A 72,089-nucleotide genomic window follows, 5' to 3' on the forward strand; every position below is an offset into this window, starting at 1 on the left:
TTTCATGTATGTAAATGAGAGCAAAATTTGGTTCATTAGCTGAGAGATTCAAAAAGTTTAAAAGCTGCGCAGATTTTTATATTGATTTTTATTGTATCTGAGAACCTCTCCAAAAGCCATGAATGACCATCTAGTTGTCCATTAGGAACTGGATCTATTCTACATAAACTAGAATCCACATCACAAGTGGAATTAATTGGCCCTCCTCTTGGTAGTCATGGAAGAAGCACCACAGGCTCAGTGGTGCTGGAACAATTTTTATAGCGGGGTGCTGAGAGTCATTGAACTAAATTGTAAACCCTGTGAATAATGGAAAGCACTTCAAGCTGGGGGTGCGGCACCCTCCCCTGCACCCATAGTTCCAGCACCTATGCACAGGCTGAGTAAACATGGAATTGAACGTGACACTGTCATAGCTAGAGACTCACTCCACATCAGGGTGGAGAAATGTGTGGGGCATGTTGATGCTGCCCATGCTGTATTGTTCCTGTGGACTGAGTTGAGGATTTTCCAGGCTCATGTACTGGCGTATTTCATAATAGTAATTTGCTCTCATGGAGCTCTTGCCTTCCGCCAATCTGAATGCTATACAGAGATAACTAAGTAGCATTATCCCATTTCACAGAGGGTGTAATTAAGGCACAGAAGTGAGAGAACTTGTGAAGCATGCAGAAAATCAACAGCAGAGCTGAGAATAAATCCAAAGTTTCCTGCCTTCTCCATCCACTGGATCATGACACTCTACATTATTTTTATGATGCAAAAAGTGACTTGTCTTTATTTCACCTAAACCTAGATACACCTGCTCCAGACATTTCTCTTTTGTACAGGCAGGTGGCCTAAACATATGGAAGTCTTTCTCTCTCCTTCCAGTTGGTCTGAAGAGAACATATCTTGCCTGTTCACTTACTTTACAAAGAGACTATTGCTAAACTTTCTGTATCTTAAAATTACACTGATCGACAGGAGCATTTTGTTGGCAGAATTGTCCTGGTAGGGTAACATCTAATGTCTTCAAGTCAACCAAAATTTGCTGGGAAAAAGAAAGATTTTGTACAGTGCTGTCATTTTTACAGTGCTCTGTACAGGTTTTTGTAATCTATTCTGATTAATGCTTCAGGGATTCCCCGCCTCCCCCTCCTCCAAAATAGTGGTCTTTAGGAAAGTTACCAGCTCTTTAGGAAAGTTACCCCCTCAGGGCAGAGCAAATGCATAAAACACTCACTCCCTTCTGCTAGAACTTCATAATCCCATTCAGAAAAGGACAATAATATTCAAACATAGATAACGTGCCAGATGACAGCCATACATAGAAGAGATCACTGTTGAAGAAGTGGAAGCACTGAGGAGTTTGATTAGCTTTAATTAGAAAGCTATTTCCATCCAAACCAATCAGACTGCAAGGTAATAGTCTTAAGAAGAAAAGAGCTTCCTCTAGGAGTAAAGCAGTGTGCCAAACTGCCCAGCTAACCAGGAAGCCTTTCTAGATTAGGCCATTTTGTGACTTGCACATGCTTGTAGCAGTTCTTACCTTAATGAAATATGTGGTTCCATTTTTTTGCAAAGGAAAGACAGTCTCTCTGCAGTGGCTGCCCTGAATATTAGCGCTCTGAGTGAGGAAGGCTGATCAATATAATTACACTTTCTAGTTGGTTTGTAGTCGCTGGAGCTACACCAGGAACAATTTTGTCTCATTATCCTTAAGAAACTGTAGATATGGTTCTAAACAAACATGTTATTTATGGAGTCTCCTTTCTACGATGGTCAGAAAAAAGTACACCACCCTATTCTTAATAATTAGATAAAAGGTTAGGTTCCCTGGCCATTCTGCATGCCTAGCAATTCTCTATGTAATATAAATCCTTTACATTTAACACACATTTGCAGTTAAGGTTGATCTGTAGGTTTTGCGTGGCCAGGGATTAGGATTTTGTTGCTGCCTCTTGCTGTTTCCACACTAGTAACGGGGGCTATCGCAGTGTGTTTCTGAGAAAACAAGGCCCTAATTGTGTCATGTCGTATGAACAGTTAGCTTGGTGCAGATCAAGACAGTCTCTGCCATAAGACATTTGTCTGATAACTACCCAGTGTGGCCATATAGCTTGTGTAGGCTTATCGCCTCCTTACTGTGAGGATGATACTCTGTCTTTAAAACTGTAGTAAGAAGCCAGACAAGTAAAGGGTGCGGAGAAAATCTGAGGCAGAAGTACTCTAATGAAACAGTAGCTTTAGTAATAGCTTTTTCCTTACTCTAACAATGTCCTTTGTTTAAAAAACAAACTCTTCCTGTGTTTCTTTACCATTGTCTTGTGGCTTGAAACCATGCTCACCGCCAAGTCTATCTCAGTGTAGTCTAGATAGTGGAATATAAATTATTTTTATATAATTATAAATACATTATTCTATAGCTGGGTCTCAGTCAGGGAAAGAAAATGACTATTTTTTTGGCATTCCTACTATACTTATAGGGAAGTCATTATGGGAACAGTCAAATTATGCCTTACAAATTGAGATGGAGGTCTGTCTTATTCTGGTTGGTCTTAAAAGTGCTATGTTTTCTTAGAATATATGGAACTAGACTGGAGACCTGGCTTCTGTTTCTAGTTCAGCCATTCAACTGCTGTGTGATCTTGGGAAAGTCACATTACCTCCTTGTGGATTTGATCCTTCTCTCATTCTTTGTTTTGTCCTGTCTATTTAGACTAAATTCTTCAGGTCACAGATTGCCTCTTTGTACAGTATGTAGCACAATGGGATCTCCAGGCACCACAGTAACATATATAAAATACACCACAATGAAAAAGGTGGTTGATCCTCAAAAAAAGTTTTAGACAGAAGACAGATGTCTCTTAAGCTTCACTCTGATGGCCACTACCAACTTAGCTGTGCTGTTTATTTGTAAGATCTAGATTCAAGGCTTGCATTGAGGATCATCACCATAGCAGCAGCCCAAAATATCAACAATACCATCCTCCTGCCAGAGGAGAACAGTTTCCTACAGGCTATTCATGATTTGTGGCTTCCACCATTTCCCTTGGTGAACTATCCCATAGTGCAATAGCTCATAATTAGGAAGTTTTCCTTGTGGTCTAAATATTAATAGTTAGAGCCCTTTGTAGAAGTGTAATTCCTCTCACTCCTTGGCATTTACACCCTTTCAGTACCTATAGATGGTTATATTCCCTCCTAGTCATTGTTTAGCCAAGCTTAACATCCCATTAATGCTGCATAATCTCGATAACTATGGCAGTAAGACGCCTTGCTTTCTGCAGCAGGAAATTCTTAGGTATCTTCAGCTGAATTTAAAAAAAAAGTAAGGCTTTTATTGAATTAAATAGCAAATAAATTCATAAATATAAAATTAAACAAATCACTACTTCATTTTTTGTATTATGATAGTGCCTACATGCCTGGGACCATTGTGCTAAGCAACAATGACAGTGTCTGCCCCAAAGAGCGTACTATCTTACAAATTCGTGTTATGCTGCCCCTACATTTTCAGCATGCCGCAGAATTCTGTATTGAGAACACACAACTGCATTGTAGAAGTTGGCAAAGGGAAGCTGAAGGCATGGGCATCTAGACAGAGGACAGTTGGGGCTTTTGGCCCTTGAGAAATATGCGTGGTAGTAGGATAAGCACACTTAGGGTTTGTCAATATGAATACTTATTTCATGGCAAGCTGGGTTCTGAATCTATGGCTATGCTGCACTAGCCTGATGCACCTAAATGTCCATGTGGACCCTCCTGTGCATGCTAAAATTTCCCTAGTGCACTTTGACCTGCTCCTGTTTCAAAGTGGGGTAGATCAAAGTGCACTAGGAACTTTTAGTGCATGGAGAGGGCCCACACGGAGACACAGTGCATGACAAGCTAGTGTGGAGTAGATTCATACCCTAGCTTGCTGTGAGATAAGTGTTGGTATAGACAAACCCTTAAATTTTGTCTACTGTGCACAATTAACTTGGGTGATCGGAACCCAGGTTATCATAGACTGCATGTGAGCATTCCCCCAGCAGTGTGCTATCCATGTTATTGTGTCCCACTGTTTCTGCACTCTCCTGGCTGCATCTGGGGGTTTATCCCGTGGTTCTTTGTGCTGAGATGCTCTAGGGCTCTTGTCGGGGGGGGGGGGGGAACATGTCTGTTCTTTGGGGTGGGGAACTGTCGGAAGGCACAGGAGGGCTATCAGTACTTGGGGGATTTTGCCTGCATCCTCACTGCAAAGTGGGTGGGTTCCAGCCTGAGGTAAAGCAGAGCTTAGGTTCCAACCCGTATCACCAGCTTTGTAAACTAGCCTGATCTTAAAGCACCTCCAAACCCAGATCAGAGATTTTTCTGTGTGTACGATAGGAGGATTAAGGCTAAAACCCAGCTAAGAGACTCTGTTAACTGGCTATTTGTTCCCAAAAGGATCAGCAGTACAGTCAATGTTGACATTTAAAATGTTTTGTTTTGGAGTTAACACTCTGAGCTGAATGTGAATAGTTCACATTTCTAAATATTTCTGCCAACTCCAGACTTGGCCAAATATCATTATATCAGTCACACTCAGTTCACATATAAAATATTTTCTTCATATCCACATGTACAAGATACAATTTTAAAAGCAGGTGTAGCTAGTTTGTTGGTTTTCACCTCTAGGTGAACAATTTCACAAATTTCAACGCCAGAAGGGACCTTTATGATCATGTAGGCTGACCTTCTGTATAACCAGGCTACAAAAAACCCCAAAATAAACTTTACTCATCTTAGGTAAGTAGTGGTTTAGAGTCGTTGCCTTCTAGCTGTTCTGCAACCTGTATCAATCAAGCATGGTCCATCTGACTCTAGTTCCCAACTGACTGATGTTCACATCACTATAACGCTAGACTTGCAACAAGCAACACCTTTCACCACCCATAAATTTACACGCACAGTTTGGGTTTTTTTTTTTACTGTTGTCAAGTTGATCTGCTTCTGTCTGAAAAGGTTTCTCATTCTACTGCACAGATTTACTGCAGCTGCTGAGCATGTGTTGCTGCAAGGAAAGAGCAATGACGCTTTTCATTTTGGTGTGTTTATTTCTATTGGGTTGTGTTTTTAAAAAAGCTAAATGAAAAATACTTCCTTCATGATTTGCAACCTTTATGGCACATACTGAAAAGATAGGGGAAGACTTCAAGTGTAACCTGTGAGCCGTGGGGTGCTGGGGAAGGTTTTGCGCATGTCCATGCACTTCTTGTCAATGAAGAGGGAATTAGCCTTCACGGAAAGGTCATGCTCCAGTCTTGCTTTGTTAAGGACCAACAGCTGAAGAGTATCCTGGGCCTCTCGCAGGCGCAGCTTCAGAGTCTGCAATGTGTCATCTATAGTAAAAACTTCATTGATGAGTCTGAAAAGGGAAGAGGAGACAAGTTACCCAAATGCCAAACAAATCCTTTCTGTGGTCTGTTCCCCAGGACGGTGGATAGCCAGGATTTATCTGCTGGATGTAGGGGATTTAAGTTTTCAAAAGAAGATTTGAGTTGGACTGAACAAGTGTGAAAAACACCTCAGTGCCTTAGCACCTCGTAGGAAGGGGAGTCCCTTCAGCGGCAGCTTGGGCAGCTGTGCGTTGAGGCAGTTTCTGAGACTAACTTTTTCCTTCTCTTCCCCTGCCCGCCATTGTCAAGGCAGCATTTCCAGGAATATCACTGCAGTGTCAAACCCATATTAGATGGTGTTCTAATATATTTCTGGGCTGGATGTGATCAAACACATTCAGCTTTAGAGGGAATACAGGATAGCCCCTCGCCAGTCAATTCTGTCAGTTGCTCAAAGCACGTTACTGTTTTCTTACTCTGTAAAATAATAAACATCAGTTTTCCCAGGGTCCACCTTAAATTGCCATACTGGAGTGTTCCCAGTTGCTGCAGTAAAATGCACAGCAAAGATAACCTTCCTTTATTAATTAGATATCTATCGAATTCCTTAAGCTGTACTGTTGGCAGCACATTGAGATAGAGAACCAGTGCCAATATTAGCACTTCCTTTTCAATAAACTGCGAACTCAAATAACATTTACAGGTTAAAAAAGTGTTTAAATGGGTATTTTTGCCCCCTAGCTATAACAATAGAGCTTTTGGGTTGAATTATCCTACTTTTTAACCATATGAGATAAGTAACCAATACAAATTATTCCAAGGACATAAATCCTTCAAGTAGGGAAATAGACAGTAAATAGTTTTACATTAGCTAGATGGGCGTCTGCTTCTACAGTTTTTTTTTTTTAATGGCCTCCTGTCACAAAATTTGAATACCAAAGTGGGTTCAGATTTCAAATGCACCAAGGCTCAAACCGGCATATTTAAATCCAAAATCTTCCTTGAGGTTCAGCTGCAATTATGACAGACAAAGATTCAATGCTTGGATCAGTTAAGCTCCCAAACGTTCACGAGCTGTATTGTATAATTTTTAGTGCTGCAAAACTCTTTTGCCTGTGTAAGGACTTCATGACTTAGATTCAGGTGTTTGTATGAACAAGGGCTGGGGAAGCAAGACTGGGTAAAATGACTGTTGCAAATCCTGCAATTATACCTCATACTAAAAACCTGTAACTGAGCCTTTCACTGAGGTTCAGGAATATTTTCCCCGCTCATTCACACTGCTACTGATTCAGATGGAGGTCAGAAGCCAGAGTGAGGAAATACCTTAAGAATTGCTTTTTAGCAATGGTTTGAGCCTGCTCAAGTGGGAAAAAAACCACTGGAAATTTCTTGCAGACCCAGATGACGGAGATAGCTCATATATTCATTGGGGAAGCGTCTAAATATTTGGGTATTTATCTGAATGTAGCAAACATCCTGAGTTTAGGGGGTTTGCCCATTGCCCCTCACTAATTGGAATCTCTTCTATCTAAACTGGACTTGGACAAGAGAACAGACTCATGAGCTTATCCAGTGCTTCCTGATTTCTGTCACTTCAGAAAGCCCATGACTATTGCCCATTTCCTTTTCTACTTCTGTACCAAACACGAAGTGCAACTTTCTAGTAGTTGAACAAAAAACTAGATATGGACTTGGATTTCCAGATGCTTCAATATTTATGTATTAGTTTATTTTTCCTTCACCGTCTTTGCATGTGAGATTACATGCTGCCACTGGAAAAATTGGCTTCAGACAATTGTGCAAGAAACCTTGGCTTTCTGCTGAGGCCTGAAATATTAGACCCTTCTCCCCTTCCTCCCCTCCCCCCCCTCCCCCCCCCCCCCAAAAAAAAAGGCAGAAGCATGCAAGTTGGGAGATGTCCAAGAACATAAATGGCTGATCTACGTCAAATCCCTGACCAACAAAGCAGAGGATGGTCTAAAGTACATCAGTCTGCATCCCGCCAATGGAGCCATCATGTGCCTGGCTGGCAGCCATAAACAGCCTTCTAACATCCCCATCATGAAACCAGATGGCACTCCCTGCTCATCAATGGATGAGGTCTGTGATAGATGGAAAACGCATTATGAAAGCATGCTGAACCCAGACCTGATGACAACTCTCTGGAGTTATGTGACCTGGCAACCCACATAGCTGCAGTCCTAGGGATGAACATTGATCCTCTAGCACTAAAAGGAGTATGAAAAGTCCTGCAAAAGCTTCAAAAATGGATGTGTGGCTGGAGCTGATGGTGTTCCACCAAGCTATTCAAAGATGTTTTGGAATCAGTGAGCCCTGGCCTGCATCAACTGTTCTTAAAAGAGTGGGCATCAGTCAAAGTACCAGCAGAATGGAAAGATGCCATCATAATATCCCCGTACAAGGGCAACAGATTTCACATTGAGTGTGGCAACTACAGATTGATCTCATGGCTGTCATACCATGGAAAGGTGTCTCTATTCACATTCTGCTTAGCAGGATGCAGCCGTTCCTTAACAGATGTTGTTGTCAACAGCAGTCAGGTTTCACAGCTGGGCAGTTGACAATGGGCGCTATCTTTATCCTCCAGCTTTTGGCTGAGCTGCACTGAGAATTTAATCACCCGATTCACGTGGCGTATATCAAAATCAAAACAGCTCTTGATTGTCACTTGTGATCAGCACTTTGACTTGCACTGGAAGGAGCTGGTGTTCCAGATCTGCTGATCTTCCCACGTGTACCAGTGTGAATGCGCACATTGGTTCCCAGCTTTGCTGCATTTCTGCACGACCTCAGGTGTGCCGCAGGGAAGCAGTCTCACCCCAGTATTATTCTGTAGAACTATCAACTGGCTATTAGAACTTGCCACTACACATGTTGGAATCCAGGTTGGTCAAGAAGTGTTCGCCAACCAAGACTACACTGACAATGCTGCCTTGCTTGTGAAGAAGTCAGAGGATTTCAGCCCCACCCTCCAGGATCTCAAGACACTGTCTGCACTATAGGACTGAACGTTTCATGGCAGAAAATCAAAGTTCAGAACCTCTGAGCAGGGCCGTCAGAACCATCCAGTGGAGGCGGGGTCGAGTACCTTGGAGAGCGCTGACTAGTTCATCTGCCTAGGCTACAAGCAGAGTTCAGTCACAGCAAACCAGATGATGTTCAATGAATTGATCTTCCTGTCTCTTGCGTGAAGTCCGTGTCTCACTGTGAGGCGGTGTATTGGTGCAACAGCACCCCCTCTGGCAAAGCATGGCTCAGCCCTTGGGCTCACATAGCCCAGCGGGGATGTCAGTCTATTCCTGGTGCACAGGAGTCTGCAAACCCTTTCTCCACTCCCAAGTCTGTCAGGGGGTTGGTAAGGGAATCCAGGCCCGCCACTCTCCTGGGTCCAGCTCAGGGCCTTCAAGTTAGGTAAGCAGGCTTAGGGTTCCTCAACTTTGACAGTGCCCTGAGAGTCTTCCTTCCAACCTGTCGGTCAGTTTGTCCCCTCCTGGGCTGTTGTCTCTGGACAGCTCTTTAGTAGCTTGCTGGCAGGAGCACCTTTCTCCAGCCTGTTCGCTCCTCTGGTAGCTGCCTTGCCCCTCTGCTTCCCAGCCTTTTTGTCCTCCAGTTACTGGGAGGTGCCTGTATTAACTGCCTGGCTGGCAGTGCCTATGTTAACCCTTTGGTTGCTGGACTAGCAGGGGATACATACACCCCATGACACTCACTTATGGGTGCAAACATGCCTTTTGCTGAGACAAAGTTAAGGATTTATCAAACTTGTGTACTACCTGTATTGCTATGCAGGTTAGAAACCTGGGCCCTCTTACAGGCAGACTTGAAGTGGCTAGAAGCATTCCATACGTTCTCACCAAATCCTGAGCATAAAGTGGTTTGATTTTTTCTGTGTGTGTGTGTGAAATATCATAATCTCACAAAGATCTGGCCTCCTTTCAGTCACTCATTATATTTCAAGCAGCATTGCATGCTCTCTGGCCATGTCACCAGGATGGACAAAAACATTTCAGCACACATCATGCTCTCAAGCTCTCCATCAACATGTGAAGGGGTCCATACCCTCACCCCACCTGGTGCCATCCATGGGGGTGCCTCAGAGATTTGCAGATTTCCAATTTGCAGAATTGAGCCAGATTTGGGAACTTCATTGCACAATGCCTGGTTTGATGCAATTAATTGTCGTCACTCTGGCGGGTGCAACAGTCCTCAATAGACTGTGCACATTTGATGATGACAGTCTTTGCATTTATTAAGCTAAAAATAAAGTACTCTGTGGACTATCTGATTTCTTCACAGTATTTCCACCATCCAGGAATTGAATTACTAGAAGACCAGATCTCATTTCAGCTTATTAATGTCTCCAGAGAAATCTAAAAAAAAAAAAACTGTCAAAAGTTTAATATATGAATACTAGACCCTGTGTAGACCCCTTGCAAAGTTGCTGGACATTTTCTAATGTCCAAAATGATATGGTGTTTGGGTTGAGTTTGAGTCATGTTCTAGGTGAAAGATCAGCTCAGCTCATTTCCTCAGAACCAGCTAGCACAGCTGTGGTTTTGATGCATCTATTATGATCCTGTAACCATGTCTGAAATACAGTAATTATGACTTCACCATATTTAAAATCAAATTGTGATAGAAGCACAACAACTTCTTCAACTGAGTTTTAGGCCTTGTCTATAATTACATCTCTAACTATACCAGCATAGTTAGTGTCACAACACACCTAGCATGAACAGAGTTGTGTCATTATATAAGTGTTTATATTTGTGCAGCTTATTATGTGGAAGTGGAATAAGCTATACTGTTAAAACACCTTCATGCCATAACTGCATCCACTAGGCATAATATTGGTATAAGTATTTTGTTTTTTTAAATCCACACTGTTAACTAAAATAATTGTACTGATACTAAATCTGTGTAAAGACAAGGCCTAAATTGCGTTAGAGGGTCTGCAAAGCCAAATATTGTAAAGCTCTTAGATAATCTATGACCCGATTGATGGGGTTTTGATATGATCTGGCTTCAACTCCCATTTGAATTTTATCCTCTAAGTATGGTAAGTGGTAAATCAGTATCATAGCTGTGGGCTACCTTGGCAACCACCCAAGGCCTCAAAGTAAAGGCACGACTTGAGCTAGAGGTGAATATTTATGCTCACCTGCTTTTCTTGTACGGGGAAATACAGAACAGTGGCTGATCATATGAGCCTATAGTTTATCTGCACACGTAATAAAAGTGTAATTTGTGTGATGATGGCGGCTACAGAAAGAAAACTACTGAGGTAATAACCAATTCTAGAGCCAAAACAGTCCCCCTGCCCCCTTCTGCAATTTGTGGACTTTATAAAGATGAAGCCACCTAATATGTGGACATGCCCAGAAGAATTTCAAAGCTGACCATACAGATGCCTGAGGAGGCCTGTGCAGTTGGAAAAATGATACTATATTCCACAATGTATGGGTCAGGAAGTTGGAGGGAAAAATGTGAAGGTGACAGTGTAATGAGCTATGATTGACTACTACATCCCAGTTTGAAAAGAGGCTATTTGATCTGACACAATATAGTTTTAAAAAAATAACTAAATTTCCATGCCCAAACACAACATGTATCACTAATCAGCTTATCCTTCATGAAGTTGCTACATACACCATGTATTTTTTCCTTAGGACTAAAATCAAACAGGCATTGTTGCACAGCTTTTAATAAAAATCTGCAGAATTCTTCATGCTGGAGTCTGAAGTTCTCTCCATCTACTGAAGAAATACCGACTTTTGGCATCACACCATTACTTGAGAAAACCAGGACTGCATGTTCTGGAGATAATGTTTAAAGGTTTTACAGATTGGATGAAGTTCAGCTGGAAGCTTTTTGCACAAAAACGGTATGCTCCAAATGAGCAGAAGAGGGAAAAACTTGAACTGCCTCATGAGCCTCTAGAGAAGAACTGGTAACATCCTACATTGCACAAATCTATCACCACAGAAGGTACTGTGCACAAAAGCAACTGTGTGTGCAGACCAGCTGGGCTCATCTGTTTAAAAGATTATCATTAAAGTGGCTCGATAATTGTGTAAAAGCATTGGAGAATTACTTCAGGAGGCAGAGATTGGATCTCATGCTATTATGTATAGCTAAGTTTTAGATGGGGACCAGCAATCAATGATTTGTAATAAATGTTTTAGTACAGTACAGAGATACAGGCTCACCGGGGATAAATATTATTTAAAACTTAACTTTTTTAAATTAAGCAAATATTGAAGAGAACCTGTTGAAGGGGCTTGCAAAATGGTTCAGAAATCAAATACAGGACTAAGGGCTGGTTCACACTTACCGCGCAATTCGGTGGCAGTTGACGGGAATTACGCAAACTACACTGAGTAGTTTGCGTAACTGACGTCGACTGCTCTGCTTCCCTTCTGCACGTTGTTCCCACTGCGCTGAGCCGACACTGTTCCCGTCGGCTCAGCGCTACGCTACTTGAGGGGGTGGACTTACTCAGTCAACTTCCTGATCGATTGAGCAGGTCTCACTGACCGCTCAATCGATCAAGAAAGATCGATCTGGCAGCGGCGATTTTGCCGCGGTCAGTCTGAACACAGCCTAAATCCCAAGAGATGCCAGCCACCTGCTACACACTGAAGCCTCAAACAGATAGGGTAGGGGGACTTTAGTGGGACTTGCACATGCTCAGAATCTCAAATTTGGGCCCATTGTTTGACGTTAGATGTATTTGGTCTGGATTATACTTCTTTCTTCTAGGTCTTACAATTTTAATTAATTATTATAATGTAACTAACACCATTCTAATCTCCAAGTAGTGTGTGACTTCTCTCTTTGTGGGCTCTGCATTCATTCAAATAACCCAGAGTGAATCCATCTGAAATTCAACCCTAGAGCTACCATTTGAGAGATGGGTGAACCATGGCATGCACTTACTTAAACTGAGGTATGTCTCGGCAAAGTTCTACATTGGGTCGTCTTGTTCTTCCCTCCAGGCGGGTCTGAGCTACTTTCAGTGGGCACTCCTTTGCCATTATAGCTCTTTCCAGCAACATGATTGTATTTTCTGTCTGAAAGATTTCTTGAAGGGTCTGAAAAAAAACCCAGAGCATTTTTTATGGACCTCGCCATATACTTAACTGGAATTCTACACTACTACCCTTCCCTACTTCAGTTTACATATAAGCATTTGTGTTGAGCTATATATGAGCAGCTAAACTAGCCCAACATATGGACAGCAGCTTCCATGAGCTAAGGAGAATATTTTCCTCTGTTTCTCAAAGGGATAAGCAACAGGAATCCCTATTTGAGAATGTTTTTCCCTTTTCTGTGTAAAGACCACCATTAATGGAGGCTCTGAGCCCAGAACAAGGGAGAATGTGCTCACTGGAACCTAGAAACATGTTGTCTGTGAACATTGTTCCAATGTTTAAATAACCTCACCATTAAAAAAATCTGTGCCTTATTTCTGGTCTGAATTTGTTTCACTTCAACTTCCAATCATTGGACCATGTTATGCCTTTCTCCACTAGATTGAAAGGCCCATTGTCATTTTTCCCCCATGTAGGTACCTATAGATTGTAATCAAGTCACCCCTTAACCTTCTCTTTAAGTTAAATAGATACTCTGTCAATTATAAAGCAGGTTTTCTAATCCTTTAAACATTCCCATGGCTCTTCTCTGAACCCTCTCCAATTTATCATTATCCTTCTTGAACTGTAGACACCGGAACTGGACACAGGATTCCAGCAGCACATGCACCAAATAACCTCTTGTGCTCCTACTCAAGATTCCCCTTCTTTTTCATCCAAAGGATTGCACTAGCCCTTTTCGTCACAAAATTGCACCGGGAGTTCAAGTGCAGCTGATTATCCACTATGACCCCTAAATCTTTTTCAGAGTCACAGCTTCCCAGGATAGAGTCCGCTATACTGTAAGTCTGACCTACATTCTTTGTTCCTAGATGTACACATTTACATTTAGCCATATGAAATCAATATTGTTTGCTTGCACCCAGCTTACCAAGTGATCCAGATCATTGCATATCAGTGACCAAACCTCTTTATTATTCACCACTTCCCCAATTTTTGTGTCATCTGCAAACTTTACCAGTGATTTTTTTTTCTTCTAGGTCATTGCTAAAAAATTTTCAATAGCTGTTAAATAGAAGGTTAGATTCTATTTTGTCCTTATTTTCCTAGGACTTACATCACATTATCTCACTGATTATAGGACCAATTATAAAACTTTGAAAAGTTAATATAGTCATGGAATGTGCACTCCTTTAACCCCAGGCCACCATCTGGAAAGAAGCCCCTCAGTAATATGAGGTCTATAGACCTGGGGAGATAGAATCCACAGATTCCTCTCTGAACCTGATGATCTCTACCACAGCAGAGGTTGCTGCTGGAAATGACAAAGCTAATGGGCTGTTCAGGGTTATGAGATTCTGGTTTTATTTTTAAAATGTGTAACTTCTTATTAGAACTGGCTATTTTCTGACCTCAGTTTGTTGTTAATCAGTAATAAATCTCCTAAATTAAGGCAACCAAGTATATTTGTTCCATGTTGTGTTGGTTTAATACTGAAGATAGTATTTGTCACTTCCTCTGATGTACCCAAGAGAACAAACATACACACAACACTCAAGTGGAGGCCCTTACAATTATATCTCAGAAAATTGCAGACATTTCTAGCAACACCAGAGCACTCTGGTGAGACTATTTGAAAACAAGCCATGTCTTTCCAATTGCAGACTGGGAGTTTTGTAAATAAAATGGGGTGAAAGTTTCTTCAACTGGCTCCTGACCCCTCTCCCAAATGTGCAGAAGTGAAACACAGAGCTTTTCTGGAAAAGAATTTCTAACAATGTCATACTGTATAAAGCCAGTTTCAAAGAAGACTTTGTTAAAGTAATGGGTTATAGATTTACAGGAACTTATTTCCCTTTTGCTCCATTCTCCAGTTTGCTCCCACATCAAAAAGATGCACTTGAATAGTGGAAGTGTTGCATAGATGCTTATAGACATGGAAAAGCTGCCACTTTCATTCCAAGCTTACACTGATTTCTTTATTTCCATCCATGTCATGGTGTCAAAAATCTTAGGACAGCGACCCAGTTTGGCCCCTCGAAAACCACTGCATACTCCAAATGTTTCAGCAATGCCTTGTGCAAGAACACATGAATCACATTCAATCTTTCACACTGGAGCTGAATTCAGAAGTTTTCAAAAACTCCTCCCTGAGCCAAAAAAGAATTAGCTGCTTGCATGGAAAGCCAATCTTTTTCAAATGGAAGGGACATTGAGTGAAGTAGCCTCAAAGGGGAGATGCCAGTGGAGTTACAGCAGCATAATTTTAAACTGCGAAGTAGCACGATCACCTCCAATAACTGTTTCCTTTAGGCCCTACAGCTTGTAGGCTCTTTGATTTAAATTATAATAAAAAATAGAAAAAACAGCAGGGAAAAGTTATAAAGTATTGACTTGCCTTTACATTGGTGGAGGCAAGATAGGTAAGGTAACACATTCCATCCACTGCATTATGGTGCATTAATTTAACTGATCCTAACTCTTCAGAACCATTGTGATCAACCCATCACTTGGCACTTCTATAATCTGTATTGAGGCATCAATGTGACTAGTAATTGAAACCCTATTTATCCACAGAACAGGTATAGCACATGCATTGACAGAACAATCTTCTCCAGGTTGCCTCACTCTGGACCTGGAGGTGACAGTCTTTAGGAGCAGCAGGATATGTAAAATTCCATGCCCATGTAGATTCCTTGCCTCTCTGTTGAGGCTGCCAAGTTGGAGTGATTTTTGCAACCCTTAGCCCAATTTTATACTCTAAATTACTTCATACCACCATGAGATCATCTTACCTGTCCGTTATCCTCTTTAGATTACTTTAGATGAGGAAGTGGTACAAAGCCAATTATTTATACATCTAATCTTTAAATGAGGACACTTACCTGGGAAGAATCCCCTTTATAAAAGTCACTGACCTATAACTGCACTGATCAGCCAGTCATTTTAAATTGTCTGTTTGAAACTGCTAGCTTCAAGGATTGTCAGATCTGCTAGGGTGGTCATGGGTGATACGCAGGGGACTACACAGGGAGAATTATGTGATTCCATCCCGAGAGAGAATGACCTGAAACCAGCAGGGGGTGTACTCAAGGAGACCAGGAGTGGTCAGGGGTGAATCTGCCTGCTATCTATGACAGCTGTCCCTCAGTGCTCCCCTTTATCTGATAGCATGAGGTGAACAAAATAAGGCTGGTAGTTTTAGCACATTCATAACCTTTGGAAATGGTGATGCTGATAAAGACTTGGAGAACCTTGAAAATTGCCTTGACTTCTCCTGAAGTAATAGACATATTATATCTTATTATGGGGATATAAAGGAAACTTCCAATGCAGAGAGAGCTCCCTAAGTTCCAGGGAACTCATACCTTATCTAGGGCTTATCTCCACACAACAATTCCACCAGTTCAACTGAAATCGTTTAAAAACTAGTTTAGTTATACTGATGCAAAACCTTGTCTAGACATCTCTATCTCTTTACAGCTGACTTATGCAGGTTGGGTACTGACCAATATGTTATAAACGGCTGTGGCCACACAGAGGCTTGCACAAGTTTAATTAAATGGGTTTTAAACACCCTTCAGTTAGACTGCTGCAACATTTATATTTAGAGCAGATAAAGGCTAAGATAAACTAAAATAAGCCACTTGGGCCTTACCTACACATGAGTTGTATTGATTAGTTTAGAAGCTGAAGAAGTTACATCAATGCACCCTGTGTGTGGCTACTTATTTCCGTTTCAGAGTGATTTCCATGATTTAGTTTAAGATTCATTATCACTGAAAGTTTGTTCTTTAAACTGATTTAGTTTAAACTGGTGCAAGTTTGGGTGTAGACAAGAACTGCTATACCTGGAAGCACAGTTGTTGCCAGGAACAGCAGGGCAGCGGGCAGTTGCCCAAAGACTTGGATCCCTAAGGAGGCTTTGTCTGATTGCAAGGTGTTGCAAGATATTCCCTATAGCAAAGCAGTCTGGTTCTATGATTAGAAGAATGCAAACTGTAATGAAAGGAAGTGAAGCTCAGAATAGCAGATCTTTCCCGCTCATTTCATTTCACAGTATTTGCTTTTGTATTTTGCTTTCAGTAATCACAAATATAAGTAACCTTGTGTTTACTTACACCACTAACAGTATGAGTTTGGTAGCCGCCTAGTCTGCAAAGGAAAAACTTAGTGATAAGACTACAGTTATATAGAGAGAGAGATTGTGCATCTAGTGCTACAGTTACATATAGCTTGTTTTTCCCCTCAGGACAAAAATCAGAGCAAGAGACCTAATGAAGTTAAGTGGATTATGATTCATTATGCACAAAATCCACATCCTTGTTCTTCCCGTGTAGTGAAATGCAGTTGATCCATAAGGCTTTGTTTCTGATCTATTGTTGTTGTTCAAAAGGTAGAACTTGAGTAGCTTCCAGAACGTCCTTAACTATTTAGAGCTTTGCTCAGTGTTTCCAGCATTATTTTTAATATTACAAGGAGCTCTCCCTCCTTCTACCCTGACAAAAGATCCAGTTTCTAGATATGTTGCCAGTGGTTTAGCAGATGTTTGTGGGTGAGATCTTACAGAGCCTCGTAGTACTGTGCCTCACTCTGGCTATTAAAATCACTATTTACTTTTAATGCAAACCAAAATGTCACTTCAGCCTGCATGGGTGTAACAGGAATGTGAGGGAAAGAAACATGCACTACTTCTAGAGGTCAGCCATTCCTTATCAGGGTCCTCCTTTCCTGTGTTTGTACCGCAGCTTCTCTCTCTAAGTAGAGGGAGTATTCTCTAAAGTAGCTGTTTCCATGCTATGGCTGGTTGTATGCCAGTGGGCTAAATTCACCTTGGTGTAATTCCTTTGCCTCCAGCAGAGTTACATTAGGGGTGACTTTGGCCCAGCATATTAACCTCACTTTCACGAGTACTACAAATATTTTAAAATAAAAAAAAAAAAGTGTGTGTAATGAAAATAAAAAGTCTGGCCCAAGGCTCCTCAGCACATTAAAAAATATCAGGCAAAAATGTATTCATGACTAATTCTTTAGCCTGGGTGTGTACAGGGTTTCTGCTTGAAATTTACTGGAGAACTTGTGCATTCTCAACTTGATGCTGAGCGAGGCATGACACGATAGTGCCTTTTCAGCCAAACCTGGCTCCCAGCCCGTTCCTTGTTTGTCTCACGAGCAGGTGGATGGGATGATTTATGATAGTTAAGCAAGTGGTTCCTGCCTGCTTTACTGAGCAATCGACACAGCCCATAGCAGTGGACTAGGCACCACACCTTGATAATGTAAAACAACTCCCCAGAGGACAGAGGCCATTTGAAAATGTGTTTGTCCCAGAGTAAGAGTGAACGGTGTCCACCGTGCTGCTGCCTGTTTGCTTAGAACACAGAGATAGAACATGAAGCAGAAAGTGACCTAAATCACTTAGCCAGTGACTAGGGTTAGGCAAGAAGCACTGCTCCAGGAGGCATAATCAGACGGAACATTAGTATTGCAGGCTTAGCCAGAGGTGTAAGGAGACGAGATGGAACGGTTTGACTTGTGAAATCCTCCTGCAGCCCCATTGCTGGAGGGAAAGATAGTATGTCTGTCATGGCTGCTTTACTGAAGGAAAGGAAGCAGGAGGCCACTGAGGGGGACTCAGCAGCCCCCTGCACAATGCAGGCTGTGTGAGCACAGGGGAGCTTGGGGGAGGAGCAGGGAAGTGGTGGGGGTATGCCCAAATGTGAACTGTGCAGTTCCACTGGCCACAGTCCCAGATGGGGGGGGGGGGGGGCAGAGCAAAGCAGGACCACTACTGTAACCCAGGGGCTGTAATAGTCACTGTGTCCTGCCCCCTTTCCTCCAGCTTGGGTGAAGTATTCTGTTACAAACACAGAGCTTTTTATGCTATGGAAGGGACAGAGCAGAGCCAACTATTATCTACTATGGATGATGTTGAGCAGATCCAGTATATGGCAGTGAGTGTTTTACAAATGTCTAAGACTGACAGACTCCGTCCCACAACTGTGTTCTTAGTCTCCTGTGAAAAGCCCATTGCCTTGAATTTCATCTTCAGTGACCAAAGAGAACATTAGGGGCAGATTCTCACTCTGGCCCCACCTCTACCCTACCTCCACTTGTATGCAGGAGCAGATGCCTGTTCACACGTGCTCACAATGTATATACACACACACCAGCAGACGTTGAGCTCTGACACCTTTGTGCACAAGTGTCAACAATTCCAGCCCTGAGTGTGCATTGGTATGTGTCAAACCTGAGACTCTTGAAAAGCTGCTTTTATTTGTATTCTTTCACTCCACTTCCCACTAGGGATGCTCTGCTGCTGGTGGAAGGAAGTAGGAGGTGCCCTATATAACAAAGGTTTTTGACCTGTGGCCCGCAGACCCCTGGGGGTCCGCAAACCATGTCTAAGACAAAGGGGTCTGCATCTCCAAATTTTTTAGGGAGCTGCAACTGAAAAAAGGTTGAGAACCACTGCTATACACAAAGGCCAAGGTCCCATCAAGACAGGAGGGGCCATATCATTTGGATCACGGCCATATTTTCTATTGGCTTCCAATGTCAGGTGGAAACCATGGTGGGAGACTTAGTTCTGAAGTTGATAGCATTATCTTATGGGTAGTACCTAGGCTAGTCATGGTGGGTTTTGTTTCATGAACCATATTCAGGGTAATAGTATGAGAGGACTCCATGCTTGTAAAACTCTTTATTAAGAAAACTACTAAGGTGCTGCAACTGCAGCTAATATTCTAGCCACGTGCATACAGACTGACTTCCTGGTACTGCCTACAAACCGTGCTCCTCCCTCCAAATTCTCTCATTTTCAACAGAAGCACATTGCAGCTATTGCAGTTGTTCCATCTCTCCCTCTGTCATCGGGACCCAATAACTGATACTTTTCTCCAGAGTCACATTGTTGGACTGGATGTGCTGTGAGTGACAGCTACAGAGTGAGGGGAAACACACTGCATAACCACATCTGCATGGGCCACAAGTCTCCTGTCCAGGCAATGAACATGCATTTGCTCCCTTCACAACATAGAAGGCATGGGATTATCTTGTTCTCTTACAGGAAATTGAAGGAATGCATGTCTGTTTTTCCCCTCATAAGTAATAGTATAGTAACAAGTACAGGAAAATCATTTTTCATGTTTAGAATTCACTAAAGATAAATGGGGCTTATGCAATTTGCAATCTTTCAGTAAGCAAACTTTTTAAAATTTGAGAAAGGTAAGATGTGACTGTGCTTGTGAAATGTATCTTTTTATTGTGGCTGTCTTTATAGAGCAGTCGTTGCTAGGAACGCTCAAGGAGTTATGAGAGTTTTATTATCCAAGTAAATCAATGAAAAATGTCATAGTTTTATGTGTTCAACTGTAACGGCCCTTTGAATTAGCAAAAGCAATAACTACAAAGCACTCCTTATACCATATGGCTTTCAGTGGATGCTCAGATGTATTGTTCACACAGGTGAGAATAGTTTGAAAGCATATGATGCACAGTCAAGGAAACTGATTACTGCTATTGAGCAAAGAACTCCCTCCCTGATCAATCACTCAAAAAATATTATTTGAACCTGCCTGTGAACTCACAATGCAAACGTAAGACATGCAGCCACCTTTAAATTTTGACTGATTATGTTTTTTATAGATATGGTTTAGTCTTATTCCGTGTTCCTGGCTGAGGCCTCTATTTTTTTTTTTTTTTAAAAACACCGTCATCTAGAACATACAAAGAAAAATGCCCTCAGGGGAATTACCTCCAACGCATGGCAGGAGCACTATACAAACAGCCTTTGATTACACATGCTGGCTACACATTGGATTAAATCATTCAAATAATCTAAAATGCATAACTGGATTGGTGGGAAGAATCACCAGATAGTGTTGCACCAGTCCACGTCATTTCTGGAGGACCTCCAAAGGCAGCAGCAAAAACAATAAACCCTGAACTGTGTGTACCACAGGGAGTCTAACCAGAGATTGGCTTAAGCAGCTGCCCATCATACACCCTTCATTTACAGAAAATAAGCAGAATTTTGTGCTCTGGCATTCCTGAGGGTTTATATAAACTGCTGTTCGCTTCCACCAAACCAAGGGTATGGTTGTTACTGGCTGGATTCAATATTACCGGGAACAAGAGTTGCTGAAATCTCACTCATACTTCATGGTGTGATCAGAATAACCTTACACACAACATACATACTTTTAAAATGTTATACTCAGTCCCCAGCTGTGAATATCCTTGTTTCTGTGGTTTTTGCTAAGTGCCTAGGCGCTGAATGCACTAAGGTACAGTCAGGTAATAACAAGGTAGCTGCAACATTGTTCTGTAATTTCATCTGCTTTTTGAGAGTTTACTTCATGATCTGATCTTCTAATGTTTTTGTTGTATATATTTCATGGTTAAGTCATTTCTTGCTAGTTATTTAATTTCCATGAGTGATTAGTGTAATTATGGCTGACTTTACAATTTGTTAGGACACATAAGCACAATATTTCAAGGTTTAATAATTATATGTAATAATCTTTGACTAAATTTATCCCTGGTATAGCTTGGAATTTAAATTGATTAAGTCAAAACTAGATGAATTTGGTCCATCTTCTTTTACACTGTATCTATGTTACGGTTTTATGCTGCTGCTAAATCTGAATGCTGTCCTCTATGTAAAATCAATTAACGATAGAACAGTTCCTAGCAGACGTCATGGTGTCTCTGGTTCTTCTCTTTTCAGGATAAACAAAAACCTGAGGTGGTGGTTTGGTTTGGTCTGGTTGGTTGGTTGATCTGTTTTTAATTTCAGGTCACTTTCTAAGGCTGTGTTTACACTAGCGGCAGCAAAATCGCTACCGCCAGATTGATCTTTCATGATCGATTGAGTGGTCAGTGAGACCTGCTCAATCAATGAGGGAGTCGACTTAATAAGTCCACCTCCTCAACCAGTGTAGCGCTGAGCCGACGGGTACGCTTTTCCCGTCGGCTCAGCTCAATGTGAACAGCGCACAGAAGCAGTCGATGGGAGTTACGCAAACTACTCTGCGTAGTTTGCGTAACTCCCGTCGACTGCCGCCAAATTTCTGGGTAAGTGTGAACAAGCCCTAAGTTTTGTTTTGATTGGGGAGAGGGAGGGAGGGCAGAGTCCAAAGGTCCATCAAGAAAGTAAAAGGCAGATACATATAGAACAAATAATTATAATACTGTAATAGTGTATCATCAGCCTGTGGAATTCTTTGTCACACAGGTCATGCAATCAAACATTTTAGCTGGACTGAAAAGGGTCTGCAATAAGTATGAGGAGTAACATTTGAACAGTAGTTGTGCATGCTAAGACAGGGTAGTCAACTTCCATACTTTAGAGCATTAGCTGATCAACATGAAACCTGGAAGAACGTTTTCCCCTCCATGTACAGCATTACACAATTGGTTAGGCACATTTTGTGTGTGGGGTGGTGGTCTGGACTTCACAGACCATTGCAAACCTTTGTTTACAAAGCTTCACAATAAAACTAAATGGGCTAAAGTAAACACAGCAAAACAATCTTCATAGTTCAAAACTAGAGCAATCTTTGAGCTGTAGGCATGCCAAATAGCAACTACACAATCCTAATAGTTTTATTTATAACTTTATTATGCAAACTGATTTTTTGCACAGACTAGAAAAGACACTGTCAGGTTATCAATAATATATTTAAAAAACAAAATAAGACCCCAGCCCTGGATTCAGATCTGTGCATTTGCATCCTTAAACTATCTCCCTGAATGGACTCAACGGTCCATCCAGATAGATCCAATTGTGGGATCAGGGCCCAGGGGTCCTTATATAATCAATAGAATACTTCAGATTAAGTGAAATTTTGAAAACCTTGTTTAGACCCTTTTACGTTCCATGCATCTCATCTTAAACAGTTTCACATTTGTTTGTAAATCAGTTTCTAGTTAGCTTCTCTAGTTGGTCCTCAAAAAATTTTGTTTTTAAAAAAAAAATGCCTGTGGTTTTGTCTTTTTTTAATTTTTAAAAAAATCCCTATTTAGGACCAAATTTGAGCTCAGTGTCCCTTTTAAGTTTTTTATTATGGTTTTTAAAGGGTTTAGATTTTTTCTATTGCTTTGCGATAGTAAAATGGTTGGTTTCCTTTAAAAATATTTTTTATGGCTGAATTATAAACTCCTGAATTTTGTTTGTTATTTTTGCTGAGGATACCATAACTATATTAACCAATCACTTAATTCTTTGCATTCCTCACTGATACACATTAGCCCCTGATTTTTCTCAACAAAGTTTTTATGCTGTACTCTGCACCTGGATATCCCACATACCAGGATCGTTTCGATCAGAGGTGTGACTGCAGCGTGCATAGTCATACCTGAGTTCACTTTGATCTCGCCAGCTTGCATATCAACAGCAATAATCCCATGGGATTCAGTGCGGGCTAGCGGTCTGCATAAGTACCTTGGGTCCTGGTTGGGTTTGTACGGACTGTGCTGCAGCCTGTGCTGTTGCAGCTTCACTGATATTGGTACTTACACCAGCTAGGTTAAAGCTAGCCTGCGTATGTGCACACGTGCTGCAAGCTGACCGCCACATGCAATGTAGACATATGCTTGGAAGGGCCTTGAATGATGGAGGGATGTGGCAGAGGAAGTTAACACCTTGCTCTTGACCTATTTTAGCCCTACAGCCCCAGGCAGCTGCTGCTCTATTTCCTACCACAGAGTCCTTGCTGAGAGTAAGGAAAGGTTTTACTATGGCACATTCAGAAGATTGATATTCCCTTGGGCCAAATCCTGGTCCCTGTGCCAGGCTTGTGTAAATCGATTTGGCGCAGATGGGCTCTGCACTGGTTGCAGGGGAGGATTTTCCCTCCAGCCACTGAGCAGTAGCTGAGCATCAGTAAGGCCAGTCACAGATTTCTTGCATAATAATGCCACAGCAGTGGGAGAGAGAGAATGCCTTCATCTCCATCACAGTAATAGCAAAGCATCACTCATGGAAGATAGCCTGGTGGATCTGACCTGTCTTCACACAGCAGTTTAGCAGAATCCCCTGATGAGTATGTCTACACTGCAGCTGGGCGTGACCTTCCCAGCCTAAGTAGACAGACACACGCTAGCAGGGCTCAAGCCCACCCAACCCCCTACACTTGAGCTTGGGAAGCTAACCTGAATCTCCACCACAGCCACAAAGCCCACCCATATTAGCCCTTAGGGTGTGTCTACACTGGAATCCAAGATGATGTTGCAGCTGGGGTAGACATACCCATGCTACAGTGTCGCTCCAGGGGTGCTGTCTTTGGTACCCAGGGTCCCTGGTGTGCTTGTACAGCCCACACTGCTGCATTTACACTATTCTTGAGCCATGCTAGCACAGGCATGTCTACCTGAGCTACAATTACACCTTAGATTGCAGTTTACATGTACCCTGAGTGTGAGGAGATTTCATGTTACATTGCAAAGCAAATCACTTAGATTCATACCAAACTGAACACACCCTTGTAGGCATGGGACTGTTAGACCTATGTACCACTTAATTGTGGTCCCTCTGGGCACACTCACAACTTCCCTTTTCCCCCGGGCTCTGCCATGAAGTGCCTTACTATGGAGAACTGCCTTATGGCATGCTGGGAGGGCAGGGTTCTCCTCCGTGGCCTGTCTTTGGACTGCTCCCTTCCTTCTGCCCCACACAGAAGACCCATAGTGATTCTGCTTACACAAGTGAGGGCAGAAGCTCCTGTATCATGAGATTAATCATTCATTACAGTGAGAGAACTCTGGTCTTTCCACAGGATAGAGCTCAGGAGAAATACATGAAGTGACTTAGTTTTCACCTTTACATGTGTGGCAGCACAGGCCTAATATGTAGCTATTTCTGGACAAAAATATATATATATATATCCCCCTTTAAACAGGTTTTTCTGGGCAAGTTTGAGCTGATCATACTAGCACACACCTTAGCAATCACTTCTTAGTCACAGTTCACTAATCATCTGAGACTTGTTTACTTTTAAACAGGTTCAAATATTAAAGAATAAAATGAACAGCTTGTCCAACCATCAGGAATGGGTGTAAAAAGCTGTAAGAGCCTATGATATTAAGGCTAAAAATATGCTGTTGTGTGTAACCTAGGGTCAGTGGTGTAACCTGGTGTGGGGAATGAGTCACACACCTCCTTTTACTACCCACGGTATGTGCTTTTCAATGTGGCAGAAGGTCCTATGCATTTTCACAACCACTTCTTTCCTCCCCCATCAAGTTTCAATACAATGGTTCTCAAACTTCTCGTATTGGTGACCCTTTCACATAGCAAGTCTCTGAGTGCAACCCCCTCAAGGGGAAGGCAGAGAGCAGCAGCTCCTGATACTTGCCTCACAGCACAGCATACGTGGGGAAAGTGACCTGGATGCAGGAAGCCCTGGCATTGCTTCTCGCTCCCCTTCCCACCTATACAATCCCCTAGGGGGCACGAAGGAATGGGGTGGGGGTGAGCAGTATCTGTGTATCACTGCTCACTTCCTCCCCCATATTCCTCCGCCAGAAGGAAGCAGGGAGGCTCACAGCCCTGTGCCTGGTCAGGGTCGGGGCTCACAGCTCGCGACACACACGTAACTACATTGCTACCCCGTGAGGGGTCGCGATCCCCCGTTTGAGAACCAGTGTTTTAATATGTCTTTATCTATGCCTCTTGTAAGCTAAGTGCTGAGGTGTCAAGCCCTGCCCTTGTTACTAAATGTTATGAGCACTCAGATCAGCTTCAATAGACAGGATCTATTGCAGCTGACCTCTGAAAGTATTTCAAAGGAGGTATCCAGTTTCTGATTTTCTCTGCAAGGGAGAGAGTTGTAAGGTGGCCAGCTATCATAAAGTTTAGAACCAAATGTGAAGCGGCATTAACCTCCTTTGATCCCCTCAGTAAAGAATGGAGGCATAAGAATATAAAATGTATTTGTTTTTCTTTCTCGCCACCATGTAAGCATGTTCTATTGTTGCTAAGGAAGGAAGGAAAAAACCTTCAACTTTGGCTAAAAATAAATTATTTGATCTTTGGGGGTGGGTTATGGAAAAATCTTATTTCAACAAGTTGGAGGGGAAGTGGCTAGATACACCAAATCAAACTGAAAGTTATGATTTATTAAGCTTGCTTATATGGCTGACTTTATGTTTTTGTAATTTGACAGAAAGTGCCCAGGTGAAACAGTAATTGGAGCCTTTTGATTTCTTTCGAAATACAAGCTGTTTACTCTTTTTGAAATTGCCCTTTATTTCTGCTCTCCATTGTTCCCAGAATGTTGTCCTGACAAACCAGCACTTGTTTGTTTTTAAATCAAACAAATTTGGCTGCAGGGAGAAATAAATCAGTTCTTCTAGTTGTAAACGCTTTTCTGCACTCATATACAGCAAAAACGTCCAAATAAACAAAAAGCAGTTTACTATCCAGTATCAAGTTTTATAGTGCCATTGGTGTACCATGCTGTGTTTTATAGTTAGAAAAGATAGAGGACTGGCTCAGCAAACCTTTAAGACACAAAAGTTCTCACTGATCTCAGTGGGTCTACTCATGTGAGTAACGATTTGTTGTGAGCAGACCAATGAAGGGGTATGAATGAGACACAAAATCTAGCTTGAATTGGTATCTTACCAGCTTATCCAGTGGCTTACTGGCTGCAGTTACTTATTTATTTTTTCACAGTTTTACTAATCATGTGTCTGATTTTATAATATATTTTATATCCATATACTGATGAGTAGCAGAAGGGCACTGTTGCAGGTAGGGTGGGGCTGTGTTTTTTCTTTGGAAATACAAACTCTCCTTAAAACGTTGCAGGTGTTCTGTCTTGTACATTCTCTATTACACTGCTGATTGAAATAATCACTGTTGAGGTATGGTATAAATACTGGACTATGTAAACATGTCACTTGCTGTCTGGCATGACTGCTTCCCACAGTGACTAATAGGAACCTACTGTATGCAAACATCCTGCCCAGTTGTTTTTTTCTGGGAGAGCGAAGCCAAGTAACTATTCATGTTCATGTAGAGCTTGGAGAAAAGAGATGCAAGCATTTTAAGGAGGGACCGGCACTATAAGATTTTCCTTTTCTTTTCTGGTGAGAAAGGGTGGATGTATTTTTCCCCCCAATTCTAAAATGGGCACCTCTCCAAATCTGGCACAATGTCCCTACAGCTGTAGATGGACAGTCTCTCTTGTCATGCAGAATGGTGAAAATTACATTTCAAGTGTTCTACACCATAGTTTCTCAACCTGTGGTACGCGTACCCCTGGGGGTACGTGAGATACAGGCAGGGGGTATGCGGCGAAAAACCCAGTGAAGGGAGCCGAGCAGCAGCTGTCAACTTCTGGGGAAACTAGGTGGCAGCATCCTGCTTCCGGCCCGGTGTTAGCTCCCAGCTGGGAAGTAGGCAGTCCACACAGTGTGATTTGCCCCAGGCCCGCACCCCCCTAGGGACGGCCATAGGGAGCACTGCTATCCACTCTGGTGGGCCGCTAGTGCCTGCTCATACCTCACAAGTTCCTGCCAGTGTGAGGAGACCACTGCATGACCCCACCATCAGGCCATAGTGATTGGCTGGCATTGACCTTTGCTCCTATATGGAGGAAGGGGAGGAGGAAGAAGAGGAGAAACAGCAGGGGGTTTTGTGATCTGCCACAGTCACACAGCATAGCAGAACTCAGAACTCTTCTGCTGTATGAGAAATACAGTCGTCTAGTGGTAAAGGGGGAAAGGATTGTATTTCTCAGAGTGGAAAATTGAGTGTTGGGGTACTTATTAAAATTTTCAGAAGTTAGGGGGTACTTGCTACTTAAAAGGTTGAGAAACACTGTTCTACACTACATTCCATGGGTTATCTTTTCAGTTCACTACCTTCAGATTTTGGTCCTGGGGCAGGACAGAACCCAGCTGAGACTGTATGTTGCAAGTGGGCTAAGGGACATAATCTTATTTTTACCTTGGGGGATATCCCTGCTGAAAATCCCAAAACAGTCATTTAGACCCCATCTACAGCCCTGCTTCCTGCAGCAGTTGCTAGAGAACCACAAAGGGACTTCACAGATTTTAAGGCCAGAAGGCATTATTGTGATCATCTAGTCTGCAATCTAACCCAGGCCATTGGACTTCCCTTAATTAATTCCTGCTTCCAGTCCAAAAGCTGTGGTTGAACTAGAACACACATTTTAGAAAAAATCCAATCTTGATTTTAAAATTTCAAGTGATGGAGAATCCACAACCCTTCTTAAGTTCATCCTTTGGTTAACTGCTCCCATGGCTAAAAATTTGCACCTTATTTCTAGTCTGAATTTGTCTAGCTTCAGCTTCCAGCCATTGGATCTTGTTATACCTCTGTCTGCTCAACTGAAGAGCCCTCTGGTATCTAATTTCTGTTCCTCATGTGGGTACTTACAGACTATTCGAGTCACCCCTTAGCATCTTTGAAAAACTAACTAGATTGAGCTCCTGGAGTATCTCATTGTAAGGCATGTTTAATCATTCTCATAATGCAAGCTGAGCTTTCAAGCAGTGAGCAGTGGCCTGGGCCTCTCCCCGTTCTGTTCCCCATGCGTAAGGAAGGAGTCAGGTTCCTTACCACTATAAGATATGTACAGTGTCTTAGAACTGTAACGGAAAACCAGGCTGGAGGGGGTCTGGGGATTGTTCTACACAGAAGCTCTGCAATGAACCAGAAGGAGACAGCCAGACCTGCTGTCAAGGTACCATTTTTCATGTCCTAATAATTTCCTGTTCCATGCTGTAAAAAAAGCAACTTAGTGAATCTTTGCTATCTTCCCATGAAAATCACCTCCTGAAAGACCCCTGCTGGCTATGGGTGTGTCAGCCTCACCTGGCAGCTTCCCCAAAAGAAGCAGTGGAAGGAACAGCTACTTAGTACTTACTGCAAACCCTATGGATGGGAGCCTATGGCCCACTTCCAGAATACATCAATGGTGAGGGAGGGTCCCAGGTGAAGTAAGGGTGACAGAAAACAGCAGCTGGACAGTGAATGTAAGAAGGAAAGCGGGAATTACTGATATCCAACAGGTGTTCTTCTGAGACTTCCCTCCCACTGCCTTTCATGTTTGATCTGAATTTGAATCATGATCATTTTCAGGATTCAGACAAATAACCAGTCTCCAACAGTATAAAGGGTAAGGACAAATCTGATCTTTGCTAAGACAAGATGTTTGCAAATTCCTCTCTCATTCCCCTGCCTAAATGCAAATTAGTTCATTTTTAAAAATAAAAAATGTGGCGGAACAGTTGATATATCCTGTAAAATGATACAGCATGGATTATTTTCATCCTGTGTGTTGCCTGATGACCAGAAATTGAAAGCACTTGATCCTGCTGAACTAATGTAATGCAGAAAAGAGGTGAGGGCTGTGCCAGTAGATTTTTATTTTTTTTTTTTGCTCTTTACATAACCTTATCAAATCCCCAAATCTGTTTTCCAAAATACACAAAGACAAGTTCCTAGATGTGTTTCTTGATGTTACAACCTTAAGGATTTTGAAGTTGATCTGAGGTAAACTTTTGAAGTCTGTTGTGACCAGCTGAGTTTAACTGAGCTACATCTGAATGGAGAAGGCTAGTAGCTACACTCCCCTGGTGTGATCCTACATGGGTTGATGTCAGTGACAAAACTCCCATTGATTGCCACGGGAGAAGGATTGGGGTTTTATTAGCCATCTTTTAATTGTACTGCATAATCATTTTCTCACTTCCTAAGAGGAAATAGATTGTACAGAGCACTCACCTTTGATAAGAGATTGAAGTGCATAGCAACACATCAGCAGTGCTGGTAGGAGACCAAATACTTTCAAATACAGATGTGTTAGTGTGTAGTCATTACCTTGAGTCTTGTATAGTTTGTTACCTTATGGATGCCAGAGATGGAGACGTTTCAATGATGGGCAAGTTCCTGGCAAAACTTTTAGCACAGCGCTTGACATAAGAAAAAGTGAGGAAAATCTTCATTGCATAGATCAGTGTTTCTCAATTAAATTTGGCCACGGAACCCTTTTGAACTCCAAAAATAATTGCGGAACCCCCCAAACTCTTAACAGTCTTCAAATGTCGAAATAAGCAAAGGTCAGCATTTCTCACTTAAATTACACTTACACTGGATACCCTCCGCCGGAAAATCCGAGATATCTTCCCTTTTTCGGCGGCGCGGAGAACAGCTGCTCTCGGCAGCAGCTGATCGGCGGTATGGAGAACAGCTGATCGGTGGCGTAGAGAACAGCTGATCGGCAGCGTGGAGAACAGCTGCTCTCTGCGGCGGCGAACAGCTGATCGGCGGCGCGGCGAACAGCTGATCGGCGGCATGGAGAACAGCTGCTCTCAGCAGCGTGGAGAACAGCTGCTCTCGGCAGCACGGAGAACAGCTGATCGGCGGCGCAGAGAACAGCTGCTCGCGGATCCCTAACAGTGTTCCCGCGGAACCCCAGGGTTCCGTGGAACACCAGTTGAGAAACACTGGCATAGATACATTAAATGTATCTTTATAGTGTAAGGAGCTAGAGTAAATGGTGTCTCATTTGCATAGTACATGCAGCTCTGGTCATTGTAGAAAAGGATATTCTACCATAGGAAAGCTAAAGAGAATACTAGAAGAGCCCAGTTTTTCTCCAAACTTTGTGTATTAAGAGCACAAACTCCGTATTCTTTCAGAAGGAAACAGAAGGCTCAGTCTGCAGCTGCTGAATTCAGTAGCAGAACTGCTATTAATTTTGACAAATCTGCATTACTGTCCCACATTGATATGACAGAGGAAGAGGGTTTAGAACAAATTGATTAACTAAACAATAATAAAAAATCACCAGAACCAGATGGTTTTCATCCAAACTGCCGAACTATTAACTGTAATATGTAACCTATCAGTGGAAACAAGCCTCTGTACCAGATGACTGGAAGGTAGCTAATGTAATGATCATTTTTAAAAAGGGCTCCAGAGATGATCATGGCAATTACAAGCTGGTAAACCTAACTTCAATACCAATCAAATTGGTAGAAATTATACTAAAGAACAGAATTATCAGACACACAGATGAACTCAATTTGTGGGGAAGAGCCAATATGGCCTTTGTAATAGGAAGTCATACCTCACCAATCTATTAGAATTCTTTGTGGGTCTCAACAAGCATGTGCATAAGGGCGATCCAGTCAATATAATGTATTTGGATTTTTGGATAGCCTTTGACAAGAGCCTTTGATGAGGGACCTTAAGGAAATTAAGTAGCCATGGGATAACAGGAAAGGTATTCTCATGGATTAGTAATTAGCTAATAGATAGGAAACAAAGGGTAGGAATAAATGGTCAGTTTTCACAATGGAGAGATAAATAGTGGGGTCCCTCAAGGATCTGTGCTGTTTAACCTGTTCATTAATGATCTGAAAAAGGGAATGAATAGTGAAGTGGCAAAGTTTGCAGATGATGCAAAATGATTGAAGATAGTTAAGTCCAAAGCTGACTGTGAAAAATTACAGGGGAAAATCTCACAAAACTGGATGACTGGACAACAAAATGGCAGATGAAATTCAACATTGATAAGGACAAAGTAATGCACATTGGAAAAAATAATTCCAACTACACACACATAATGATGGAGTCTAAATTAGCTGTTACCACTCAAGAAAGGGATCTTAACCTATTGTGGATAGCTCTTTGAAAACTTGATCTCAGTACACAGCACTGGTCACAAAGGCTAACAGTACGTTGGGAACGATTAGGAAAGGGGTAGATATATACTCCTATATAAATCCATGGTGCACCCACACCTTGAATACTGTGTCCAGTTCTGGTTGCCCTATCTCAAAAAGGATATAGTGGAACTAGAAAAGGTTCAGAGAAGGGCAAAATAGATAATCAAGAGTATGAAATGACTTCCATATGAAGGGAGACTAAAAAGATTAGGGGTATGTCTACACTGATGGTGGCAAAGTCACCGCCGTCAGATCAACCTATTTGGTTGAAGTCAGTGAAGACCTGCTCAGTAGATCCAGAAGTCGACACAGTAAAACCACCCGCTCCAGTGCAGTGAAGATGCCGCACAGAAGGGAAGCCCAGCAGTCGACGGGAGTTACACGAGCTATGGTAAGTGCAGACCAGGGCTAGGGCTGTTCAGCTTAGAAAGAAGATGATTAAGGGAGAATATTATAGGGGGAGTTTATAGGTCTATAAACTCGTGCATGGTATGGAAAAAGTGAATAGAGAATGCTATTTACCCTTTTCCACAATACAAAAAGCAGGGTCACCCAACAAAATTAATAGCCAGCAGCTTAATACCAACAAGGGGAAGGACTTTTTCACACAATGCACAGTTGACCCGTGAAACTCATTGCCATGGGATGTTGTGACGGACAAAAGTATAATTGGGTTAAAAAAGAATTGCATACATTCATGGAGGATAGATCCCTCAGTGGCTATTAGCCAAGATGGCAGACAGTGTAACCCCATGCTCAGGGCACCCCTAAGTCTCTGACTGCTACAGGCTGGGAGGGGAAGAATGGGTGGAGCTCTCCAAAATTGCTTTGTTCTATACACTTCCTCTGAAGCTCTGGTACTGGCCATTGTTGGGAACAGGATACTGGGCTAGATGGATCATTGGTCTGACCCAGTATGGCCGTTCTTATGTTCAGTGAGGATTAGGCACTCTGGACCTGACGTGCTGAGCACTGTCAATTTCTAAATGGTGGTGCTTGAGACAGGCTGTAGCAAGTAAGTCAGGATGCAAACTTTGGCCCAGAAGGATTAGGGGACACAGAATTCAGGTGGAATTTCTTTACATGATGCCAAATCCTGTGTTGTTCAGTTCTTATTCCAGCAAATTCCTGGTGACTTCAATGAATTTTGGCTAAGGAAGGACTTTAGACTTTGTGCTGCATAGAAGAAACTAGCAGAGTCAGAAATAGGAGAGAATAGCAAACACGGCTTTAAAAGAGAGGCTCAGACAATGCTGCCCTTCATCTCATGCTTCCTTCACTAGCCATGGCTGGGGGCAGAAGAAAACAAAAAACTTAGCCTTTCCGCTGTCTGGGTGTTCATAGACTCACACGGCTACCGGTTTTGAACTGCCTGGCTTTACATTTCAAGTTCCAAGCAACATTGTTTTTCTATAGCTTCTCCTCAAAACACCAAGAGGACTGGATTCGCTCCTGTAGCACTGGGCAATGAAAAGGGATGACCAAGGTAAACAGAAAACCATTTAATGAAAGAAAAAAGCATGTTGAACAGAAGCTTTGCAGTTACAACTGTCAACTCAGAGGACAGCACAAACCTACTGATATTTCTGGCCACCTTCCATCTTAAAATAACCCGGTCATGGATTTGCTAGCCTACTTCCTATGTAGAAGAATTGGCCCTCTGGTTCTCCACTCCAAGCCCTGCTGTCAGGGAGACTCTGCACCTGGCCAAGTGGAGTCTGAGACTTTGACTCAGTCTGATGACCTTAAACACACCTGCCCTGCTCCAGCCCTCTCATTGAAGGGAGGTCAGGATGAGTCTGGAACTAAACATCACACAGAATCACAGATGTTGGAAATGCAGACTTCTTAGAATATCAGACCATCTCCTGGCCAATGCAAATTTGTTCCCCTTTGTATTTTTCCTGTGTTTTTGACATTCTGGTATGAAAAACACCTAAAATGCCAGCCTATGCCAAGCCGCTGAAATGCTTTGGGCCAGATTCTTCTGCCCATCCTTGCACTAAGTAAATAGCAGCATATGTGGGAAAGAGTCCTAATACCTCCTCCCTTGTTGAACAAGATGGTGTCCAGCATGAGTAAGGGTGGCAGAACACGGCCCGTGCACATTTGAAAAGTAATGCTGCATGGTAAAACCTGGACTATTCACCATAACAATCTCAGTATGCTTGTTTGTAGTTGATTTCTTTAAGCAGGGGGTTGGGGCAATGACATTCTTCTTGCATACGAATGCCAGGGATGTAAAATGGTGGCTATAAAGCCAGCCTTACTGTGGAACAGGCAGGAGCTGAATGGTTTCCCACACAGCTCTGCTAATGCACCTCAGTCCCATTCACCTCTGTATCCCCTGGTATTATCCCCAGTTTTATGGTCCAAAAGAAAAGCATCGTGCCAACTGCAATGTTCTCTTCATTAGAACACAGAGAGCTTGTATTTAGCATTGTTATTTTTATTTAAACATTGTGTAACTCTAATAATAACAACGAAAACCTGGCGTTGACTACAACCTGCAGTACAGAACTCTGCCCTCGAAATGGAGGATGACCTTCTGTCCCTGCAGTCCTTCTCCAGATAACAATGGCAGCTGCTCTGCATGCGCACTGAATTGTGAAACAGTTTCACAGTGCTTTGGTGATTAGGTCATGGGTCAGTTCCACTGACCTGTGAGCAGAACTGGTAACATCTGCATATGTGAAGATGACAGGTAGTATTTTGTCTTCTCAGTGAGAGACAAGATAGAGCAGGTAAAAAGGGCCATGATGTGTCCAAGCAACTTAAATGGAAAACTCTCAAATGAAAGTGAAACTTTCTACAGAGCAAAAGGAAAATAGGCAAAATTCCTTATTTGGATTAATGGAGGGAAAAAGTACAATGGGTGCAATTTCTACGAATTTGGGTTTTTCCCAGTTCAACTGGTTTCCCCCATTATACATATAAAGAATATCAATCAGACAAGTAAAAGCTTTAAGACCAGCAAAAACATTCTGAAGGCGGACACTGTATGTACTAACCACAGCCCACAACACAATCATCATTACAGTATCAATTACAGACAGTCCTACGCCGGTACAATGCACTGATCCAAGATTTTATATGTCTAATTAGATCAGTTTTTCAAGAAGCTCCATTCCAAAGGAAACCAAACAAGTTTTCAGAGACATTACATGAAGTCCACAGAGTAACATATAAGCTATTCATCCAAAATTGTGTGTTTAAAGGACACCCAGTGGCCAGTAGATGAGAGATTAAAGCTGTTTATAGGTCTTAAATTTCACTGACTGACTTTATTTACACAAGTGACAAAACAGAACACAAAAACAACAGTTGATCAGAGGATCAGTTGCATGAACTATCCCCACATCCATGGTATTGGCCCTATCGTATAATTTTTATTCTTCCCTCTGTCAGGGTAGTGGTTTTAGAAACAAACACTTTGAGAAACTGGCTGCACTGTTGTTTGTCTGGAAGAGATTCTACCACTTTGCAAAGACTAAAGATATTTTGCATTCAGAAATGGGTTCCAGACCTCATTAAATAAATAACTCTTACTGGTTCCAAGATAGCAAACCTTTTCAAAGAACACTGTCCTCCCTGTTGCATAAAGCTAGCCTGCTTAGTTAGGAAAATAATTTGGCACGCAAACCAAGGGCTTTACTGGTTGTATTCATTTCTTGAGAAATGAATGCAAAAACCAACTTTGAAAGGAGAAGGATTTTTAACATGAAGGGTCTCTGCAGTCCCTTGTCTAATGACTAGTAGATTTAAACAGAATCATGAGGAACTGCTTTTTAGCAGAATCATTGAACAAAGGCAGTGAGGAGGCTTGATAATACATCTTGGCAGCTGCTGTTTAGTGCCCACCCCCCCTTTGTTAGCTTGTCAAATGACTGGCACCCACTAGAGACAGTTTTTATGTCATCGTTATATTTTATGACGCTATTCTCTGGGCATGAACTCTCGAGCAGTCTGCGAGGTTTAGCTACAGATAAAATATACCAAATTGTTCATCAGGTAGTTCTTCTCATCCGTGCTCTCACTTTCCCTCCTCCTTACATCTACACCCACACTCTTGAGGTATTGTCTTAGCCATTATCCTTAAGGGCATAGAACATTGAATGTAATCCCTATTAAATCCTATCAACCATGTTTAACAAAGGATTTGGTGAGTGACTCAGGCACTTTCCCTTTCTTTAAGTGCTGTCTTTGGAGCCACAAACCTGGGATCAAGAATCAAAGTTAGAGTTCTTAAATGATAAAACAGTGAATTACCACTAGGCTAGAGATTCCCTGAGGCTCTGGTGTGTTGTCTAGAAGTATGTGATGACAAATTAGAAAGATACATTGAAACTGTGCATGGCTTAATAAAATAAGCATATGAAAATGTCAAGCCAAAGAAAACCAGAACCAATAACCTTGAACCTAAACCTGGCACCAACTACCAGTTTTCTTTGATTTATCCCAAGTACCAATGCACTGTATTCTGTAGTAATTACCTTCACCAATCCTGGGAGATTATGGGATGACTAATCTATTGGTGTTATGGAAGTGTTAAGTATTAGCATTATATCTCACCAACTCTTGGTGACTCAGTACTTACACCAGAAGGATTCTTTAGAAAGAGAGAAAACAATGCAATTGTCTAAGGAACTTTGCAGATTTTGCTTACCCCAACATGTAACATGCAAATTAGTAACTTCCTTATGTAAACTGAATGTGACTTTCTTCAGAATTCATACAAAAAGCTATTGAAAAAAACTGCAATGTTATAGAGACACAAAATCACAGTTTTCTAAACTTGGTTTTAAAAAAGTTATTTTAAGTTTTTTATCTAGACGGTAGTGAATGTTTGTTATATTTCAAATGTAGGATGTTATCTGATAATATCCCTATTTCCTAGACACATTTCCTGTTCAGGTTGCTGTTATCATACAAGGCACTTTATATTCCTAGGGATACTCTTTATACTACTTTAATACGAATATTTTATACAACTTCAGGCAAACAGGATGACAGGAAAAGCCCTATTGTTTCCAAATGTACGTTGAAGCAAAGAAAATTTGTCTTTGCAAAAGAAGGTGGCTTTTCATGGAGAATCTAGCTAGTCTAACTGAAATCAAGTGAAAGGATCCCAGTGTGTCTAGATAATTTTAAAAGATTCCAGTCACATGTATCTATCAGTACAGAGGCAATACCTCTGGTTGACTTTGTTCTATAGGTTTTAGCCAATCAACTAATCCTGTTGGGTCTCTTCTTAAACTTCAGTGAAAGAATTACTGCAAAGCAAACAAAATGGAATTTAAATACAAAACTGGTGATTTAAATGCCATCCATGGTTTATGTAAGTGTGAATGAGAGAGGAATAATGTGTGTTTGAAAAGTCAGATTGTCTGATCCACCAAAGAACAATAGACTACTGCATTCTTCAGAGCACAACCAAGCTGTAACTTAGGTTAAGGATCTGGTAGATATTTATACCAAAGGGGATGGAACAACTTTGAGCATGAATTGTTGTAGACTGTAGTGGCATTTTATAATCCCATTAAATGAGAAGGCAGCCTTCAAACAAAAGAAATGTAATATTTTTATTCTCCAAAACCTAGAGAGGCCTGAAGCCAACTTCTGATTTGGATGAGAAAATTGAGGAAAGTCCCTACCCAGTTTGTTTGGTATATGTGCAGCAAGTTTATGTTTTTGCAGCTACAATTTACAAGCCACTTCAGGGCCCTTTGAAAGCTTGACCCTAAGCAATAATGCAAGGTTTATTATTGTTGGCAAACACCACCACCAAAAAGATTCCCACACATAAAAATGAAACTCCTCAGCTAGCTATTACATCATCAATTTTTCTTTTGCAAAATTCAAAGAAATCTTTTTTAATGAGGATTTATTGCTCTCTGAAATTATTCGGTTTGGGTGCTGAGTTATTAATGAAAGAGTGGAGGATTAAATAACTCAGGTCAGTATAAGAGCTGTGAGTGTTTGGAGCTAAATGAGATAGCATGGGGAAAACTTGTGCAAGTCAAGGGTAAAACCTCCAAGAAAATAAAAATGGGTCAATCTTACAATCATTGTACTGGCCAACTGTCAGTGGGAATTATGAGTGTAGAAAGGTCTTCAGCATAAGAAAAGCATGGTGGCTAGTGGGCTAACCCTAGTCTGCTATCCAGAATCTTCTTCCTTCTGTTTTATTAGTCCCAGATATAAAATGAAAGAAATTTACAAAGTTTAAAAAGCCCTCATGGACACTGGTTTTGCCTGAACAGAATACTCTATTTTCTCCTAATTAGATTAATTAAAATTCTTAGTTAAAATTTAAAAATACTTAAGTTAAAATAAATGTTATGTGTGGGCTCCCCACCCTTGTTGCTTTAAAATAAAAATGCAATATTAAAATCTTCCCCTTCTTCCAAAATTGAGACATATGCTGCTGCTTGTAGGATTTTTTAGTACTTTCTATTTGCTCTAAGGTCAATGCACCATTAACAAAGAACAAAACAAAAGATTAACCAAACAAAAGCATTTCAAACACTCTGCCAGGGCCTTGGAATCCTTATGGTCCTAAAATACCTTGCATTTCCTTGCATTTTTTAATTAATGTCAACTAGCAAAAAGAGGCAGTGCTTAAATCACCTTCTTAAACCTCCTCCTTCTCTGACATTCCAACTTGGTTATAAACAAGCAGCATCATAGTGCGTCTCCCGAGGCACATTTTGCATTATAGCTTTGTGGTGCAGTAAAATCTTATTTTGCTGCTGCGCTAATAGCTGTATGAGCTCTTCTTATGGCTCTAAGTGCAACTTGTGATCCCATTTGGAGAACATTAGTAAAGCAATTTGGTAATGTGCCAACAAAGGTGCTTTTGGTTGAGTATTTAACTTGTTAGTGGAAACTCTGGTTCTTTCTGTCCTGAATAGCATACCTAGCTTCCAACCACTAGTACTTCTGCAGTCATTTTCTTACCTTAGCCAGATGTGTCTGTAGTTTGTTCTTTGTATCAGCTGTTTCAGCAATGCGATTGGTAAAGGCCAGATTCGTATCGGTAAATTGCTTCCACATTTCCTGAGATACATTCTCCAGTGTGTTCTCTGTTTCATCACGGAGCTTGATGGAGTTGGCCCGTGCAATCTGAGAGTACTTGATATTGTCATCACTGAACTTTGCCCAAGTCTCAGGAACTGAAACACTGGAAGAAAAAGAACGAAGTCCTCAACTGAAATGAGGCTTGCATTCAATTACCACAACTTCAAAGCACGAATGAATTAAACCCTCAAATCCATGAGCTAACTGGGGGAGATTCATTTCATCATCTTCTTATTCCACACAAAAAAATAGTTTGTGCAGGAGAAACAGAAAAATTTTAGTCACCTTTGAACACACTTTCAGAAGAGCAACTGCTTTTACAGTGTTCCTATAGCTTTCTTGGATTTTGTAGTAGACATCAGTTAAAAAAAATGCATAGCCATAATGTAACATTCTCAAGTCCATGACAATTATCCATTGTCTGATGTACCTTAGTGCCAAAGAACAAGCTTTAGAGATTAATTGTCTTGTAAAAGTATACATACATTTGTGTATGAAAGTGCATGCAAAAGAGATCCATTCATTGAGTGCACCACTAAGGATGTACAAGTTTGAAACAGTTCAGAATAAAGGGAAAGAAGAATGTAAAGCTAGCTCAGGCAGGAGGAAGAGGAGGAATGGAAAATGTATCCAACTTTCAGGAAATTAAGTGATTTGCATGAATCCCCCAGACAAATCTTCCTTTTCCAGCCAATGCTTGTGAGACAGGCAATCTAAGATCTAATTGCACTTGGCTTCATTACCAGGCTCAGAATGACCTGTTCTTCTATAATTTCCTATATATACTTAAGCACAAAATTACAATTTTTCAGCATCAGGCATATATGTCAACATTATACGCCTATCCTGCTCTTTAACAGGTGTACAGAGAAATTTGTCCCTGGTGTATCTGATTTGGAACTTGGCACATATTGTCCAACACAAAGAATCAGACTTTGTTTCCCCCACCCAACATGTCATTAAAGTATCTCAGGATAGTGACAAAGTATGAGGTCTTTTCCTCCCCTTGGTAATTATTTTCGGAGGGACAGATTTGAAAACTACATTTTAGTGAAACAACTGGTTCCATGACTTTTTGTATGTCAGTCTTTTTTGAATGCCTGTAGGCGTTGGTGTTGCGAATAGGTGAAGTAGGCCAGCCCCCAAAGCACCACACCTAAGAGGCTTTGCTCCTGGAATAGCATTGGTTATGCACCAATAGGCTAGCCTCCATCTTCTTCTCCAGTCATGGAGCTTCTGCTGATTTATTCCCCTCCTTAAGAGTGTTTCTGATCTTTCACCTTCAGGTACCTGAATCCTTGTGCTGACTTCTGCAGCACCACCCCTGAAGCACCACTGCAACTAGTGCAAAGGATTCTAGGTCATGTTGGACCAGGAGCCAGGCATTACATGACGCAACCTGACATATGATTCAGGGGAGTGAATGGGCTGTTGGGAGAAGTGAATGATGATTGTGTGGTTGTATTCCTCTAGGGCACTCTACACACGTCCAATTCCTGGGCTAGTCAGTGATTGCTATACACAGACTGGGGTCGGAAGAGGAACAAGAGTATTGTGTTTAATCCCACTGAACTGGGTCCCATTCCCACCTCTGCCACAGATTTTGTGTAGTCTTGGGCAACTCTCTTAATTCCCCATGTGCCTCAATTCCCCATATGTAAAATGGGGATAACATTGACAACCATCGATCCAAACTGGATCATGGTATACGCGTAACAGGTCTAATCAGGTGCCAGGTGAATCCTCTCGTAGCTGGCAAGCCCCATTTGAGAGCACTACTTGCCTAGCTTACAAAGATAAATTTGGTAATATTGGTGAGGCGCTCTGATAATACAGCGAGTGCCAGAGAAAAGCCTGGAAATAGGTTGAGTGGAACTGTGGATGGGGCTGCTTGGAGCCAAAATTCAGGCATCCATTAACATTCCTTTTGCGGTGTACTGTACATGCGCAAATTTGGGGGAGGTTTAGGTTCAGCTGACCCGTATCTTCTTAACAGTTTGAACCAAAATCCCAGATTCAGACACCACTGGACTCTGCGTCTGTGTGGATCTGGGTCTAAATTTGCAGTCTGAGTTCTTCCCGAGCTAGGTGTGGGGCACACAGAGCGGTGTGGAGGACCGAAGTTCCCACTCAGAACGGACTTGAGATTTTGACATTTGATGTCGTTCCAAATAGGCACAAAACTTGAAAATTTCAAAATTCTCCATGAAAGAAAATTCCCCCCCAAAATTAGTTTCAGGCTGATCAAAACCTCATTTCAACAAAATTGAAATGTTTCATTTAGAACTTGACTTTCTTATTTTGTATTAATTACAATATAATGCAAAATTAAAGCATGTGAAATGAAATATTTTAAAATGAAAGACTGAAATGTTTCATTCTGAGACTGTCAATATGGGACATCTCAACACTATTGGAACTTTCCCTCCCACCCCCAGGTTTTCTTCTGAAATGAAATTATAATTAAATTGACCGGCATTCACAAAGTGTGTGTAAATTGTCAAACTGCCTAGTTCAACAGAAGATAGTCCATCTGAGTTTCTCTGACCAGCTCGAGCTGCAAACATGGGTATTTAGAATTGGTGGGAGGTTATGTCCTAGATGGTGTGCCTAGATACTGGCATAAATCCATAGGTGTGTGACGGATAAGTTTCCAAGTTGACTTTCAGTGCCCAAACCTCCTATACCCTTCAGATGTGGATTTTCAGCAGGCTCTCCCCTTCATTTGAATAGTGACTTCCCTCTACCCCGTTTGTGAATGTGTGTTAGGAGCCATGTCAGTCAGTTCTGTCTCTCACACCATTACTTTTCCAATCTCATGTTTTCAGCATTAACTTGTCAACCAGAGGATTAGTTGCACCTCCTTCCTGTGGGTTCTCCCAAAATATGATGTTGATTCGTTCCCCTTGTCAAAAGAAAATAGATAACAATTCCTTGCTATTACAGGGTGATTGGAAAGGTGCAGCCACTAGATCCTTCTGTGAAAAAAACACAGTTAGTTTAAGTAAAGACAATCTAACAAGGAAAATAAGGCACCAGTAAGGCATAAAAACTGGAAAGTTGCTGCACAGTTACGACTCCTCCTGCTAACTACATAGTAAAAGTGCAGCTGCAAATACTAAAAGCTGTTAAGGAAAGGTAAACAATGAATGTTAGCCTGGATGTGGCAGCGTTACAAAGGACGCACCCTACAATACAGAACTATACCACTGCCCTCCTTTGAGTTAGTTTAATCCATTTACTGCACATTGAGTCTACCTGATCTTGTCTCTGTCAAAACAGAAATGTTCAAGTTTTACAAAAATGAACCAAGATCTTAATGACTAAACTGAAATGCCAAGTCAAGCTTCTGTCTGAGTTCAGATCTATCTTCCTCTGCTCCACCTTTCCTCTAAAGAAATGTGTGAATCTAACCTCTTAAAGAACTGTTCGCTATTCCTAGAGTTCCAGTCTTATTTTTTTTCTTTAATGTTTTAGCTGAAAACTAGGACTAAACATTAACAGATGAGGAAAATAAAAAAAAGAGAATCCTGTCAATTTTTGTTTTTTCAATGGATATTTTTTGGTTTTCCATAGGGTTTCTCTCTCTCAGATCTGAAATAATAAATTTACTAAGCCAAGGGACCTGGCAGCCCTTGTTAGTGAAAATTAAACCACCCAAGTGCCACACTTCTATTTAGGCAGTTGCCCTGAGAAGCTTCAGTCATACAATATGACATCACAATAACATGCATAAATCAGCACGCTAGATGCATGAGTTTAATGGTTAAAAACCATGCTCGTTTGAGCCAACCCTGTCTGCAGCTACCGGTCTGGATCATGTCTGTGCACTTCTTCCTCTTTTGTGCTCTGATAGGATTATATATCTCATCTGATCATAAAAACCATTTTCCTAGAAGGTTTCATTCTTGACTATCTGAATTTCTTAATTGGTTCATAACATTCTTTTCCCAGCCTATCATTTGTCAGGAGGACTGTGCTGAATGGCCCAGGTAGAACACACCTGCTATGCTCCTCAATGTAGCCGCTATGCTTGAACGCGCCAGCAATTTCAGTCACATGTTAATGGAAGATGGTATTGCTGTGGGTAACATGGGGGCATGAGAGGAAAATGGCCACATGGTAAAAAGGAGCATAAAACTTTTACGCACTGGACTGGTTTTACCTCTGTTGGCTAGGGGGTTCTTATCCTCCTCCAAATCCCAACCTGTATATGTTTGCTAGATGCAGTGGAATGCCTGCATCTCAAGTGTGATCCCTTACGAAAAACACTATGTAAATAAATAAACAGACTCTCTATCCAACAGAAGTTGGTCCAGTAAAAGATACTACCTCACCCACCTTGCTTCTTCCCCCTTGAGCGGACAGCAGCAGGCAGTGCTACCTATCATTCATAAGTGTGAAGTGGACTCACCATGACAAATCATGCTGCATTGCAAAGTGATCACTACCAGGCAGCTAGCATGCCTTTAGCATAACAAACACTGCCCTCTATTGCATAAAGTTATTTTATTCCTGTAGTTTTAAAGCCAAATGTAGGTCTCTCCATTACGTATAAAGCTACCCTCAGGAGGGTTTCTCTCTCATTGTCAGTAGTTTTCTCATTAATTGGCTAGTGGCAGGGCTTTTTTAAAAATAGCTTTTGAAAACTGGAATCTCTAAACCCTGACAGTAAAGGTAGAGCTGTACCAAACTTTCTCAGTGGTACTAATTTAATGGAAATGGTTAAAAAATGTTGACAAACTCAGAGACCTAATTCTCCAAGTAAGGCTGGAGTATGTTATGGAAACTTGTGGTACAAAGCTTGGTGTGTGTTTGCAGGGTTTTGACCCAAATCGCATCACACTTTGCAACAGAGTTTTGCTTTGATGTTTGTTTGTTTGTTCATTGAAGGGTGCAAATCTAGATGGATCAAATGATGGGGACAATCTGTATGAACCCACACAGCTCTAAAGGACCATTCTAGCTGGCAGATAAAGCTCATTACAGACACCAGAAATTACCAGCTTCCCTCAGGTCTCCAAGAATAACATTGACTGAGCTTTCATGACACCTTCTTGTTCAAATACAGTTCTTTAAAAAGAAACAAAGGGTTTCAAATATGTGGAAACAGGGTTGATGGCGAAAGGGCTTCAGCTCCTCTGTGTACCACCTCTGCATTCAAAGGGGCCTTGCCAGCAAAACCTGGTGGGTGTGGCCTATTCTTGATAAGTATTTAATCTTCCCTCTGCCAGAAGAATGAAGGTGTTGATAAGCTCCAGAGGGATCTAGATATAGTTCTAGATCTAGATATAGTTCTAGGCCTGGTCAACACTAAAAAACTAGGTTGACCCAGCAGTGTTGCTCAGGGGTATATTCACACCCCAGAGTGGTGAAGTTAAGCTGACCTAACCCACAGTGCCGACAGCACGAGGTCGACCGAAGAATTCGTACATCGACCTAGCTACCACCTCTCAGGGAAATGGATTAACCACACTGAGGGGAGAAACCCACTGACTGGCAGTGGTAGCGTCTACACTGACATGCTACAGTATAGACCCTCACCCCTCATGGGATCCCAAAGCCCAGCTCCAGTCCAAGCCCAGACATCTAAACTGCAATTTAATAGCAGTGCACCCGGAGCCCCCATGAGCCTGAATCAGCTGCCACAGGCCAGCTGCCCATATTTTGTTGTAGTGTAGACATCCCTGAAGCTTCTGAAGGAATAAATCAAAGGCAGAGAATAACTGAGTGTAACAGAAGCTCTCTCAGAAAAAATTTGCAATCTTGAGGGAAAGGTCACTGCCTTTTCTTTCTATACCACTTCTTAAAAAAGAGGAGAGACCCTGATGCACATTAAAGAATGCACAGGAATCTGCCCCACAGATACGGGGTGGTGACATGTAAGGGACAGAGGGTACAGTAACTATTCATACTTACGTTCCATCTATTTTTTCCACTCCATGGTAGAAGCTGATGCTGTCCGATGTGTTCCTCAGGTTATAACACTTTTCATCAATAAAATGCGCTGAGTTTTTGTCAGAAAGATCCCTCTCAAGTGCATGCTGTGCATCTCTGTTGATACTGCAAAGAGCAAGTTCTTACCTTAAAATATAATCCAACTTTAATCAGCAGATTTATTTTGGCATCCCTTACTGATTAATTGGTTCCTTTCATTTCAGTCCCGTATAGCCTGTCTTCTGCACCTGATCTTACTGTCCACTGGCCTCTGCTGGGTTGCATGGACAGCCTGCACATATTGCATTGACAAGTGGGTCAGAGAGCATTTTTAGGGAAGTGATAGCTATGGTGCATTCTGTCCCTCATAAGAATGGCCATACTGGGTCAGACCAAAGGTCCATCTACCCCATATACTATCTTCTGGCAGTGGCCAGTGCCCGATGCTTCAGAGGGGGTGAACAGAATATGGCAATTATCGAGTGATACATCCCCTGTTATCGAATCCCAGCTTCTGGCAGTCAGAGGCTTAGGGACACCCAGAAAGAGCACGGGGTTGCATCGTGCTAATAGGTCATAATGTCTAATAGCCATTGATGGACCTATCCTCCATGAACTTATCTCATTCTTTTTTAACCCAGTTATACTTTTGACCCTCACAACATCCCCTGGCAATGAGTTCCACAGATTGACTGTGCATTGTGTGAAGTAGTACTTCCTATGTTTGTTTTAAACCTGCTGCCAATTAATTTCATTGCAGGCACCCCTAGTTCTTGTGTTATGTGAAGGAGTGAATAACACTTCCTTATTTCTTTCTCCACACCATTCATGATTTTATAGACTTCTATCGTATCCCCCCCTTAGTCATCTCTTTTCTAAGATAAAAGTCCCTGTTTTTTAATCTCTCCTCATATGGAAGCTGTTCCATACCCCTAATCACTTTTGTTGCCCTTCTCTGTACCTTTTCTAATTCTTACATATCTTTCTTGTGATGGCGTGAACGGAACTGCACGCAGTATTCAAGGTGCGTGTACCCTGGCTTTATACAATGCCATTATGATACTTTTGTCTTATTAACTATCCCTTTCCTCATGGTTCCTAACATAAGTAGCTTTTTTGTTTGCTGCTGCATATTGAGTGGTTGTTTTCAGAGAACTGTCCCCAGTCACACCAAAATCTATTTCTTGAGTGGTAACAGCTAATTTAGACCCCGTCCTTTTGTATATATAGTTAGGATTATGTTTTCCAATGTGCATTATTTTGCATTTATCAATATTGTATTTCCTCTGCCATTTTGTTGTCCAGCCACCCAGTTTTGTGAGATCCCTTTGTAATTCTTCACCGGCTGCTTTGGATTAAACCATCTTGAGCCATTTTGTATCATCTGCAAACTTTGCCACTTGAAGTTCACCATTTTTTCCAGGTCATTTATGACTATGTTGAACAGCACTGGTCCCAGGACAGATCCCTGGGCAATCCTGCTTATTTACCTCTCTCCACTGTTAAAACTGACCATCTATTCCTACCCTTTGTTTCCTGTCTTTTAACCAGTTACTGAGCCATGAGGGAAACTTCCCATCCTCACCACTTAACCTCTGGTATCCCCATCTGGATAGCTCAGCACATTTAAAAATACTCATCATTTTGGTGATGGGTGGATGGCCAGAAGGGGCAGAGACAAAGATTGGCTGTTTTATGCATCATGAACCTGTGGCTAAACCCCATAGCTGGCATGACACACTAGCTTTTGGAGTTTCTATCCACCTGTCTTGGAGAGGAAAAGGTAAGGTAGCAGACTTGCAATGGGACCACCTGAGCCAGCTGTGTTGCTAAGGGCGAGAGGCAGAATGGAAAGACAAGTACAGTGTCCAGATCTCCCAACCCTGCAGGTTTTGGGGTCAGATTGACCTAAAGCTAGCCAAGTTTTGGGTGGGTAAAAAGCCACACCCTGCCTCTTCAGTGCTACTGCTTATCCTGCCCACAAGGAGGGGGTATGTTGCTCCATCTCTGCTTTCTTAGCCACACAGAACTTTTGGAATAACTTTTCTTCCCTTTGGTTCTGCCACCGAGGGGAACATATGGCCCTTAGACTTCAATGAGAAAGATATGAACGGAGAAAGCTCAAGACCCTATTTTTCTCAGTAGTAACAGGTTTGCTAGCATCTTGGCATTTAAACTGAGCAATAGCTCTGCTATCAAATACTTGTTAATTGAAACATAATCTGTATTTTCCATATTGGGTCATAAAACTATATCAAAGTTAACGAAAAATCTCGGCCAACAGAGGTGATCAGAATTCATGCTACAAAAATATAATTAGCTCTTATTTGGTCAGTATTAAATATAAAATTATTTTATAAGTGTTGCAATAATAAGATAGGTGGCAAAAATGCACCTCAAATTGACTCTTGTAGCTGTGTCACTTATAAGAACAGTAATTACTAAATCTATTTATATATGTTTTTCCTGTGTGGCCTAATAATCATGTATAATCATCTCCCTTCAGAGCCGGCACTCGGCATAAGCAGACTAAGCAATTGCTTAGGGCCCTTAGCCGCTCAAGCCCCTATTCACTTTTTATTATGTACTGTGGGGGAGGGGGCAAAAATATTCCTGCTTTAGAGCTGCCAATGGGCTAGCGTTGCCTCTGTCTCCCTTTGGTGTGTGCCTGTTTCCTGTTATACTAAAGGCAGTTTTGCACTTGGCAGGGAGAGAACAGAAACATGAATCTTTTTGTCCATGTCATTACTGAGTAGTTAAAGGAAGTGAATGTAATCAGACTTATCCAATCCAATATGAATTATTCTAAAATAATGTATATTTCCCAAGATATTTTAATACACTCTGATAGAAAATAAACACATTCCGTTACAACAATCCTCCTATAAAACCTTTGATTTATCGATAAAGAAAATCCAAATCCATTCCATAATAACTCAGTGACTTTCACATACTTGATGATCTGCTTAAATTCCAGTTTGATTTATCTGTAATTAAACTATCCCTTTCAACTGAATATTGTAGTCAAACATGTACTTCACTCCTTCAGAATTTTATTCCAGTATGGCACATAAGCCATGTTTGCATCATTCAGTCATAAGAATTAAGATTTTCCTTATAATTAAAAAGGGATTTCAGGTTCAACATGGCTTGTGAAAACTGAGTTACATTCTTCTTCAGAAGTTTTAGCTCACGGCACATCTACCATCTACATCCTCCAGACCTGATATTATTTGAACTGTCTGAGGAACTTGCAACATACAAAATGCTTGCATTCATAACACTTTCAGGACCAGGCCCTCAGTGAACCTTACTAGTGGGGTGTCTTTTTTCCTCACGTTTTATTAAATAACTGAACTACTGAATTTATATACCTATAAATTCATTTTCACATAGATGTAAGCAAGGAAATAAAGATCAGTCCTTTACCAGAATTTCTGTATGTCTCACTCTTATTAGAGTCAGTTTTTCTTTTAAGTTCCCATTATTTTAAGGCTGGATTTCCAGAGGTTTAAGGAAATTAGGCATCCAGTCCCAATAGTAATTGGATGCCTAACTCCCATACATGCCTTTGAAAATCCCAGCATAAAATTACATATTACACACAAGGTCTATCGTTGAAACTTGCTATATTCTCAAATATCTGTTCGTCCCTCCTTTATCCTATCACTACTATAGGGAGCACGGTATGCTGTCTCACTGCTACAGGTGGTGACCTTCTTGTAGGCCAAAAAACCCTCAAGCTGGATTCTGCTTTACTGTACAATTAATGACCACTCATCCTGCAAATATTTACATATCATATACAGAAAATATACTTTTTAAAATTCATGATTTTGTAATTCAAAACTCGCTTTTCCCTGCATGCAGCTACTGTACATGACACAGTAGCTGGAATAATTATCCCAGTTTTCAGAACTCTGGGGAAACGAATACACACAGCACCAAATTGATGGTAGATCCTCTTATATGAAAGGACTCATCAGATTGTAGGACATGATCTTGTAAGGTGCTCAGCACGCGACTCTGATTAACAATAGAAGTTGGAAGTTAAGGGTACTTAGCACTAAAGCAGGACAAATAACTGAATTTCCCAGTTGGTGGCCAAACCAAAAACTCAAAAAATGTGTTTCAAATCAACCAAAAATTTTGTTTTTTTGTTTCAGAAAGAAAAACAAAAATATTGTTGAACAAAATGTTTTGTCTGAACCAAAATGCAATGTTTTCTTTTCTTTTGGGGGTGTTCCCCACCCTGTTTATTTATTTATATTTTGGTTTGTTAGTTAAATTTAGGAAGAAACGTCTAGAAACAAAATGTTGAAACATTTCATTTAAAAATATTCAAATGAATTTTGAAATGGAATGTTTCAACTTTTTGGGGAAATTGTTTTGCTTTTTTTTTCTCCAGCCAAAACTATTTACCAAATTCAACCTAAATTCACAAACAGTTGTGGCTGACCCAAAGCTGCAATTTTCAGCAAATAAACTATTAGCTAGAAAAAATTCACCAAGTTCTATTCAGCACATACCTTGGCTCTTGGCACTCCACCTTAAAAATATCTGCCAGTGCTGGACTGAGTTCCCTTTTCTTTTAAATGGGGTTTAAAAACAAATACTTACCCCAGCTGTTGATCAATTCTTTCTGCAAGTTTTCTCATTCTTTCTTGACAAGACTTGAACAAATCAACCTCCTATAATGAAAAAGTCCAGCTGTCAATATTGTGATTATGTTAATTTGCTTCAATGTATATAATAAATCCAATTTAACTATCCTGCAGAATACATACAGACACATTACACATCTAACTGCCCTTAGGGAAGTCAAGAATGTCCTTTGTGAGTACTGAGATATGATGTACGTGTGCAGCAATTGAAACAGGGATCATTTGACTTCCTATTATCTCTTCCTCTGGGCAATAAAGCTGTACCTAACACTGACACAAGCAGTGTTTATGGCTTCTGACATAATATCAAGCATATTAGTAGATAGGACCACCCTAACAAGCATAGGATCAAATTCTGCTTGACTTAGACATGCTAGACATATTGCAGACCTGAGGTTTAGTAGTTAACCCACACCTAATTAATTCCTCATTCACATTCCTAGATAAAAAAAATTGAGTTAGCCTGGGAGTTTAGTTGGAGAAAAAAATCTCACTTCAGGGGATAACTCCTTAAGAATACTATTGTAGTTTTCATAAAAAGGACTAATATTAGCCAAGAGCTTCAAAGCTGAAGTTCACTGGCTTCAAAAAACCAAACTCAAACAAACCATATTGGAAACTATATAAATACTTTAATTATGGTCTCCCAAACAAAACTTCATAATGCCTTTATACTACCCCACAGCTTCCCTTCTTCAATCCATTGTATCATTCATACCTAGCTTGTAAGATATAGCGTTTACAAAACTCTGAATACATTTCCTTAAGTGGTTTAAGAAGTCTTTGACACCTTACATAAAAAAAAAAAATGTGTACAGTGTAATTTTGGAAGGTAGCAACTTCTAAACATGAATTTCTCTGATATTAAGTAATGAGCCTTTACTACCATATTGCCTTTGCTGCTACCATGCAAGTCCCATAATTAAGTGTTCTGGTTTTGGGTTTTAATGATGTGGGCCCTTTAAATCTCTTCCTTGGTTGACTAAGTAATTTAGGGAGAAACCTTCCCTTGATGTTGGGTGGACACTAGTCTCCTAATCTAAATCTGGAGTTAAGGGTGTAAAAATCTCTTTGTTGTGGTTGTTGTAAAACACAAATGTTGTAAAACTGGTCATTCAAAGTCAAGGTCCCACATAGAAAAGCTCATCACAGGAAAATAAGAAAATGCAGTTAGTCACCTGAACAACTTTAACTTTGCTCCAAGCCACTGCCATAACAGTGCCAAAAAACTTAGAGGTAATGTGAGCCTCTAAGAACACACACAGTCTTGGTCACTGACTAAAAAATCGAGAGCGCCTCTTAGGAGACCTTCTTCTGTCTTACCGTGATCACACACTGGCATAACTTTTGAACAAAATGACAGCTATATTCACACTGCAAATTCCTGTGATTGGTTTATTTAGGTCCAAAAGCACCAATCATGGGGCCAGTTTGAATTTTAAAAAGCACATGAATGTAGTAGTAGTATTAATGTAGCGCATAGGAATCCTGGTCATAGACCAGGACCCCATTGTGTCAGGCACTGTACAAACAGGACAAAAAGGCTGGCCCTGCCCCAAAGAACTTAATTAACGTTGTAATTCACTCTTCCTCAGATTTAAACATGCCTTCAAATGCTCTTAGAACAATTCCAGCACTTTCTTCAGAACCTTTACCCTGAACTCCAGCTCTGACACTGACCACCCTCTACTACAGGTACGTCTGCCCTGCAATCTGGGAGAGTCGTAGCCCACATAGACGTACCCAGCTAGCTTTAATCTAGCTAGCTTGTGGTCTGATAGCAATGAAGCCATAGCAACATGAGTTTTAGCACGGCCATGCCACCAGGGTAATTACCCAGCACCCCCAGAGGGTTCGTAGACCATGCTGGCTGCCCATGCTGCTGTGGCTTCCCTGCTATTGATGCCTAAGCTTACCCAGACTGATGCTAGCTCACGTGGGTCTACACATGCTGCAGTTGCATGCCCTATGTTTGATGTGAACATACCCTGAGGAGCAGCTAGTTTTTTTTCAAAATGAGTCAGTCAGCCAAGCAAGGACTGGAAGGGGGCATGATGTGGCTAAGTTCCAATTACAGCACCTCTCACTGATTGTCTCCCAGTTTGGGGAGTGGAGCTAGGGTAGGATCATTAGACACCTTGGCCTTACAGTCAGGGGGTGGTTGCAAGGAGACAGGAATCTTCTGTAAAGTGAAATCCACAGAGAGTAGCTCAGCCCCAGAAGGGCAGAAGACGGGTTAGTTCAGCAGAGGAAAGAAAAGCTGTATGGAGCTAAGGAGAAGCCAGAGGCTTGAGAACCGGAGGGAGGCTGTGTTAAGCACAAGCTGTGGGGAAGCAGCACAAGGGGGCTTGGAGGTCGGATGTGGCCCAGGAAAACAGCATCATGTTGGAAGCAGCAGACTTAGCTGATTAATACAGGGTCCCTAGGCTGGAACCCACAGTAGAGGGTGGGTCTGGGTTCCCCTACTGCTCCTGAGGAAGAGGCATGCAAGCCCAATAGAAGGAATTTGAGTCCAGGTTGGGGCTGAAGACTGACACCCCCCCCCCTCCAAAAAGGATGGGCTGAGGAATAGTCCAAGAGGGTGGCTAAACATTCTTGTGTATTGAGATGTTTTGGGCTATTGGGGTGAGGAAAAGGGGTATTCTATCTTCAAGTGATTGCTCATATGCATTCCAATGTAGGTGTGTGCGCGCCCCGTGCACAGATTCCCGGAACTTTTTCCCTAGCAAGCCCCGCATGGCCAGCTCAGGCGCCCCCTGGAGTGCCGCGCTCATATCGCTGGAACTATCGCCTCTTGCTGCGTGCAAGTAGCTCATTCCCTAGTTGTTTGACTGTTTTTCAAAGTTGTTGTTTATAGTGTTTATAGAGTTAGTTAGTTTATAGTTTAGTGTTAAGTCTGAACCCCGGACGGGGTTCCTCCTTCAGGAGTCATGCCGGGCTCCACTGGCTTTAAGAACTGTGTCTTGTGCACCAAAGCCTTTCCGATCAGTGACCCGCATGACCGTTGTCTCCGGTGCCTTGGGGAAGAACACCGTCGAGACAAGTGCAGAATCTGCAAGTCCTTTAAGCCTCGCACCCAAAAGGAGAGGGATGCGAGGCTAAAGGCAATACTTATGGAGTCGGCGCTCCGTCCAGCCTCTGAACCGTCCCGGTCTCCGTCGGCACCGAGTGTGTCGTCGGTGCGGAGCGCCCCCCACCGGCACCGCTTTCGGCACCGCAGAAGGCCTCCAAGGGTCCCAAGAAGTCGGCACGGCCCTCGGCCGCACCGGAGATCTCCCCCCGGCCCTCGCAGGGCGGCGGGAGCACGGAGACGCCCCAGTCACGGGCCGTAGAGGTTACTCCGGCACCGGGGTCTCCGCGCGGGTTGCCTCCCCCGACTCCTGGGGGTGGGGGAGTGCACCCGCAAGGGCCGTCGACGCCGGAGGCATTTACCGCGGCACGGGCCCTTATGGCCATGCCTATGCCTCCGTCCCCCCCTCGGCCGAGGGACAAGGGACCTGCGTCTCGAGGCAAACCCGCGCTGGGTGGTCTCGGTGGTTGGAGACGTTCCCAATCCAAGTCTCCTTCCAGACGGTCACGGAGGGTGGAGAGCGTCGGCTCCCCTCCGAGCTCCGACTCTAGGTCGTCGAGCGACTCGGCACCGCGGCACCGTGGGCGGTCCCGAGTCCGTCGCCGGAGCCGTGTGTCCAGCTCCAATGCCAGCAGGGACCGAAACTCGGGCTCGCACTCTTCGGCACGGAGCCCGTCTCGGCACCGCTCCCGGTCACCGTCGGTCTCGAAAGGCCCAGAGACACCGATGGCTCCGGCACCGATGGCTCCGGCACCGATGGTCCAGGCACCGATGGTCCAGGCACCGTTAGGCCCGGCACCGATGGGGGCCGCACCGATGATGGGCCCGGCACCGGTTGGCCCGACGCCGACATCGGGGCGACGGGACTCTCCTCTACGTCGCCGTCATCGGTACCGCTCTCGGTCCCGGGGAGGGAAGCGGTACCGCAAGTCCTCTCACCGCAGAGGCCGGTCGGCTACGTCGTCGTCATCATCTTCGACTTCCTCGTATCGCCGGCACCGCCGACGTCGGCACCGGTCCGCGTCGTCCTCGCCCGACCGCTCCACGCGTCGGCGACATAGACGACGCACGGCGGGCTCTGGGGACAGGAAGGCTGTGCAGCTGCAGCAGCCTTCCCTGCAGGCCCCAGGGTGGACCCAAGGGCCTTGGCAGTGGCCGTACTGGGGGCCCTGGAATGCCACTATGCCCCAGGGCTCAGTGTCGCTGCAGTCGGCGGTGGCTCCCCCCGTACCTCCCGCACCTAAGGTTCAGGAGCAAGGGTCGGAGGATTCGGACCCAGGGGAGGGACCCTCCACTGCGCCCCTACCCTTCTCTTCCTCCTCATCGCCTGATGAGGCAGCAGCCAGGGATCGTAAGGGGCCCCTGTTTGACTTTAGGGCTCATCAAGACCTCCTAAAGAGAGCGGCTGAAAACTTAGGCATGGAGTTTAAGCTCATGTCCGAGGAGGAGGACCCCCTTTTTGGGCCCTCGAGCTCTCTGGGACCCTCACGGGCCACCTTGCCAGTACATGACAATGTCATGAAGATAGCCAGGAAACTCTGGCAGACCCCGTCCTCTCTGCCCTCTACGTCCAAGGGGGTGGAACGCAAGTATTATGTCCCCAAGGAACCATTTGAGTTCCTCTACAACCACCCGGCACCTTGCTCCCTGGTGGTCGATGCGGCCAACCAGAGGGACCGCCAGGGGAACCAGGGTAACACGCCCAAGGACAAGGAGGGTCGCAAGATGGACTTATTTGGGAGGAAGGTTTACTCTACTGCGGCGCTGCAGTTTAGAGTAGCGAACCATCAGGCCCTGTTTGGGAAATATAATAAAAACTTGTGGGCCTCTATGCAGAGGTTTGCCTCCCAGCTGCCCCCGGACCAGGAGGCAGACTTTTCCACTATCCTCCAGGAAGGGGCTGCTGTGGCCACCGCTGCGCTGCAGTCGGCTAGTGACGCGGCGGACACAGCCAGCAGGGCTATGGCCTCGGCGATAGTGATGCGCCGCTGTTCATGGCTTCAGGCTTCTGGCCTCACCCAGGAGGTACAGCAGGCCATTCAGGACTTACCGTTTGATGGCCTGGGTCTGTTCTCGGAGAAGACAGACGACAAACTCCACGCACTCAAGGACTCTCGGGCCACCCTGAAGTCACTTGGGTTGTATACCCCTCAGGCCTCCAAACAGCAGTCCAGGCCTCAAGCCCAGAGGCAACCACCACCCCCGCCCAGGCCGGCTCCTCGCCCCGCCCAGCAGAGGAGGGGTCGTGAGCGCTACCGCGGTCCCAGCAGAGGAGGCCGCCAAGGGTCCTCTGCAGGGGGCCAGCAGGGGCCTTCGAAAGGGGGTAATCCGAATAAACGTTTTTGACCCAGAACCGGAGGGTGGTACTCTTCCTTCTCTCTGGGATCTTGGCCGGCCGTTTGCAGATAGGCTTCGCCCTTTCCTTGCGGATTGGGAAGCCATTACTACGGACCGGTGGGTCCTGGAGGTGATTGCTAAGGGGTACTCCCTCCAGCTCACAGCTTTTCCCCCCAACACCCCTCCGCGGCTGTCCCCCATTGGGGATCCGGCCTCGGTTCAACTCCTTGTGCAGGAGATTGGGTCGCTCCTCACGTTGGGGGCAGTGGAGGAAGTCCCACTGGCCGAAGAGGGCAGGGGCTTTTATTCTAAGTATTTCTTAATCCCCAAGGCGAAGGGAGGCCTTAGGCCCATTCTGGACCTCCGTGGCCTAAATAGGTATATTAGGCGGGTTAAGTTTCGTATGGTCTCCCTCGCCACAATCATTCCGGTCCTTGACCCAGGGGATTGGTATGCCGCCCTTGACCTAAAGGATGCATACTTTCACATCTCGATATTACCGGCCCATAGGCGGTTTTTGAGGTTTGTGGTAGCGGGACGCCATTATCAGTTTCGGTCCCTACCCTTTGGGCTCTCCTCAGCACCTAGGGTCTTTACTAAGTGTATGGCTGTGGTGGTAGCCCACCTGCGCCGTAAAGGTGTTCAAATCTTCCCCTACCTGGATGACTGGTTAATCAGGGGGAGGTCGAGTTCCCATGTGAGACATAGTCTGTTCCTCACACGCGAATTGTGCACTAGACTGGGGCTGCTTATCAATGAGCAAAAGTCCACACTCACTCCGGTACAATGTATTGAGTTTATTGGAGCCAGGCTAGATGCGGTACAAGCCAGAGCCTTCCTCCCTCAAGCAAGATTTGAGGCGATGGCAGCCATCATATCTGATCTCCACTTGTCCCCCATGACGACAGCCAGGCACTGCCTGCAGCTGTTGGGACATATGGCGGCTTCTACATATGTGGTGAGACTGGCACGATTGAGGCTTAGACCTCTCCAGGCGTGGCTGGCTTCGGTGTATGTACCACACCGGCATTCTCTAACTAGAATGGTCCTGGTTCCCCCACAGGTGCTGTCATCCCTCGATTGGTGGAGGGACCCGAGGGAAGTGATGATGGGCGTCCCCTTCAGAGAGTTCATCCCATCTGTGACGCTCATCACAGACGCATCCGATCGGGGATGGGGAGCCCACATTTCTCACGATCAGGGCACCCAGGGGCTTTGGTCACTGGAGGAGAGAGCTCTGCACATCAACGTGCGCGAGCTCAGAGCGGTCCGATTGGCCTGCAAGGCCTTCCTCCACTTCCTCAGGGGCAGAGTGGTCCGAGTCCTTACGGACAATACGGCAGCCATGTTCTACATGAACAGGCAGGGGGGGGCACGTTCCTCGGCACTCTGCCAGGAAGCCATTCACCTCTGGGACTTCGCGGTGAGGCACGGGTTTCATTTATCTGCCTCTCACCTCCCGGGGGTACGGAACAGCGAGGCAGACCGCCTCAGCAGATTTTTTTCTCCCCGCCACGAATGGTCCTTACACCAGGACATAGTGGCTTGCCTCTTCCAACGGTGGGGTACTCCCCGTCTGGACCTGTTCGCTACAGCGGAGAACAGGAAATGCCCGAGGTTTTGCTCGCTCAGGGGTCGCGAGCCGGGCTCTCTGTCCGATGCCTTTTTGATTCCCTGGACAGGGGATTTAATGTATGCTTTTCCCCCTGTCCCGCTCCTGCCACAAGTCCTCCTAAAAATCAAGAGGGACAGGGCGGACATTATCCTGATTGCCCCAGCGTGGCCGAGGCAGCATTGGTACAGCATGCTGCTCGACCTCTCCATCACCGAACCGATTCCGCTACCCAGACGGTGCGACCTGATCTCCCAGGACCATGGGAGATTGTTGCACCCCGACCTGGACTCCCTCCACCTCACTGCCTGGAGACTTTGTGGCTGACGGAGGGAGAGAGAGCCTGTTCCATGCAGGTTCAACAGGTCCTCCTGGACAGCAGGAAGCCGTCCACGCAAGTAACATATAAAGCTAAGTGGCGGAGGTTTTCGGGGTGGGCAGAAGCGAGAGGGTTACACCCTAGCATCTCACCTATACAGGCCATCTTGGAGTACTTACTGCAGCTTAAACTGCAGGGCCTGGCTTTGGCCTCCCTCAAGGTCCACCTAGCAGCCATCTCGGCCTTCCACCAACCCATGGAGGGCCGCTCCCTGTTTTCTCACCCTATGTCGGTGAGGTTCCTTAAGGGGGTGGAGAGGACTTTCCCTCAGGTGCGGGACCCGGTGCCACCCTGGGACCTCAACTTGGTCCTTAACGGGCTGATGGGTCATCCATTCGAGCCCTTGGCTACATGCTCCCTTCTACTTTTGTCATGGAAGGTGGCCTTCCTAGTGGCTATCACCTCGGCCAGAAGGGTCTCCGAACTGAGGGCGTTAACCTCGGAGCCCCCCTACACGGTTTTTTATAAGGATAAGGTCCGGCTGAGGCCTCACCCGGCTTTTATGCCTAAGGTGGTGTCTCAGTTCCACTGTAACCAGGACATTTTCCTTCCTGTGTTCTTTCCAAAACCCCATGGGTCGGAGGAGGAAAGGAGGGGGCATTCGCTGGACGTCAGGCGAGCCTTGGCCTTCTATCTCGAGAGGACCAAGCCTTTCCGGAAGTCGACACAGCTCTTCGTAGCTGTGGCGGATAGGATGAAGGGCTTGCCTGTCTCCACCCAGCGCATCTCCAAGTGGATTACTGCCTGCATTAAAGCATGCTATGAGCAGGCAAGAGTACCCCTCCCAGGGCCGGTGAGAGCACACTCCACTAGGGCCCAGGCCTCTTCCGCAGCCTTTCTAGAAAGGGTTCCCCTGCAGGACATCTGCAGGGCAGCGACCTGGTCGTCAGTCCATACGTTCACGTCGCATTACGCCATCGTGGAACAAGCGAGGGAAGACGCAGGGTTCGGCAGGGCCGTGCTGTCTAGAGCAGGTCACCGATAACTCCTACCCTCCTCCAAGGTATGGCTACTCAATCACCTACATTGGAATGCATATGAGCAATCACTCGAAGATAGAAAACAAGGTTACTTACCAGTAACTGTTGTTCTTCGAGATGTGTTGCTCATATCCATTCCAAACCCACCCCCCGTCCCCACTGTCGGAGTTGGCAGAAAGAAGGGACTGGGGACCCGCGGTGCCAGCAGCGCCCTTTATACCGCGATATGAGCGCGGCACTCCAGGGGGCGCCTGAGCTGGCCATGCGGGGCTTGCTAGGGAAAAAGTTCTGGGAATCTGTGCACGGGGCGCGCACACACCTACATTGGAATGGATATGAGCAACACATCTCGAAGAACAACAGTTACTGGTAAGTAACCTTGTTTTCTTTCATCCTTCCACCACAACTTCCCCTCTTCCATGACCCCTACTCCATTTACATAAACTCAATTACATTATCTCCCTCCCCTTGAGCATTTATCCCCTCCTCTCCTCTTGTAGGCTCTGGACTAACTTCCTACAGGATAGAATGGCTTGATTATTCAATTATATGGTCAGATACTAGAACAGAATTTATGTGATGTAGGGTCTAAAACTTTCTGACACCTTACCCATCATGGCCAAGAAGTAACAACCACGTTCATGATTAATTTCTCAAAATTACTAGGGATACCTTAACTTGATGTGTTTTTTCCCCTCCTCTTCAGTGTTGCAACTGAATTCCAGAGAGAGTTTCAGTATTTTTTGTCCAAATAAAAACCACCCACTTTGATTTTTAACTGTTTTCTACAGATTAATTCAGATCAAATAACAAGTCTCAACATACCTGAATGAGGTTCTTTTCCACATCATCATGCACTAGGTCAATTCCCATCCGCTTCTCACGGTTATATAAGCATTCCAAGGCTATCTGCAAGCAAACCAGAGGAAAATTTGCATCAAATTCAGTGTTGCACTGTACAAAGGAATTTCAATTTACTGGTCAAGGGATTGATGAACAGATTGGTTAAAAGGTGGCCTTCTAATAAAGGTGGAACCAAATTGTACTTGATACTTGGGTGGTTTCACTGTATATAACGGACGCATGTTTGTGATTCATGCTTATTGCTGTTCATATTTGCTTTCTAAGGGCAAGCTGCGGTCATAATTTTGCCTAGTTAATCAACTGTATAATAATTAGATGGACCAGAACCAAGTCCCTATATCTCAACATGTCTGAGCTTTCGAATAACTTGGATCTGAATCCAAGCTTTTTGTCTACACTTCCTTCTGTACTGAGTCAGACCAAAACCCATGAGTCAAACCCACATACTACTGAGAGTGCTCTGTACATATGTAGGGTAGTTAAATAGGAAGATCGGATTAGGATCTAAATGTTTTCCAGGCCCATGTCTACTGTACATTCTGCATTCACTTGTTTTGAACAACATACTAACAAATGAAATAATACTAACCTTCTGTTCATGGAAAGATTTCTGTTAAGAGATCTTGTATAGTTATCTGCAGACTACTTTTCTGAACCTAGAAGGGCTAAATGAATGTGGGTGACAAAGAGCCAGATGTAGGCTCCTAATTTCAATTGAAATCAATGGAAGCTTAAATACCTTATATCTGGACCCCAGGCCATGATCCTGAATTTTGATTTTTGTATCTGTACTAGCATACAAGTTTCTTTGATAGAAAAAACTTTCATAGATTATATTCCACAAGCTTCTGAAAACTCTAGACTTCCTATGTTTCTAGTGTTTGCTGACATCCATTCCTAAACAGCAAAACTTAAGTCCATGTTAATGCAATTTTTCTGATGGAATTAACTTGCACCAAAACCTCAGATCTTCAAAACGCAATCTCTATGCTGTGTTTTGATAAAAATAAGAGCTAGGCTTAGACACACCAGCACATTCAATATTATGCTAGAACTCCATCCATTTGCTTTGCCTGTGCCCCAAAGCAGTTTGGAGAACAGTACCCACCTTCAGTGGCCGTTGTGCTTCATCGGTAGCACACTCCAGCCGCCTCTTGGCTGTTTCCAGGGCATGAGTCTCTGTCAGCAGACGCTCTAACTCATAGGTCAGCTCCGACCTCCAAAAATCGATGTCAGAAAGTCTCTGTCCTAGGCTCCTTCCAGTGTTGTCCTGTGTCTGCTGGGTCAGTTGGTCTTTGTCTTGCACCAGTCGCAAGGAGTCAGCATTCAGCCGGCCAGCCCAGTGCCGGCAGGACTCTGATCCTTTGAATTGAACCATGTTTGCCCGGTGCCAGTCACGGGGGCAGTAGCGAGCATATAAGGCAGACCGCACTGAGGGCAATATAGTGGGTGGCCGCAAAGGGGCACAGATTCGCATAGTCCCCTGCTCATTGGAGTCGGTGGGGGCGGCAGACACTCTGTAAAACAGGCTGGGCCTCCAGGAATTGAGGTAGCGGTAACCTGGCAGGTAGTAAGACTGGTAACTATCCTGAGTGGTGCTGGTGGGGACTGGTTCAGGGAATAAGTAGCTCTTCTTGGGGCCACAGTAGCTGGCTGTCTGAGTGGTTCCAAGGAACTCCATCCTGCTCCTTACCTCAGGCACCTACCCTTTCTTGTCTGTAGCCCAAGCACTGCAGCCTGGGTAGCTTCAGAGCCCAGAGAGGGATGGCTATATCTCCTGGCCAGGGCTGCTTTTATTCCAGGTGCTGCTTTAGCCTCTGTGACTCAGCGATGTTGTCATAAAGCCTGCTGAGGACATCATTATCTACAAAGGACCCTTAAGCCTGTTCAGGTTGGCTGTATTTTAAAAAAACCCAGCTGCACTCAGGAAGCAGATTGCTTTGAAAGACGTGTGCTCAGACTCCTGGGAACATCTAGCTTACCCCAGCCATGCTTAGAGGCTTAACACAGCCGCAGTCGTCCCCAGACAAATAACTGTATCGTTAGCTGTACAATTGACTTAGAGAACTGGCCAAGCGTGGACAAAGTAAAACTCAGTAAAAACCTCAAGCTTTGCCTCTGTTTGTGCGTTTACATGAGGTTTCTTTTTGTAAAGTGGAGAGCCTTCTTGCACCTCCTTTTAACTAACTAACTTATTCCCTCCCAGTTGCAAATATTTAGTAACATCCCATACTGGAAATGCATTTTCCCCCTTTCTCTCTATCTTTTGTTGTCTGACTTACATCTTAGTCTTTCTTAAATCCACTGCTTTGAGACCCTCCATGTGGCTCATCGCCATCCAAGGAATTTTGCAGATAAACCATTTGTTGCAATAGATATAATATTTCACTCTCTTAAACAATACTCCTTACATTGCTGCAGATTGTTTCAAAATTACAGGCTTTAAATTCTGGACAATGACCATCTATAGCAATGAAATTGTTTAATTTTCAAGTTGGGGAAATATACTGTATATGAACATTACTTACATTGTGGCATGTTCCTGTCTGGGAAAACTAGAGAGACATTGTCAGTTAATTTGGGCTCAAAATTGGGGGGGGGGGGTGGGGTGTTGTTTTTAAAGATGACTTCTTAACTTAATGTCCTTGCAATGTTAGAAACATACATTCAGCAGCATTGGGTTAGCATGCTAGACCCAGAGAATGAAGCTATATCAACTTCACTGGAAGTTGGATTGGGCTTTTTAAACAGAGGACCTAATTCTGCAAAAGCTTATACATATAAGTAACTTCACTCCTATGAGTACCCCAATGAACTAACATATTGCAGCTACTCATACGTGAAAAGTTACTCATGTGCACCGCCGATTGCAAGATTGCTGGCAGAATTCATCACTGACTTCAATCCTAGCCAAACACTGCAAAGCCTATTCCTAGCCTAGTTTCACCTGTGAAGGAGCTTCTAATGTCCCAAGAGGGGGATGGCTCTGTGGAAGTGGCACACTCCTTCGCTTGGGTGTTCACCCAGGGAGACCCTCTTGATAATCTCTCAGAAGCGGAGAAGATAACCTGGGCTACTGTTTACTTTATGAACTGGGTTAAGGCTCCAATTCAGAAAGGTATTTGAGCACATGCCTAACTTTAAGTATGCAAAAAGACCCACTGAAATCAATGGGACTAATCACATGTTTGAGACTAGGACATGTACTTAGACTCCAGTTCAGCAAGATGTTTAACGTGAAGCCAAGCTTTTCATATGGAAGGTAATGCCTAAACTTCCCAGATATTTAATTCTCCTTTCACTTTGTTTTCCCCCCCCCCCCCCCCCCCAAATTCAGACATTTGAGCTTGCTTGAACATTAGATCCACCTTCTTTTCTTTGGTTTTTCATAGAAGCAAAACAACGCAGCCAGATAATTACATAGCAATAAATGCAGAAAACATGTAATTTTCATATGGCAATAACTATATGCCTGATGTAGGTAAATTAGAAAGGGAAACATATGGAAAGAAAAAATGTCTATTAATGATAGTGTAGAAACCAGCCTTTACTGCAGAAGGTTAAAGTAGTATCTTCAAGTTTGCCTCTAACAAATTAGGAGTTATTTAGAAAACATGTTTATTTTGACTGAATTGTTTTGTTTTTGTTTTAAATCAGCAAATGTTAGGTGAAAAACATTTGTGTTTGGTAGGAGACAATTTGCAATGTTGTGTTTAATTTTTTTTTCCCTATAAAGACCAGTTTGACTCCAAGCTATGGCACCTCAACTGCAACATTTCCAGATCCTTTTCTTTATATATAGGTTTGGCAAGATTAGATTTTTATTTTTTAATCATTTTGATAGATATTGACATTTATTTTTAAGCATTTTTCTGATTTTAAACTTTCACAGTTGCAGAAAATTATGGGGGATAAGGCAATTATTTAATGACAGGTGATGTTAAAGGTTTATAACTGTTAAAACACAAATTTGTCAAATCACATGTCAAAATATACAAAATAAATATCCTTAAATCAAACTCCAAGTTCTCAAGCAGCATTTTTCTTACTTTCCTATCTGTACATTTTGATTATCAATGGAACTATTTTTCATTGCTTTGTGCACACATCGTGAAATTGACATTTACTGATAAAAAAACCTAATCCTTCCCAACTAGTTTTTAACACTTTGCCAGGATCAGACAGCTGGAAATGTTTCCTCTGTGCAAAGTGTTAACTAAAATAGTCCTAAAGTAAAACAAACATATTGTGAAATTGGCCTTTCAGTCCAGCAGCAGGGCGTAACAGGCTCCAGTGTACGGTATTTGAGTTTTAGGCCTTGTCTACACTACTGTCGACCTAACAATGTATGTGTCTACACTAAAATTTTGCTTCTGCTGATATAACTGCCCCACTACAGCAACTTAATAACCCCTCCTTCACAGGAGGCACAGAGACAATGACAATGTAGTTAGGTTGACACTGAGTGTAGACACTGCGTCGCTTACATTGATTTTTACTGGCTTTCAGAAGCCATCCCATGATGCCCCGCACTGACAGTACACTTGGTACAAGAGCTCCTGGTGAGGATGACACCGCTGACACAAAGAGCATAGTGTGGACACACACAAGTCATTTAATTACTGTGGCAGCTGTATGCTGACATAACTTAGGTCAAGGTAATTTTGTAGTGTAGACATGCCCTTCATCTTGACCACTGTCTTTAGTTCCATATTTATCTTACTGCCTGGGGGGGTTGCTGTAAAGTCAAATACATCTTTATGGAAAGAAAACCATGCTTCATTCGTGCCGGGGCTAAGCCCCAGCACCTCTAGGCTTGGCAGTTCATAACCCCACCACCTCTGGGCCTGCTGGGTCAGTTATGAATGTAAAAAAATTGCTTGAGCCCCACACCTCTCTCATTACAAATTAAGCACTGGAAGGAAACACATTAGCACCTCTGAATAATTATGATGCCACATCAGCTGCTGTTCTACTTTCTGAGGTCTAGTCTACATAGTCTCTTTTACCAGTAAAGGTTAGGGGTGTGATATTTTTTAACTGAAATAGTTATACCAGGACAAGCCCTGATGTGGACACAGTTATACACTAATATAAGGTAGCTTTATATCAGTAACTTATTTCCCTTCCCATACGGTGTGGAAGAAATAAGGCTTCACTCTGCGTTTAGTTAGTTGAGGCTCGTCAGACACTTTTATTAAGTACAAGCAATTGCAAAGAGAGAGAGTTAACTGACAGAATTTCCTCTGGTCAGTAAAGGGTCTCTCTGCCTCCAGGCAGAAACAGCATGTATTTATAACAGTGTTAGGTTACAGAAAACATTCACTTTCTTATCAACCAAGGTTACAGACACCTACAAAACTGCAATTCAAGCATTTAGCGCTTTAAGGAGAGACATTTCTTAGCACATTCTTGCTCTTCGTTCTGCCCCTCCCTTACCCATAAGACATACTTTTCTTGACCAAAGTTTAAGGCCTAAACAGTTTACTTCAACATTCCCCCCTTTGGTGCTTTATAGCACCATACTGCCTTAAACTTCCGTACTCATTAAGTCTTCAACTTCTTTCTTCACCCATTTGTCCCATTCTTTTATTTCAGCATAAATATTATATACTGCTGTTTTCTGTTCCAGGCTCAGCATACGTTTTTGCATTTCCTTGGTAGTACATTTGAAGCAACATTTTAGAAGCACTATAAATATCTGTATGCACACAAAAATGCCAATAATACCCCCAAATACAAGTAATACAATATAAAATCTTGGACCCCCATCCTCCGAGCCAAGAATATAGGCTCCATTGATCTGTTTCATGGAGCTTTGCTACTTCTTTTCTAATATGCTCGGCTTGTGTAAAAAGGTCATGGGTGTTGTCTGGTATGTAAACACAATATTCTGATCCTATCAGGGCACACACTCCTCCTTTGCTTGCTAAGGTAAAATCTAGGGCCATTCAGTTCTGCAAAACCATCTGTCGTATAATACCCATTTCAGTGGCTATGTGTTCAAAGCCCCGGGTAGTTGCATTGGCCACTTCTTCAAGTACCCCAGCAATGCATCTTATTTCTTTGATGGTGTATACAATTCCAAGGTGGGGCATGGTGATACCCCAATATTGTTGGGCCTTGGTGATTGCTCTTCGGTTCCGGAGTCTGCCCTGGGGTAGAGTGTGTGTGTATCTAATGGCCGGGATGATGGCTCCGATGAAGCAGGAGCCTTCCCACCACGGGGGTAATCTCTTGTGGGCCTTATTTCCACAAATAAAATAATGACCCATTAAACCCATCTGTTCTTGTGCAAATGCTAGAGAGCTTTGCATTAGGTGAATTCCATAGTAACTGATATTCAGAAGATAGGGAAAATAGCCCCTAAAAGAGCTCCCATTCAGAGCTACATACCCTGTAGAATTGATAGTAAAGGTATAGTTACAAATGCTATAATCAACCTTTATACTTTTGTGGAATGCATCCTTCCCTCACATGGATCGATTGGACTTAAAGCAGTATTCCCCTTGGGCCTCAAAAGTTAGGTGGATGTATTCTGTTTTTTCCGACTTACATCAGCCCAAGTTTGATTCTTGTCAGGAAAAGGAATGGTAACTCGTTGCACTATTTGTGTGGTGTTTAACACAATCGGGGCCATGAATATACCTCCCCTGGAATGCAAGGGAACGTGACTGCAAATCCAACAATTAGACAAGTTTAGGTCTTTAGTTGTTGTACTTCAGAGTCGTTAGGTTGTCGGCCTTCTACCTCATGAACCTTGGGGCTTCCTCAACAGGTGTACTGGCAATCAGGAACCATTTTTCCTCCTGCTTAAACCAAAAGAGAGCCATCCAGATAATGCCAATACAGAACATCCAGAAGATCACTAGCCATACCCATTTAGGGAACCAGTGACTTGGAGGATTTTTTGGGTCTTTTCTCTGAGGTGATAGGGATGACGTCATGGCACATCCTCTTCGCTCTGGAGTGGCAAATCCTCTTCTTGGGCAGGGGAGAGGTTACAAGCACTTGCACCCTGCTCCTCTGACCTTATTTCTTCAGGTGCAGAGGTCCTTTTACAATGTGAGGCATGTATCCAAGACTGGTGACCTTGGCACTTCATAGCAGTGTTGGTGGTGAGGAGTACCTGGAGTGGAAATTTCCAACGTGGTTCCAGGGCTGTCTTTCTTTGGTGGACTTTTACATGGATCCAGTCACCCGGCTGTAGATCATGACATGTTTCTTGAGGTTCTTGGGGAAGGACTTCTTGTACCTGTGAACAAAAAACCTTAACATACTTATTTAACACCTGACAATAAGCCAAAACAATTTCATCAGCTAAATTAATGTCCATCATATGAGTTGATACTGATGGGGAACTAGGGAGCCTCATGGGTCGTCCCATTAAGATCTCATGTGGTGATAGTCCAGTCTTTCTGTTACATAGTAACCTAATACTCATAAGGGCTAAGAGCAGGGCATCCAGCCATCTGAGGTTGGTTTCATCGCAAATTTTGGCTATTTTATTTTCTAGGACGCCATTCTGTCTCTCCACTGCCCCTGCAGACTGAGGGTGATATGGGCAATGAAAGTTCTGTTGAATACTGAGGACCTTGCAAACTTCTTTCATAACTTGACCTATGAAATGAATGCCTGTCGTTGTTGATAGACAGAGGGATCCCAAATCAAGGGATAAATTCTTTCAAAAGTCTTTTGCGGACTGTAATAGTGTCAGCCTTTGCACATGGGTAAATGTTTACCCATCCTGAAAACATACATACAATTACCAAGACATATTCATATGAGACACATTTTGGCATTTGAATAAAATCAATCTGAATAAACGGTCCCCATGGTGGGGGATGTGCTGCCCTTTTTATTTTTTTACAGGTTTGCCCACATTGTAAGCCTGACAAATAGGGCAGGTTTGGCAATATTGTTGAGCAATCATGGGAAAGTGTGGAGCATGCCAATCATGTTTCACTGCTTCTATCATCCCCTCTTTGCTCAAGTGGGCCATCCTGTGGTGCACTCGAGCAAAGTAAGGGAAAAGGACCAGGGGCACAACCAGGTGGCTGTCCGGGTGCAAAAGGCACCATGCCAGTCTCCAACACTTCTTTTCACTTTCTGGGGCCTGATCCTGGAGAAGGGCAACATCCTCAGGAGTAGCCATAGGAGACTGGACTGACGTGGACAAAAACATGGACGTGGCCTGAGGTGCAGAAAGGGCAACAGCCTTAGCAGCAGAGTCTGCCAAGGCATTCCCACGGCATTCATCATAAGAAATTTGGTGACCATAACATTTAACGACAGCAATGGCAAAAGGCAGCTATAAAGCATCTAATAGAGCAGCAACATAAGATCCATTTTTAATATGTGAGCCTCCCGAAGTGAGGAAGCCTCTTTGTTTCCAAAGTTAACCATAATCATGGACAACACCGAAGGCATAACGAGAATCTGTAAAAACATTAACAGATTTACTTTTGGCTAGAATACAAGCTCTACTTACAGAAATAAGTTCAGCCACTTGGGCAGATTTCACAGAAGGAAGAGGGTTACCTCATGCTGAGAACAAACAGCATAGCCGGCCACAAGAATACCTTTAGAGTTTCTTTGACAAGAGCCATCAACATAGAAAATCAAATCTGGGTTCTGCAAATGGGTGTCTTTAAGATCAATTCAAGGTATTGTGAGGTGCGTGGTCATAGTTAAGCAATCATGGGGTTCACCCTCCAAGAGGGGTGGGCAATAATGAGGCAGGATTAAGGACTGGACTCCGGGTGAGTGTAATATGGCCTGCAGACAACAAAACAATTTCATATTTTGTTAAACGAGCATTTGATAAATGCTGTGTTTTGGTTTTCAACAACAGGGCAGCAACAGCATGGGAACAGCAGGCACTGGCAAATTTACAGCACATGACCTTGCTAGCACCCCTGCTGCTCCTGGCACAAAACACAACCAGATAGCAAACAACAAAACAGGCCACACAACCCACTTACTACTCAACCGGTCTCGACCGGACCCGCCGTGTCACTATCTCAAACACGTCACAAAAGCTTCCGCGATCTTCACTACAATCCACCCCTTGACAAGGTGGGTATGGTCTGGCCATAAACAATACACTGCAAATACAAAATACTTTTATAAACTCTTTTCAGCTTATAACAAACATATATATATATTACAAATACTAACTAACACAATCACACCTAACATCAAAACAATTGGGTGTAACATCAAACTTAAAAATTTGCTGGCTCTTGGGGACCAATTGGTAAACATATTATACCAATAATGTGTAATTAACTGTTGAATATGGTGGGCTGAGTGAACCACTCCTTGACTGTCAATTGTCATTTTGATGGCAACTGCTCTGGCCATTGCCTCAGCCTGGGCAAACAACCGTTTTCCCCACAGCCCCTCCTGTTGCAACTCAGGGGCCCGGGGCAGGGAAACATGATATACTTGCAGCCACTGGTGCGGTAGAGCAACCTGCAGGGTCCTTGCTTGGATTTTACAAATAATCAGCATAAAGCACAAACCACAATCTTTATTGCAATAATAAACTCATGGTGGTGTTCTTCAGCTGTTTTGCTGATGCACACTTTTCCTGAAGTTCTGAAATACAAAAAGAACATTTTTCTACCCCCCTTTTGGGGTGGCAGATTATTGCTTAAAATACCTCTCTCTTTTACAAAATTTCCTTACTAATTGCAGGCAAAACAGAGGAATTATCTCCATATTTTCCTGCGTCTGGCTGACTTTTCCACAGCCATACCTTTGGCTTTTAAAAGATATTGAATTTCATAAAGCACAGAAGTACTCAAGGGTTACTTTGCTAACAAAACCAGATCACAACAAAATAGGGTTTTACAAACCAAGAGTATTAGTTTAAATCCTTAAACCAATACAAATTTACACAATATGTTTACACACAAAATTTCTTCTAAAGGTTGTTAAACCAAAAACTTCCTTTTTATAACACTATTACCCTCTGAACAATTCCACAACTATTACCTTTGAACATTTCCACACATCTCTTAATTGTTTAATTCCCCTCAACTTTTGTAATATTAATTTCTACCAAAGCTACTATTTTAACTCTTCTCTTTCTTTTAAATCACTTACTTGTGCCTTTCGTTTACTATATTTACACTTTATTACATTATCCTTGGCCACCATAACTTTAACACTTCACCAGCAACATAGTTCTGTAATTTAAAACCTTCCTTTTTTTTTTTTTTTAAAACTGTATTTATCAGCCACTGTTTTTACTGAGCTGCATTCTTAAGGTGGCATATTGTGATTGTAAAACTTGAGCCACCAAGCACAATATTTGCAATACAGCTACTTAGTTCGTGCTTTGTTAAAACTTTTACCTTCAAAGAATATTTAAAATGTCCTTCTGTTAAACAACTCTGAAAAACAGAAGTGCAAGTGTGTGTGTGTGTGTGTGTGTGTGGGGGGGGGGGGGGGGGAGGGACGAAAAAGCACTAAAAAATCTACTATATCTTCAGCCATATCAAGTTGAGAATACAAAGGAACATGTGGAGTGCTAGGTAGGCAAGCCTGGCCAGGTTTACATTGGGTCTTCAGTTCCTTTATCTGAACTTTCAATTTTTCTTGGGAGTCCTTAAGACTCCACACCCGGGATTCATGCAGCCTTTTAATAGTTTCCTCATACCAATCAAAATAAGCATCCCAGTCTTGCTGGTGACTCTAGGGCTCCGTGGAGGTGTACAGTTTTATCTAAATCAAAAATACCAGTCAAAAGAAACTACTTACTAGGATCCTCTCTGGTATACCAATTCCATTTATCCAGATATCTGCCAGTCTTCTGGCCATAATGTGTACACATATACAATGCTGGGGTTCCCTTTTGGCAAGACAGGGACATTTTTTGACTCTCCCCTCCCCCATTTTCCTCAATTCATATGGGTACAATCAGACAGGAAAGTTCATAAAGGGAGTCCTTTTGCCAACAGGGCACATCTGAGGGATATGCCTAAGGCACGCCTATAGTGTCTCCTACTGTGGCTACAGGCCCATTACCATGGAGGAAGGGAAGTCAGTCATTCCCACTAGGTCACAGGATTCCACCAAGCCCCCTTGCTTTCAGAACTGCCTTTCAGACAGCCCTGGGGTGGCTGGACTTGGCTTAAATTCTAGACCTGGTCAGCGGTTATAGCGTCAATTCACACATTATAATCTCAATTCACACATTAACTGAATCAACAGTTATAACCTCAATTCACACGTGTGACCTTAATTCACACATAATCTCAATTCACACATTCCAGCTGGTTATAGTCTCAATTCACACACCCCAGCTTCTCCAAAATCCCTTTTTGACTAGTCATTCTTATACCTTAAACAGTACGGCTGATGAGCCTCCTCTCAAAAGTTTGGATCGTGTCAGCTACTGTTCAGGATTTCCAACCCCACGGGTAGTCCTCCACCGAGCACCCCATCAGAGATTTCAAAAGGTATCTTACCTTGGTGTGGTGTGTCGGGGTTCGGAGGGAGACAGCCTGCACCCTGTGGGGTCCTGACTGGGCATTTAGCGATCCAAGTCACGGCACCGAGAATTGTGGAAGAAATAAGGCTTCACTCTGCTTTTAGTTAGTTGAGGCTTGTCCAAGACACTTTTATTAAGTACAAGCAATTGCAGAGAGAGAGACTTAACTGACAGAATTTCCTCTGGTCAGTAAAGGGTCTCTCTGCCACCAGACAGAAACAGCATGTATTTATAACAGCGTTAGGTTACAGAAAACATTCACTTTCTTATCAACCAAGGTTACAGACACCTACAAAACTGCAATTCAAGCATTTAGCGCTTTAAAGAGAGACATTTCTTAGCACATTCTTGCTCTTTGTTTTGCCCCTCCCTTACCCATAAGACATACTTTTCTTGACCAAAATTTAAGGCCTAAACAGTTTATTTCAACAATGGGAATAAGATCTACTAGGATAAGCACTCTTATCTCAGTGTCCACAGTAGGGGAGTTGTATTGCTTTAACTATACTAGTATAATTAAAACTGTACAAATCTTGGATGTGGAGAAGCCCTGAGATAAACTAGCCTGAGGTGAGACCTTGAGAATGGGAAATGAAGAGTAAAAGTGATTCTCTGAGTTGAGCTTGAAAGAGTCCTTCCTCCTAAATAAAGACTAAATATATTTGACATTGACACAATACTTCTTTTGTCTTATTTATTTGGCTTGAAAATGCTTTGAAGAGGTTCTCTCTTTTGGTACGTTTGTAAGGTGCCTAGCGTGACAGGATCCTGACCTTGCTCAGGTGCTCCTGTCATACAAATGCTGATTTACTTTCCATTTTTGATGAGGTTTGATTGCAAATACCTGCTGGCTTGACAGGTAGTATAGGGGAGTGTTTATCTGTATTTGAAAACTGAAATTCATATTCTTAGCTCCTGTTATTGTGAAAGCTCATGTCCATATTTATGTGTGAAGAGATGGTAGAATAATGCAAGACATTATGCTCAGAAGCCAAGGAGAGAAATAAGGAAAAGGAAAAACTGAATCTGATGAGGTACAAAGAGATGTGTATTTATTCAGTTTGGGAAAAATAGTTTCATGGTGACTTTTGCTTAATAAATCTTACAAGTGGCTCCTACTCAGGCTCTGTTTCAAGTACATCCAAAGAAAATCAACAAGGAATTAAATATGTCTGGTCTTTCTGAAAAGCTGAATACCCAAGGGAAGGAGAAATAATTTTGAAAACAGGACTTGTCTAATGAAATTCGTTGGAAGGCAACCATTATCTGCTTACTAGAGAGGGAAAACTTGTTTAGAACTTCTGTGAACAATAGCAACGCCATTTTATCATCTAGATTGAGTAGTACATGATCTCTTATGTATTAAGCTTTCTTTTTCAAAGCCAAAAGGTAATAAATGCTATTTAGTGAGCCAGTATAATATGACAAGTAACCTAGATATGTACACCTACCACTTTATTGGATAGACTGGCTCAACTATTTGAGTATCTCACCTCTATCGGCTGGCCTACAGAGTTTAAAAGTTGCACTATTTTTAGCTCCTGGGTTCTTTGCTTTGTATGCAGACACAGTGATGGGAGTAAAGTATGTCAAGAGTAACAGTGTGCCACAATCCTGTTTCACTGGTTCTTCAGTAAGATTCTTTTTAAACAATTTTTTTATGTTAAAAACAAGCCCTACTGACAACTGGTGCTGATTCCTATTTAGCTCATCTGCTAGAGACCTATGCTTCTATTACCTATATTGCATGCAAGCAGTTCAATTGACAATAGTAGTGCCTATTGATTTCAGTAGGGTTACCTATGTGTATAGTTGCCCTTGAATCGTCAGTATGCATCAGTAGGCTAACAAGCAATTCCAATATTCAAAGGTTTTACCTTCCTTCCTTGGAGAGAATTTCACTCAAAGTAACTTTGTTAAAGCATTGTTTTATTAATAAGTGCATGCATAGATATCACAAAGATAGCATGGGAATTTAGAAAATAGAGGAAGTTTCACAGTAAACAAAATAATCTCCCAAAGGTAACATGTTACTAATTCAGAAATAAATCAGTGTAAAAGTGGTAAAGCCAGATTAGTAGCAGAACCTCTCACTACAGATGTGCATTCATGGTTGATCCAGTCTCAGCTGGATTAAATGAAGAACCTTTCCCTTGAAGTTCCAACACCATGTTCTTAGAACTGACATTTCTTTGCTGTTTACAGGGTTGCCAAAGACAACCAAATTCCTATTTCCCCATTACCAGTAATTGTCACAAATACGCCCTGTGCTCTGAAAAGTCCATTATAGTATCCTACAATTAACTAAATAAACTAAAGTTAAAAATCTTTCAACATCCATACTGGGGAAACAACTTTTATGAAATTAACAGTTTGGATAGCCCTACTGTACAAGTAGGAAGTTTGATCACATGGTACGTTACAAACACTAGTTACCAAAAGCCAAAGGGTCAGGCAGGTAAAGGAATCTGGAAATAAGTCTTAGCTCA

The 72,089-nt window shown here is 42.8% G+C and overlaps 1 protein-coding gene across 1 annotated transcript; it reads right to left on the bottom strand.

Annotated features, from left to right (window-relative positions):
* Positions 1-5,160: 5,160 nt before the first annotated feature.
* On the bottom strand, positions 5,161-59,778 carry TEKT5 (tektin 5). The gene is made up of 7 exons (XM_067551301.1): positions 59,202-59,778; positions 58,059-58,138; positions 48,812-48,882; positions 44,174-44,317; positions 38,135-38,357; positions 12,309-12,463; positions 5,161-5,374 (listed from the first exon to the last, which is right to left on the bottom strand). Exons 1-7 carry the CDS (start codon positions 59,776-59,778, stop codon positions 5,161-5,163), a joined length of 1,464 nt encoding a protein of 487 aa, XP_067407402.1.
* Between the last annotated feature and the right edge of the window lie 12,311 nt (positions 59,779-72,089).

This window comes from Emydura macquarii, unplaced genomic scaffold (genome assembly GCF_026122565.2).
Source record: "Emydura macquarii macquarii isolate MOO-44397 ecotype Brisbane River unplaced genomic scaffold, CSIRO-AGI_Emac_v2 contig_1348, whole genome shotgun sequence".
NCBI classification, from domain to species: domain Eukaryota; kingdom Metazoa; phylum Chordata; order Testudines; family Chelidae; genus Emydura; species Emydura macquarii.

What these genes read in the sequence shown, in the direction of transcription:
- TEKT5 (XM_067551301.1), bottom strand. Translation starts at nt 59,778, where the DNA reads ATGGAGTTCCTTGGAACCACTCAGACAGCCAGCTACTGTGGCCCCAAG. An exon ending in TGGAAAAGAACCTCATTCAG is followed by an intron (nt 48,883 to 58,058) that starts GTATGTTGAGAC and finishes TTTTCATTATAG; the next exon opens with GAGGTTGATTTGTTCAAGTC. An exon ending in TACAGACACATCTGGCTAAG is followed by an intron (nt 12,464 to 38,134) that starts GTAAGAAAATGA and finishes GTTTTTTTTCAG; the next exon opens with ACCCTTCAAGAAATCTTTCA.